Source organism: Dioscorea cayenensis, chromosome 13 (genome assembly GCF_009730915.1).
Source record: "Dioscorea cayenensis subsp. rotundata cultivar TDr96_F1 chromosome 13, TDr96_F1_v2_PseudoChromosome.rev07_lg8_w22 25.fasta, whole genome shotgun sequence".
Taxonomy (NCBI): Eukaryota; Viridiplantae; Streptophyta; class Magnoliopsida; order Dioscoreales; family Dioscoreaceae; genus Dioscorea; species Dioscorea cayenensis.
The window spans coordinates 6,634,955-6,707,043 of NC_052483.1; the positions used below are offsets into that span (position 1 = coordinate 6,634,955).

A 72,089-nucleotide genomic window follows, 5' to 3' on the forward strand; every position below is an offset into this window, starting at 1 on the left:
CTTTGCATATTCCATATTTGTCATTGGAATTTAGTGTTACTTTATTCTAGGAGATTAAAATCCTTGCAGCGAATCAAGGGTTGAGTGGCGTATGTCTCTCCTTGGGTTATCGCGGATGTTGTAGCGTGTCGGTCTGCAGGACGAGGTTTGACACCTCCTTTCAACCGAGATCATCTTGGTGGCGCTGAGCCACCGTCGAGCGCCTGGTTGGGCCGTTAAAGTTATTTCTAAAAGTGCATATCTATACTTTCGTATCTTCTGCTTCCCTAATACCTCTCCGACCCGGTTCCCCTTTTTTTACTTTTTTTGGATCAAAACCTCTCTTATCCTCATTATCAACAACTCCAATACTTGTTCTTGTTCATCTTTTTCTTTTTTTCTTTTTCTTTTCTTTTGAATTAGAGTTTCAAATTCAAGAAATAAGTTCAGGATCCCTACCCCTAATTCAAACAGAGGAGAAGAAAACAAACTAGGATTGGGGTGTCGATTGTAAGAATAGATGAGGTTTTGATCTAAAAATTAAAAGACCGAAAACAAAAAGTGGAAACTAATCGGAGAGGTATTTGAGAGACAAGGAGATGCGGAAGTGGATATATAAGCGCTCAGAGGGTAACATGACATAAACAATGGATCATCTAGCTTCGAGTTAGGGCTAGGTTTTTTTGGGAAAGAGAAAGGGCAAGAGTGACGGCAAAAAAGCTTAGAGGGTGTTGGGATGGTTTTAAATCGGTGTGAAGAGCGTTGATGATCAAATGACACGTTTAGCTTAACGTGAATATGTTTTCAAAGATGTCCACTGATAAGTTCTTGTGTATAAGTAATACGAAGTATGCTTTTCTTACATTGAGCATTATTTTTATCAGATTTTATAGCTCATTCGTGTGTATGTGTGTTCTTTTGTGCATTTAGGGTTGTGGAGACAAAATTGGAAGAAAGGAAGCAAAAGTAGATCGCGAATGTGATTGTTGATAAAGTTCTTGGATCGAACAAAGGTGAAGACACAAGTTGTGCTCAAAGACATGTGGGTATGTGCCAACCTCCATTGTGCTCAAATGAATACACAAAGTGGAGGGGCACAAAGGCAATCACACTCATATGTTCTGACTTGTGCAACGTTGTCAAGAGTTTCGTCAATGTGGTTTCATTGAAGACGCGATGTGATCTACCGCATGGATTGTGCCCATTAATGCGGCCTCGATGGAAAAGAGTGAATTCGGGAGCATTCCAATAAAGTACTATAGCAGTTATCGTTCGCAGCGCGTAGGAAAAAAAGTTCTAGAAATCCACACGGCCGTGTGGATATCCGATTCCAGCCCTATAAATACTGCTTTGAGAGTTTTATTTGGGGGATCTTCTTTCTATCTTTTGCCCATCTTTTGGGGACGAGCGCGACTAAGATTTGGAGAGGCTTTTGCTGGGTTTTAGGAGCGGTTCTACGGAATTCGACATCGAGTTCCTTTGGAGGAGAACTATTGGGGAGCTTTCATCGGGATTGATTCGACGAGGTGTGCTCTAGGTTTGACAAGGGAATCTTTAGAGAAGACGAAGCGGCTCCGCAAGACCATCGATACAGACTACAAGGGGGTTTTCTCTATGGATTGCTTGCACTTACTTTTAATTTCATTATTGATTTTGTATTGCTCCATAGAGAGCTAAACCCTTAGTGGGTGCTTGGACTTGTACACCATAGAATGATTTTGTTTCATTGACTTCTTTTATGTTTCCTTTAATTGATGTTTTAATTGAGTTTTAATCTTGTGTGCTTGTTGAATTGGTTTTCCCTAAGAGTGGCACTATGGTTGAGAATCTATCTAGGTAATCCTTTGAAGGGGTGACAATTTCATTAGGGTTAGACTTGGCAAGATTGAAAAGGGTTGAGAGGGTGAGTCGAGAGGTAGCGGAATGTCTCCTTTCCCTTCCGACGTGATTTATCTTACCTCCACGTGCCAAGAGTTATTTGCAGTGAAGTGCTAATAGACAAACTCCACTGGGACTTAGTTGCACGAGCAACATAGTAAAGTGTTGAAGTAATCTTTAATGCTGGGGCTTAATCCTGACTAGGGGTCTTTCACCTGTTCCAAAGGGTTAGATCTATACTAGAGAATAGGGTTTATCACTTGGAATCCCTAGAGTTCCAAGCAGTCCTACGCAGTGTGAGGTGTCGAGAGTATCCCTTTCCACCGGGGCATAGTGTAAAGAACTAGTCACGGTTGACCTTAGGTTTGGGATCGTGTGTTTTTAAATTTCCATGACTCATTAAACCTCAATTAGGAGGCATAAAATTAGTCTTGCACTTGAAATAATAGTCCTAAGGTGAGCATTATCTAAGTTCCCCATTTTACCATCGATTACCTCTCCTTACTCCTCTTGCTTTCTATGATCTTTTGGTCTTCTTTGTATTGATTTCTTTAATTCAACATCACAAATTGGTTTTCACTCGAGCTAAATAACAATAGTTGTGTTTTCAAGCAACTATCCCATGTGGATTCGACTACCCACTCACCGGGGTATTTTATTACTTCGACAATGGTACACACACGCAAAGAGTGTGTCATCCACGTGGCAAAATATTTGGGCAATCATGTTCCCATTAGCTGCCTCGATTAGAGTCTTATGATTAGATTTAAATAGGTAGTATATATGTATTAATCACTCTAAGTTTTTTTAATTAACTAAAATTTGATTTTATTGTTATTAATTTTGACAAATATAGATATAACAAAAAAAAAATCTATATAAATCAAATTAATTTATATATACCTCAAAAAATGATATTTGTTGCACGTATAACCATTATCATTTAGAATTTAGGGTTTAGGCTTTTAAAATTTTAATTTAGTATTTTGTAGTATTTAAGTTTAATATTTTAGGATTTTAGATAGTGGTTCGTAATGTTATATATAATTTTTAGTATTTCACACACCCCATGGATTTATTTTATTTGTTTTATGATTATATTTGGGTTTAAAGAAAAGAAAATTTAAAGATAAGTTTTTTTTTTAGTTTAAAGATAAAGTTTTTTTTCCTAAACAAAAAAATATATGGCTCGTGATATCCCAAGAGAAGATTGCATAATATATTTATTATTAAATTTATTTTGATGTTTATTTTTAATATTTATATGTTCTCCATATTTGGATTTATTGGTTTTTATTTATTTATTTTTTTCATTTACGTTTTTTAGTTTTAAAACTATGAATATGACAGGGCAGATTTTAGATATATGTTTCAGTTTGATATTATTAAAAAAACAATATTCAAAGGATAAATTGGTACTTTTATTCTTTGAATCATATTTCTATTTATTTGGATCATAAAATCCATAATATGGTGATTTTGTGTTTGCTCTTAAACCAACAAAGGTTGTAACAAATTATAATTAATTTTGGAAAACTTATACGAAAAATTTACATTCATTATTTGTTATAAGAAAATAAAACTATTTTATTTCATAAGAAAATTACTTGTATGTACCATGTAAACTCCGATTATTGCAAATATCTCTATATAAAACACATATTTACTTACATACAATATAACATAAATTTACTTAAGTCATGTCAAGGGACACGAAGAAGCCAGTATTCAAATCATGTGAAGGGTGTTGATAATTAAATGTCGCACACATTAATAAGGCGGGGCGGCGCATAACAGTGAAGTTTTCTGTTAGTTTGAATTCTATGATGAATTAATTTTGTGTTGATATTAACCCAATTTGGATTCAAACTGAATAAAGTGGTCCCTGACTTTGTCTAATGGAGTTCTAAGTTAATCCTAATTGGCACTTTGGATAATTATCTACTTAAGTTGAATTAATCCTTTGATGGTAAGTATTATATATAGTACAACACAAAAGGTCCTGATTTAACATTCTCGAGAATACCCAGCCCCATCGACGGGAGAGAACGGGATAGATTGGAAGAGCCTTTGGTTTCTTCAAGTGGAGACATAGTCCCTTCGTTTGTCATGTTTGTCATGTTTGATTTGCCAAGTAGAGATTTAATTAATGTGACATATTAGATGCCATATTCTAGTTTTATAATATGACATATTTACATGCTTAAATATTGTATGCTGTACTCTGATTAAATTTCCAACAATTTCTTCAAGATGTCCATGTGACAATGTATTTGGGCAATTTGTGTTTCTATTAGATGCTAGCTTCAAAATCAAAGTCTTATGATTAGATTTTTAAATATGGTACAAATGCATCAGTTACTTTGTAATTGAAATGAGCCTCCACATTGAATGAAAAAAAAAATAAGACACAAAATAAGAGAGAGATAGAGACATTGGTGAGTTGAAAGAGAGGGGGCAACAACAGTCGGAACATTTGAGTGGGGTAAGTTGTGTTGGCATTAAATATTTTTGGCATGGGTGTGCAAATTAGTTTGGATGGTTGTAATTAAAAGTTAACTATTGAAATGGTGATCGAACGACTGTGATCCGATCATTGTTTATCAAACATGTCATTATATATGCATCATATACTTAGCATTATTCATAACACTGTTCAGAATAGTTGTCAAACACTATGTATTGCATTTTCATACTAAGTACAACTCTTGGATTCAAATCCAACAATCGATATAGTGACATATGTAGAATTCTTATATACGGACATCCCAAGTAGACTTTTTTCCTTATATATATATATATATATATATATCAAAAATGTAATTTGTTACATGTTTATAATTGTGTTTGAAGGGCAAAGATGTAATTTGTTGGTTTGGATAATAATTATGCCCAACAAGATTATCCTACTGTTGGATAATCGCTATTTCAAGCACAAATTATAGACATGCAGCAAATTACATTATATATATATATATATAAGTGCAATAACAACTAAAAATCAAAAACTTAATTAGTTTGAAGAAGCTTGAAATAATGATCTTGCTTTCTTCTAATACATCTATACATCTTTTGAAAATGTAATTATAAGAGTTTGATCTTGAGGCATATAATAAATATATGAATCCCCTAAACATGTTACCATGTGGACACTCTGAAGAAGCTTCACCGTTATGTTATGCTATTTGTCTTTGTTAAGATGTGCCACATTTCATCATCTAGGTCATTCGCACTCATTCAAAATCAACCAAACACCCTTTTCGCTCTTTCAATCACTTTTTTTCTCCTTCTAAAAAACCTAACCCTAATCCGAAACCTAATTACAAGCACTCTAAGGGTAACATGGTATAAACGATGGATCATCTAGCTTTGAGTTAGGGCTAGGTGTGAAGAGCGTTGATGATTTTAAATGATCAAATGACTTAGCTTAATGTGAATATGTTTTCAAAGATGTCCACGTGGCAAGATATTTGGCCGATTCATGTTCCCATTAGATGCTCTAAGCTTTTTTTTTTAACTAATTAAATTTTGATTTTTGTTGTAATTAATTTTGATAAATATAGATATTACAAAGAATAAATTAACAAAGTCAACCATTGGATAGCCCAATGGTATGACACCAAAGTATAAGGGGGAGGTCATGGGTTCAAATCCTCTCCCGACAGATCTGCTTCACCGTGATCTGCTTTATATACTGTTCACCTAGATTGTTTGTACTATTCTTTGTACTCGTTTCGAGTATCTATTTGGTACTGTTTGTATTCATATAAAAAAAGGGTGCTTGTTGTCTATTATTCAAAAAAAAAAATAATTAACAAAAAATTCATTTATATAAATCAAATTAATTTTAATATATATATATATATACCTTAGAAAATGATATTTGTTGCACATATAAGGATTAGGGTCTAGTATTTAAGGTTTGGGTTTTTAAAATTTTTAGTATAGATTTTTACGTTCTAGGGTTTTAGATTGGGTTCACAATGTTTTATAGTTTTTTAAAAAAAACTAGTACGTAAATATAACATCGTTTACAGTGACATAGAGTTTATGAGGTGTGGAAATTTTGGGCATGACAATCTCAAAATAGCGGTGGATAAAATTTAACGTCGTTTCTTTGCGTTACACACCCTACATATATATTTTCATTTGTTTTATTGCTATATTTTTTATTCAAATAAAGAAAAATTAAAAGACAAATGGTTTTTTTTAAAAAAAACTAAAATGAAAAATCTATTGTTTGTGATATCCCGGGATAACATCACATAGTTATATTTATTATTGAATTTTTTTTTGATGTTTATTTTTTAATGTTTATATGTTATCCTTATTTGGATTCATAGGTTTTTATTTCCTTTTTCATTTACGTTTTTTAGTTTTAAAATTATGAACATGAGTGGCCAGATTTTACATATATTTTTCCGTTTGGTATTATTAAAAAAACAACATTTAAAGGATAAAGGGGTTCTTTTAATTTTTGAATGATATTATATATATATATATACATATTTTTATCATCAAATCCATAATACAGTGATTATAATTAAGTTTGGAAGATTATATGTGAAATTTATATTCATTATAGTTCAAATTTTCTTTCATTATTTGTTATAAGAAAATAAAACTATTTTATTTCACAAGAAAATTATTTATGTACAATATGAAATTCAATTATAACTAATATACCCATATAAAACACACACACACATATATATATATATTGAATAATAGACGACAAGCGTCCTTTTTATATGAATATAAACAGTACCAAACAGTACTAGAACCCGGATGTACAGTATATGTACAATATGAGAATAGTATAAGAATCCCGGGTGAACAGTATATGAACAATACGGTGAGAAACACATATATATTTACTTGCATACAATATAAAATACTTTATTTATTTATATTTTTAAAATTAAATTATTAAATAAAGTTAAGAAAATTATAAAAGTGCATTTTTATTCAAACCCTTTCTTTTCTTTTCTTTTTTCCTTTCTTTTTTCGATTAAAATTTTAATTAAAAGTAACAATTGCTTATTTTTTATGGGTGAAAAAGGCAAAAAAGCATATTTAATAGAAGATTGCCCATAAACCCAATAAAAGTGGATAATTCTAATATAATTTTTATAAGGGAAAATTATTTTTAAGTCCCTGAAACTTTTTAAACTTCTTCTGAGGTCCTTCTGACAAAATTAAAGTCCCCATCCGTCCTTCATTTATAGTTTTTGTACTCGTTCGTCCCTTCCGTCACCCCAATCTGTGATATTTTTGTTTAATCCCAAAACTACCCTTGAAAAAGTTTGGAGGTAATAATGGTGCCAAGTCAAATCACAGCATGGCTATTGTACTACAAACTTGCTTTGGAAGTTGCATTCTTCTTCTACTTGTATATTGATGAAGAAGCTGGTGTTCTGGTCCATATTGTTTCCATTCTTGAGCCTCTTCATGTAAAGAACCAATTCTATCTTCGTTCGTCGTCTCCGTCTCCCCAGTCCGGAGAAGCTATCTAGTACAACGTTACACCAGCTGCAAAGATCCCATCTTGAGCATACCGTATGTTAACGATATCGTCTACCTAAAGATTTTGTTCATATTATTATCTTATTTTTATCAATCACCATGTTCGGGAAGGTGGCGCGTTTTATGACTAAAGGTTTTTGTTTTGTTCTTTGCAGTGGCTTAATGGACATGTTTTACATTGTTGTGAAATATAAGGGAGAGGATTGTGTGTTAGATTTAACCATCTTGAGTGGGTGGGAATTATTATTGGAAGAAATATGTACGTATTGGCACCTTCAAGCTTCATCGGTCAAAGTTAAGTATATAATTCCGGATGAGCGGGAAGACGGTGGCTTCCATTAGTTCGAAGATGACTTCAAACAATGTGCAACATTCACCGGTTATTCAAAAATAAAGCGTGGTTGATATGTTGGTAGAGAGCGTGGATAGTAACACGGAAGACAACTACGGGTCATTGAGACCATCGTAAATATCATATATCTTTTTATTCTTTTCATTTTTTTGTAAATCTACGCTTACGCGATAGATGTTGTCCTTTTATTCGATTTTTAATGGTGTACACATGTTATACTGATGATTGTTATGCTTTGGGTTTTTGCGCATTAAAACATTTTCGTATTTATTCACTTTAGATTGTAGTTAGTTTTTCGGGTTTTTATAGTTTAGATTTTTGCTTTTATGTTAAGATTTTTGGTAGTAAGAATTCAATTTTCTGATGTTTACGTTTATTTATTGAACTAACAACTTACTTTTTTTCCATCATACTAGAGAAACATTGTCAATGCTACCGCGAGTTTTACATGGAGGACCTTTAACAATAAGTAATCCGACAAGAGATTCGAGTTGAGTTTACTATGATTAGTCATCGCTTTTGAAAATGCGAAAGACTTTAAGGATGCATTGTGTGACTTAGCCAGTCAAACGCAATTTCAACTTTCGGTTCATAAAAGAGCGATAAAGATAGAGTGACTGTGATATGTCTCGATGAAGATTGTCAATGGCGTGTTCATGCCTCAAGAGGCGGAAACCTTCCCTACATTCGAGGTTAAAACAGACTAACATGAACACACACATGCGGTGGGGGCATCAACACACCATTTCACCCGAGAGCATCAAAGAAATGGGTTAGTAGGAAGGTAGTAATGAAATTACGTGATCGGCCTCTATATCGAGCAATGGATATACAACGAGATATATTACGTGACCACGGTGTTCGTCTGCCTAGTATAAACAAGCTCGGATGGGTAAAGAGTTAGCAAAGGGAATTCTTCATGGCGTTGATATAGCAAGCTATGATATGTTGGTATGGTATCGACCAAAGTTTTCGAAACTAACCCGGGTAGCGTCGTTATTATTGACATCGATGGAGAAACGATTCAAGCGTGGGTTTTTTCATTTTTCGTGCTTCTCTTGATGGTTTCAAGCGGGGTTGTAGGCCTATGCTTTTTCTAGATGGAACTCACTTGTTGGGCAAAATATGGCGGTATCCTTCTTGGTGTAATGACCAAAGATGGAAATAAAAGGATTTTTTTATTTGGCGTTTGCTATCGTGGATAATGAAAGCCCGATGATAACTCGGACATGGTTTTACATCAACTTTGGGTGATGCAATATCACGGTGATGACGACTACACCAACATAATCACATTCATCTCGGATCGGTCGAAAGGACTTGTAAATGCTATTGCGAAGGTTTTTTTCCTTCATCCCCGCGATGCTTATTGCTTGCGACATCTACATGCAAATTTTTCTTAAATCAAATGGGCAGACTAGGAAAGTCATTAAAAGATGAGTGCTGGAGTTTGATTATGAAGATTGCATATGCATGTACGTCTTTCGAATATGATGAAGTCAGTACGCTCCCCTATTGGCCACATCGGGACAAGCACACTATTGGATGTTCCAGAAATCGGACATGTCACATTGGTGTAATTACTTGTTTAGAGGCCGGTGGGGTCAAAATGTACTCCAACGTCACTGAATCTTTTAATGCATGGATAAGAGAAGCACGACACCTTCCTTTGTGTAAGATGGTAGATGCAATAAGGTGGTACCCATAATAGAATGCAAAGTTGTTACATGCTTTCCCATATTCATGTTTTTTTTCAACCATTTGCTTTTTAATATTGTTCTTTACTTGTTACGATTTCGCTTAATCTATTTACTATTAGAGGTTTGAATTTACGTATTTTTATATTTCCCTTTCGTTTATCACGTTACTATTTAGTATTAGTAGTTGGTGTTTACAAATTATGCAATGTGTTCTATAGTTTGTACTTGCATTATTACCCCTAAATCCTGTTATATTTTACATTTACTATCGTAATGGTATGCTCCACGGTGCAATTGATACAACCCATGTTCATGTTGTTAGGTTTAAGATGATGAACATGATGTACAACCAACGTAATTGTTGCTTGAAATGGGAATCTCATCTTTGCCCAGTGATACACAAGAAGATTGAAGTGATAGTCGAAGAAAGTAGGTGCTTACTGATAGGTTGTTCAGATGGAGAACAGTTCGAGGTTGTTGACCACCAGAGTAATTCTGTTAATTTGTGTGCTCGAACATGCTCTTGTCGCCGCTGGCAGGTTTACGGAATACCATGTAAGCATGCTTGCGCAGCGATTATGCAAACTGATACAAATGTCCATCGCTTCATTGAACCATACTACACTGTCAAATCCTACAAGTTGACATACAAAGAATCGATATTCCCTGTACCAGATCATGACAAACCGTTGGATGACTCTCGCCAACTCCGTATTCGACCACCTATCTCAAAGAAAAGGCCTGGTCGTCCGAGGCGCAAGCGGATTGAGTCACAAGCATGGCATGTGCGTGAAATACATTGTAGCCATTGCCACTCAATCGGACATAACAGGGCAACATGTAATGAAGTAATCGCAGACTAAACACTAGGTGGTGTGCATGTTTTTGTTAAACAATGAAATAGGGTAACATGTTTTGAAAATCGTCTATCCAACCATATATGTTAATTTGTAATACTGGCCGTGGATGGCGAATTTTGAAGTGTAAATGGTATTTTCGGTTAGCAGTTAATGAAAATGAACTGATATCTGTGTAAGTAAACAACAAACCACACATATAAACGTAGTCATACATTAATGAGCGGCATATTTAATTTATAAACAACAAACACAATAGTTGGATACGAGTAAGCTTTATTGGTCAGCAAGCATTGAAAGTGATGTATAAAGCGAGTAAGTCATTTGGAGCTAGCATATATGATCAGTAATAGACAAAAATGACTTTTGCTGTTAATTTGTATAGCATAAGTTAGTAAGACAAGATCAAGAATGATCTGTTCTTACTAAAGTAAATATTCAAACACGATGAATGATCGTTCTTAGAGAAGTAAGACAAGATACGATAGTAAGGACATTCATTTCATGTTAGGCATTTGACTTTTCAGCACAATCACTAGACGGTTGTGCGCCTGCATTAATCTCTGGGATGGGTGGCGTGGTTATTGGCTGCTGATTATTTTCCTGGTGGCTTTGTGGTGGCGCATCATCCATTTTTTCCCCATCCTCTGTACTTGCATCTGACGCTTCCGTAGGCAATGCTAACTAGGGTGTGTTTCGTGTAATGCCATCTGACAAGATGCGTACAGCGTACTCTAGTCGCAGATGGGCAACATCCGATTGGGGTACACTGAGTTCCTCACCATGCAGAAGCTGTTCCATGAAGCGCATCAGGTACACTGGACAATCGACACTGTCCTCCCTCTGTTGTGGGCAGTCACGAACATGGGTAAGGGTATACGATGCCACCTCATTGATATTGAATTTTATTTGCAAATGATCTTCAAACAAGGAACGCTGCAAAACACAAAAACAGAGTTACAAAAAAGTACCAGAAACTCGAAATGGGTATCAATATTACCATGGCATTTGCTGCATGATCATAAACTGGACTACGGATAGATGAATAATGAAAATATGCCTTCTCGTCTTTGTCGAGTACAATAAGATGGTAATGTTTGTTCAAAGCAACCGGCATGAGAACAAGTTTCACTCTGCCATAATCTTCTAAAGCTGGGGACATCATTTTATCAAGACCATCAACTCGAATGCTCCCCTGGCGTGACAGAGCAAGCGCCATGGGTCTACAAATTATGGCGGGGTCTATCGAACTCGTGGGGGATTTCTTCAAAGAATCGAGTAACATAAGGACGAACACATCGATGACGTAATCCCGGCACCATAAGTTTACCATCGATTAAAAGCATGAAGATGACATCGGGTCATGTGACCCCATACATTACTCCATACAGTAGTCCTAGTATCATATCAAGGAAGCATACGAACAACCTATAATAAATATAAACACTTAACAATAAAAATAAACAATTACAATGATATCTAAATTGCTATTTGTAATACTAGCATGCAAAAATTGAAACTTGCAGAGAAAATTTGAAAAATGATCAATACACCATGATAGTGAAGGTTTAATTTTGAATTCAATAAGCATAATGTCAAATTGAACCCAAAGACAGGTGTGAAATTTTGTTGAGGTACTTACTCGTCTATTCTGCTGTTGAGAAACACACTCAATGCCATTTGTTGTAATTTTTTCAGACGACCAAAACCTGCGGGTCGTTTTTTTTCTGGAATGAAATCTTTTGGAGGTTCTTTTTACGCTCTCATGGCATATATGTAACCCGAGTGTCTTCTAAATCGGTGGGTAGACTCGTCAAGGGCCGGGCTACCCGCCAAGCTCGAGCCCGCCCGAAATTTGGGCGGGTTTGGACATATATAAGGCCCGATGTCCGGGCCTTGGACAAAAAGAAGCCCGTTTAAAAATGGGCGGGTTTGGGTTTTGTTGTTATGACCCTGACTCGGCTCGGCCCGTACCGTATTATAAAAATATATTTATTAATTAAGTTGGTATATACTTATACAATATATATATATATATATATATATATATATATTTGATTGCCATTAATTATAATGATTTGAATTTTAGTGGTTTTAATTAAATAAAGATTTATATTTGGTATTTTAACTTTTAAGTATTTTGTAGAATAATATTTGGTCATATCCACATATTAATAATATTGTTAATTTTTTTTTTATAATTTATATATTATTTAATAAAAACTATTTGGGCGGGCTTGGGCGGGCCTTGGGTAGAGATCATTAAATTTGGGCGGGCTTGGACAAGGATTAAGGCCCGAATTTTCGGGCCGGGCCGGGCTTGGGCAATGTTGAATTTTAGTAATTTTGATTCAAGCCCGGCCCGAACCCGGCCCGGCCCGGCCCATGGACAGGTCTACTGGTGGGGATATCTTGTATTTCCTCTACTGGGGATAGTTCCTTCTCCCCCTCTTTTACAAATAATTTTTCATCGTTTTTCGATTGGGTTAAGGACTCTATGGCATTATCAATGTCATCGATTGTTTGCTCATTAAGCACACTCATTTGTGATGGAGTTGCACTGTCCTTTTCTTTCCTTTTCGAGTCTCGACATTTTTTTGTTGAGGGAGCAAGTGTTGGGCAAGAGGATTTCATTGCCCTTGTAGCTCGCGTGATCTGGGTTTCTCATCTCGGGACGCTTCGGGATACGCCCTCGCGATGGGGGTTTTGGTACTCGTGGCTTGGGACGCCACTTTCTTGAACTTTTGGTCGGGGGTTCGGGACGGATCATCATGGGGTGGTTGCTCCTCATTCCTGTTGATGACATCTTCCTTCCTTTCAAGAACTCTTACCTTTGCACGAGTGCTATCAACTCTTCCATCAAAGTTTCATAGTTCTCGTCTTTTTGCTGGCCTTCCTCACCTGGACTTGAGGATAGCGATTCTCGGGCCGGACTCCAACCGTGTGCTATCTCGATCGCCTACTATGCGACCTTTCGTCCCGGGAGGGCTCCCCTTTCATTTTCCCATCTAATTTCCTTCGCCTTGTCCTCATATACTTAGGGTGCTTTCATAGCATCGGATGTCTCGAAAACCATCAATGAGTTATTCAGTTGAACCTTTCCATATCCGGAAGTTTAATTTCGATTCTCTGTCGGCCATGAGTGGAACAAACTAGCAGAAGATAACAAACATCAACGAAAACATGTACATTAGAAATTAATACATAAAAAATCTTTGCATAAAATAAACATCTTATATAACATACTGAACATTTATATAAATAAGTAAACAAGTTTGCCAAATTGTGAACAGATTGGTGTGAAACAACATTACAATTGTAAATATTTATTTCATACCGATACTTATGAGTACTATATTGTAATATTAAAACCGAAATTAGAATATTCACGAGTACATGCTAAACTATGCATACCTTCTTGCCCTCTAGTGAATCAATCAAGGCACTAACAACAGCTTGTTTCTTGTAACTACCAACACCATAACAGAGAATGCGTGGTGTCCTTCCAAAGTGAATCTTCTTCCCATTACCTGTGACTTCATAAAACCAAATGATTAATGCCATAGTACAACCCCTTACGTATCCTATCCTTGATTGCTTCCCGGCACATCTCTCTTTCACACGAGCAGCTGCGAGAGGTATATCATCCATCATCCATTTATGTGTAGCTTGTGCCCATGCGTCATCGTCCCTATTGTTGATAGATTGTCCACATAGTGGGGTAACCATGCCGGTGACGAACATGAAGTTGTGGGGAAAAAGGACAAATCCTAGAATGTACACTAATAAAAAGCTTCACAAAGCTTTCTTCTTTCTTGCTTTCTCTTTTACCACCATGTTCATTAATGACCTCACCGAGCAGTCCCTGCTTTCGGTCTACTCCTTTTCTTGAAGTATTCCTCTTCAAATACGTAGCGTTCCTTTTTCCTTTTTGAAGTCAATGGCGGTGCCATCACATTGTAATCCTAATATTAATGAAACATCTTCGACCTTGAATTGCGTAAAACTATCCCCCAAATGGAATGTGTTGCTCCCTTTTCATCAAACATCTGCATTAATGCATCCAAAACAACGCGCTCTTGGACTATGGGCTCAATGTCCAAGAGGTGGGTCGAATGGTGTCCTTCGAGTATATCCCAATGCCTTCGTGTCATCATCTTCTTCAACCGGTTGATGGTATCAACAACTCGGTGCTAAATAACAACGTCCGCTCACAAGATTTCTGAATTGTCACCCATAATCTTCCTAATCACACAAACAAAAACAAACTTGTCGGGCGACATATACTTATCGAATAACAAAAGTCATAACCCACTATATCTTTCCCAAAACAATATAAATTGCCCATAATATCTACAACAACTCACGAGTCAGAGCAATTGTCATCCAGTAATTGAACAGTAACAAATGTAAATGTAAACAATAACCAGCGATAGTAATCCTATTCATAATAAAAAAATGCATGAATCCTAAATGTTAATGATCCATTCACATCTTCTTTGGTTCTAAATGTTAATCATCCATTCATAATACAACTAAAGAGATACAATCTTATCTGTAATGTGATTGTTAGCATTGAACATCAAATACATTTGTAACATCTGGCCCTAAAATAAATTCCACATGTTGATATCAATGTTATTAGAGAGATTCTGCACACATAAGACATTTGTTTTCATGCATTCGTATGCGGATTTATTCATTACAACCGAAATTAGGGCACAAAACCTATTGTACAAACTAACTACACACTCAAATTTCATGTCTTCGTCAAGAGATTTCAAGGAATTTCGTGGCTTATGAACAATGATAATCCAATTTAACAAACAATAAACTATAAATGCAAGATAAGACTAACAAAAGGGTGTCGCCTCCAATACCGATCGGCTCGAACCTTTTTCCCTTCGAGTGTCCAAAGCAGAAGGCAAGGATGCTCTCAAGCTTTCTCCTTTTTCTCCCGGTAGCACCGACACGAACACCCGTGCGTACGCGATATGGTCGTTCAGTGGAGGAAGACGAAAAGCCTTTCTTTTCTCGGGAGAAGAAGAAATGAGTATGGAGATGTGATGGTTACTTTAACTATTTTACATTTTCAAAATTTTATAACCAACTGAGGGCAATCCCGTCATTTTACTCTGTTTATAACACCGTTAGTGGACTGTTGGATTTGAAAGTATTTCTATAGAAAAGGAAGGACTTATAAGGGATATGGAAAAGTCAAAGGACTTTTTACTCCATTGACAAAATGGGAGGGATGCTCCATGCAATTCCTCTTTTTATAAAACTAATTTTTTTATGCTTTGTAAATTCATTTTATAAATTTATCTCCTGTATTTAAAAAAAAAATCAGATTTAATCTGATTTAATTCAGATTAATTTGTTAAAATTTTAATTATTCATAATTTATTTAAATTGACTTTTATCAAATTCATCACAAGAAATATACCAAAAAAAATAAAGATAAATATATATATCTAATTTTTTTTTTAAAAATGATAATAACAAATAACTTAAAAAAATTAATAATTTTTTAAATAATTAATAGGTATATATCTCGTATTAAAAAAATATAAAAAATAAAAATAAATAGCAAAGAAAAACTAATACCAGAAGTGTTACGACACCGCGAAAAATCTCCAATAAAAGACACGGAGTACCACTTGATGATCGAGAATCTGCCACGTGTCACGTTCTGGTGAGTTGTGGATGAAATCAACGGTTGGATTCGTCCCCCCGCCGCCCGCCGCTTTCTTATATAAACCCTTCGTTCAAAAGGGCTTCCTTTTTTCTCTTGCTCCCTTTGATTAGGGTTTTGTGATCCCGCTCCCGCCGCCGCGAGATCCACTTCATGGCCCCCGTTGCTGCTGCCGGTGACCGTATGAATCTCTTCCTCTCCTTCTTTGGCTAGGGTTTCGTGTTGGTTCTGTTGGTTTTCAATCGGGTTTTCGTGTTTTTTTATTTGTTTTTTTGAAGATTTTTCGAGGATTTCAAGGCTGAGGGTTTTGATAGGTTTTATGGAGGGTTTCTCGTGGTATTTGAACTGATTTGTTTGTGTTTCTTTGTTTTTGTGAGGATTTGCGATTGAGTTTTGTGACAAAGATGTCTTTTTTGTTGGGGTTTTAGTCGTTGTTTTTCTGTTGTATTTGTTCTTCGTTGATGTGGAGTTTGTGATATTCATTGCAAAGTTTTTTTTTTTCGTATTTGTGGGGTTTTCTTTTGTGTTTTCATGTGATTTTTGATCAGATCTTTATTAAGAAATGTGTTTTGGGGGATTATTTCATCTATGTTGTGTTTCTGATTTTTAGGTTTAATTTTTCATGATTAGGTTTTGCTTGTTTTTATCAAAGGTCCTTTTTAGAGATGTTGCTTGTGGCTCAGATCCTTTTGACAGTTCATTGTTGTCATTTTGTTTTACTTTTGGCAATATTATTTATTTTGTCGAGGAGTTTGTGATTGATGGTTTGCTTCCTTGAATGATATCTGACACAGAAGCAACTGATTTGTTGCAAAAGTTATCATTGGATTCTCCAACGAAGAGCAAGGCCCAAGATGCATCGGAGGTTGGCAAGAAGGTATGTCTTTTGTAGTTATTAATAATAATTTTCTAATGATATCTGCCACAGAGCTGTAAATCACTGTGCGATGTAATGTATCTGTGTTTGGTGGTTCTCTGTGACAGTCATCTGCAGTCCAGCAGGGGACTACTGCTAATAATGGGGAAATGTTGACCACTGTTCCAGGCGATAGGTCATCAACTCCCTTTTCTCGAGATGCTATGGATCCAACTGTTTGCTACCTGCCAAATGGATTTTCTTCCCAAGCATACTACTATAGAGGAGGTGCTCCTTTCGAATTACTGGATGTTTGCCTACTTTTTTTTTTTTGATTGGCCATGTTTCTTCTTGTGAGCCATTGAACTTTGTTGATTGGTGTTTTGGTTTCTAGCCTAAATTGGGTGGTTGAGAAGACTTCAATCTTGCCATCGTTTTCTTCTTATTTCATTTGCTTACTCAGCCAATTTCATGTGTGTTGATTTGATGTCTTCTTCAACTGACTTGGGATTCGTCATTTTTTTAGCTTTATAAATAGTTATCTAATTGATAATTCAATGTTTTAGGTTATGATGCTTCTGTCAACGACTGGGACGGATATTTGAATTACGATGTTATGGACATGTCATCAGCAGTAAGTTGTTATCTTACTAATTCTTGTTTGTAGAATTCTTATTTTTCCTTATTTGTTTTCTTTTTTCTTTTTTGTTTTTGGATATAGCCATATAGGTAGCCTACTCTGTTAAATCCAAGGTTCAAACAAACTGTTTCTATGCTTGGTTAGCTATGAATGTTGAAGATTGATTTTTTAATTAATCATCGGGGTGTTGTTTTTAACTAAAACTGTAATATTTTTTGGATTTATTTTTGTATGAATCCTTTAAGTTAAAAGGAAGGTTGCTATGTGTTTATTTACCATCCAAATGCTTTTAGTTGTACTGGTGTTTCGTCTGCATTTCTGTATGGTCAAGTGTGTTTAATGGTTGTTAGAATAATGCAGCTCCTCTTCTTACAGGGAGTTTATGGGGATATGTATCAACATGGGTATGGGTATGCTAACTATGGCCCATATCCATCTCCTGGTTCTCAAATTCCAGCTGCTGAGCCTGATTGGGGAATGTATGCATCACCGAATTATCAATACCCTCAATTTTATCAGGCTCCTACTCCATCTGGTGGTGCACCATATACACCTCAACAAGGGGATGTATCTTCATCTGTTACTTCCAATCAACCATTGCCCTCTGCTGATGCTTCCAAAGCCAACTCAAATGGAGTTTCTAATGGGAGTGTAAATGCGAATATGTCAGTGTCACTCAGACCCAACAATCAAAACTCAGCAGTGTCCACTTCTATCGGACCTGGAGTTGGTCAAGGTACTGCTGCTGGCCAGGCTGTGGAAGGGATAGCGAGACAATCCGAAGCAAAGGGTAAAATAAGAGGTGCTTTATTGCTCTAGTCTACCTTATATGGAAACATTAACAATTTATGTGCTGGTTGTGGGGTTGTTTGTTCTCATGGTGTGGATATTTTTCAGGAGGACATCCTTCTGGTTCGAGATTGGGATATGGTGGAAGACGATCTCCACAATGGTTTGATGGCCCTACATTCTCCAATGGGCAACATAGACCTGCTTCAGCCGGCCCATTATCTTCTACCCATCTACGTTACAGTAGTAATCCATCAGTAAGAAACCATACTTGGCCTGTGCCTCATCCCGGGGTATGGAGTTTTTCATCATATTAACTGCATGTGTTGTGTTTTCTTTTCATTGGTCAAGATATAAACACCACCAGCTTAGGTTGTGGTTTGTGGCTGGCTCCTTCTTGATGCCTAGCCCTCTGCGATTCCAGTCTGGTGTTTATTGCATGGAATACTTGGTCATTTGGTCATCTGCCATGGAGCAAGTGCTTTTTGGCGGGATGTAATAGACATAGTAGACATAAAGTAATTTAACTTCCTCTTAGATAATGTTGAAAGATAAATAATGATTCCATTACTTATTGCAATAATTTACGCTTTTGAGATATTTTTGGGGCAAAGGCTCCTTATTTTAGGCTCTGCTATATTTTTATGCTGTATTATTAATTTCTTCCATTTTATATTCAGGGTCTTTATGCGTCTAGACCATTTCAAGCAATGGGATCGGCATCTCCTGGTTACATGAATAGCATGTATTCAAACAACCATATGTATGGGCAGTATGGGAACACACTTAAAACTGCCATGGGTTTTGGGACCAATTTGTATGATTCCAGAGCTTATGGTGCCATGAGTCAGGTCTTTAACAGCAGATACAAGTCTAGGGTTCGAGGGAGCGGTTACTTTGGTTATGGCAATGAAAATTTTGATGGGCTAACTGAACTGAATAGGGGGCCAAGAAGTGGCCTTCCAAAAAACATCAAAAGTAATGGTTCTAATCTCACCATTGCTGTGAAGGGTCAGAACCTTCCATTGAATGGCAGTGAAGATTCTAGTCTTAGAGCTGTTGGTGGGGATGAATACAATCGCCCAGATTTTCCTGAAACTTACTCCACTGCAAAGTTCTTCATTATCAAGTCATATAGTGAGGATGATATTCACAAGAGTATTAAGTACAGTGTATGGGCAAGCACGCCTAATGGGAACAAAAAACTTGATTCTGCATATCAGGAAGCGCAAAGCCTGGCAGATGGATGCCCAGTCTTCTTGTTTTTTTCTGTAAGCGCATGCTTTAGCAATCAATAGTATTGTGTTTCTTCTGTGATTTTCTCACTTGCGCTTTCGATTGGAAGCTTATACTGTGTTTTTCTACTTTAAGGTTAATACAAGTGGTCAGTTTGTTGGTGTTGCTGAAATGGTGGGTCCTGTTGATTTTGACAAGACTGTGAGCTACTGGCAGCAAGACAAGTGGAAGGGTTGCTTCTCTGTGAAGTGGCACATTGTAAAGGATGTACCTAATAGCATTCTCAAGCACATCACGCTTGAGAACAACGAGAACAAGCCTGTGACAAACAGCCGAGACACACAGGAGGTGGGCATGCATAAGATGATCTCTCAAGTCGACTGATTGCTCTGTTTAACAATTGTTTCTATTAACTCTTCTTTTGTGTTTTTTCTTTGTTGTCTTGTAGGTAAAACTTGAGCAGGGTATTCAATTGCTCAAACTTTTCAAGGAGCATGTAAGCAAGACATCCATCTTGGATGATTTTGGCTTTTATGAGACCCGCGAGAAGCTAATGCAGGAAAGGAGATCAAAACAACTTCAGAAGCAGGCATGTCATATCTCTATTCATCTAACTTTAGAGTTTTCAAACTTTCAATATAGTTGTTTGGCAAACTTGTAAATGCTTGTTCATTACTTTTTTTTGCCCATGTATTTCATCCCTTTTTTTTTTTAATGCGTGCACAGTTTATACTTGCTATTTATGTTTGAACTATCAAAAAAACATGTGCTGATCAGGTCTTGGATGGAAAAGTTGCTGTTGCATCATCAGTTGATGAGAAAGAAAAAGAGAAAGATGAGCTGAATGGGAAGGTGAGGTTTCCGCAACCACTGGAACCAGTTACAATTTTGAGCAAAGAGACTGGACAAGGTGGTGGTATCGGAGGGACGAAAACATCTGAAGAAAACAGTGAAAATCTGAAGGTCAGCAAGGTATCAAATGATAAAGGACAATCAAACGCTGCCGATGGTTGAGCTTGGATTGTTTCTTTGCTGTTGGTTAGTAGTGTGTTCTTGGAGCCATTTGATGATCTTTAGTGAAGTGCTGGTGGTTCTGATACATGTCCTCAATGAGAGTTTTTAAATGGGGAAGCAGAAGCAGCATACAAGAGTCTAAAAATTGGTATATTGCTTCCTAGGGTTGCAGGTTATACATGTATTCCCTTATGTGATATCTTGGCAATAAAATAGAAAGCCTCTTTGGGTTGGGTGTTTTTTTCTTCTTTTCCTTTTTAAATTTTTTAGTTTTTGACTGGCCTGATGAATCATGTGCTTCAGTGTTTTTTTTTTAGTTTGAAATTTCTTTCCTTTTTTTTTTGTTTAAATTCGTTTGGTTGTGTAGGGACTCTAAATCATTTTGATTGCATCTGTTTTTTTTTCTTTGGGTTTGCTCCACCCGGAGGGGAGTTGGGAACTTGGGAGGTTTTTATTTTATTTTCCAAATTAATGATATATATATATATATATTAAAATTAATAGAATAGTGTATACGTAAATTATTTATATATTCGTTGGTGGGTACTCTACGCTTGGTCTGCTTACGTTGGTTAATATATTTTGATGAATTATTATTGTATTATTATTTATATTTTTCTCATAAGAATTAGCTAAAATTTTATAAGTAATAAATTTGTAAACAGAAAAGCTCTTTCGGTTGGATGAATGCTTGGGTAATTGGACCAAGTGTTATATATGTATAGATATGTATAGATATGAAGAGGTTTTTTTTTTAAAAAAAAATGGTTATAAATACTTGTTAAAATTTCTTTAAAAAAAAAGTGAATAAATTATTTTTAATAATCAAATCATGGTAAATAAGTTGGTTAGCTATTCTTTCAGTTTACTCAAGAATCCTAAGATAAAATGGTTGTATTGTATGAGGTTGTGGCACAATCTGAGTAATTAAAGAAATTATATTTATTTATATATTTTTATAGATCCTTGTTATTTGTTTGTATGATCTTATGAAACAATTTTCTCAAATATATATATGTAGTATAATATGGGATTTTTGCATATATATATACACACACACACACACACCATAAAAGACTTCATAATTGCGTACATACTAATGTACTATGCAAAAATAATATTTGCACTTACAAACAAATTATTAATATTTGAGCGTATGAGCCAAGTTGAGATTTGTTGAATATACAAATTCAATCATAGTTAATTAATTAATATTTACTACATCGTAGAAAATACTCAAACATTGATAACGTCTCTTACGAACACAATTTTCCATAAATTTTTAAAGGGTATAGATGATAATTGTCAAACGTATATATATATATATTGTTGGATATACATCCAAATATAAATGTGAGGAATTTTGGGTGTAGATAAAACAAAAGAAAGAGTAGAGTACAGAATAAATAAGATATCATAATTTATCATTTATAGTGTTCATCCTTAAACGGATACGTCATGTTTCCTTCCATTACTGTAGTACTCACTATGAATTATGAAAAATTGTTCAAGAGTACAAAAATACATCCCACACACACTTTTTGTGTGTCGCATATCTAAAAATACTCGATTTTACAAAATTTTTGTTAAAAAATTATCACATTCATCATCTCCTGATTTTTCTCTTACTTGTTCATAAGAACACATGAATTTAGACACACATTATCACCCAAATATCTTTTCCCTTTTAAAGCCAAAGAGTTTGGATGCAAATAACACATGGGTGTCTCTAATTGCACACAAGGTGATTTCAAAGTCAAGAATAATGGCTATCAATCATTAACATGGCTTCAAGATCAAAATTAATGGCTACCAACCATCAACTTGAGTGAGTTATTTATTTTGTTTGAACACATGAATAACTAGATTTATCTCCATTTTTTAACATATTTTTTAATATATATATATATATATATATATATGACATATTTCTTATAATATATTCACCACAAGAATTTATTTATTTTATTTTTAAATTTAAATTTAATATGGACAAGTCAATTGTTAGTGTCGAGGACGGACATATGCAACGAGTGTAAATACAAACTTTACAATATTGTGCCCTCATTGTATGTGAGCTAAGATTGAAACATATCTTCTCAGCAAGACACAAACACCGTCGCTGTTACCTTCAATATGCAGCTTCTTTTCATTTGGAAGCAAAGCTTTCTTAAGCCATGATCACTTTCTTTTGCATCAATCAATCCTATCTTGTGCATGACATTCAATATATCAAAGAAAAAAAAATCTGAGTTTGATTCATGCTCTTATTTTTACAACATATATAACAAACAATTTCTCATGCTCTTTACAATCAATGAATCAAAAATACATTTCTATTGACAATTTCATATGCACATAGATATCAAATGTGAATCTCTTCATTAACAACATTTGCAATATTTGTGTGCAAATAAACAACATGAATGGCTACAATTCAATCATCCATTCATTCATACTGAATAATTTTCAGATAAATCAAACCATACTAATTCCTGCTGATTTTCTCAACCATTTCTCGTCAATTAACAGTCTAATCCTTTCCGCATCTTCCCATTTTCCAATCTCTGAGTACATGTTAGAAAGCAGCACATAATAACTTGGGTTATCAGGATCCAATTTCATAAGCTGCTCTGCAGCAATTTCTGCAACTTTAGTATCAGTATCACCCTTTGCAGTAACTCTACACCAGCTAAGAAGAGTGCCCCATACATTCACATCTGGTTTAATTCGCATTCTACTTGTTATGAATTCAAGACCTCCGGCCACATCCCCTTGCCGGCCGAACATATCGACAATACAAGCATAGTGTGCCTGAGTAGGCTTGATACTGTAATCATGTTCCATGGCATTGAACAAGTTCAATCCTTGATCAACCATACCACAATGACTGCATGCAGATAACAGTGAGATAAACACTACCTCATTTGGTTTAATTCCATGCTCTAACATGTCTAGGAAAACTCCGATTGCTTCTTCTCCACGGCCATTGATTCCGTATCCTTTTATCATTGAACTCCAAGATACAAGATCTTTGTTTTTGAGTCTATTGAACAAGGCCTTTCCCTCAGAAAGTTTGCCAATCTTGCAGTAAAAATCAATCAAAGCTGATGCTGTGTATAAGTTTGATGAGTATACTGTTCTTGTTAGTCGAGCGTGTATGCTTCTCCCGATATTGAAAGCTTCCAGTGAAGAGCAGGCGTGTAGTAAACTAACCAATGTGATTTCATTAGCTTCTATGTTAGATAACTTCATTCGGTTGAACATCTCTAATGCGAGAACTGGATTTTCAGAATGAGCATACACTGAGATCATTGCACTCCAAGCGATAATGTCTTTTTGTTCGAGCTGCTCAAACAGCGTCTCCACGGTCTCTTCTTCCTCTTTAAATTCTGCATACATTCTGAGAAGTGCAGTACCGACAGAAGTAGAAGTTGAAAGGCCATTCTTTATAACAAGACCATGCATCCCAAAACCAAACATGATGAAATCATTTGTTTGAGAGCATGCACACACACTTATAATGTTCCGAACAATAATCTCATCAGGTTCAGTTTGAGAAGCTCTCATTTTAGAGAACAATGCTACTGCCTTTCTAACCTTATCAAGTTCTATGCAACCGATGATAATGCTCTTCCATGAGATGATATCCTTTTGTTTAATGAAATCGAAAACAATCATCGATGTTTCCAGCCTACTGCATTTCACATACATATCTACAAGAGCATTTTGAAGGCTTGTTTCTGAATCAAAACCTCTTCGAATGCTAAAGCAATGCACTTGCTTGCCACAATAAAGAGAAGCTGTGTTAGCACAAGCAAGCAAAACACTCAACAAAGTAACACTATTCGGACAAACACCGAAGTCTTGCATCTCGGCAAACATATGAATGGCATCAAAGAACAGCCCATTTTTACAGTAAGCTGAAACCATAGCACTCCACAAGATCAAATCTTTCACATGCACCTGACAAAACAAGTGTTTAGCACTCCTCAAATCATTCAAAGCTGAATAAAACCCAATAAACGCAGTTGCCACACAAGTTTCAGATTCAAAACCAGATTTAATCACAACACAATGAACTCCAAGCTTCATAGTTTCCAAACCAGCACCGGTTATCACTCTGATGAGACATGAGATTTCAGAGGTTTCCAGCCTTAAACCACCACAAACCATTGATTTAAACAATCCTAAAGTTTCCTTCTCTCTGTCCTCTTCCTCCAATATCACTACATTGAGGAACAAGATTTCTTTGAGGCATTCTATCAAGCATTAGATGGGCATGAGATTTGAATACAATGTTATCTCCATCCATGGCCGAGACTTGGGAAACCAAAGCACGAGAACTCGATTCTTTGATTGAATTGTGGAGAAAACATCGAAATTTGGTTATAATGATCGAATTTTGGTGGGAAAAATGGCATCTTTGGGTGAATGGAATCATTGAGCATTCTTCCCTCAGGTGTTTGTTGAAATGCCATAAGCTTTATATATATATATATATATATATATTAAAAATTTATATATATAAAAAAAAAATCTCCAATTTCGTTTAAATTTAATTTGGAAAAATAATTTATTGGATTTTTAAATAAAAAAAAAATTGGTTTGATTTTTTTATGCCGAAAACACCCTTGTATTTTCATTCCAGGAATAACCCTCCCTGTTTTCGTATTTCAGAACCAGGAGAGAGAGAGAGAGAGAGAGAGAGAGAGAGGAAGAGGATGGCGATCGCGAGAACGGGGGCATACGTTGATGATTACTTGGAATGTAAGAGATTTTTTTTTTTTTTTGTTGTTAATTTCTTGTGAATTGCTTTCGCTTGTGCTTTCTTTGATCCTGAGTGTTTTTTTTTCCTGTTGTTATGGTTGTCTTGAATCTAAGATTCGAGCACGCTTGCTCCGGAACTGCAGAGACTTCTCTCCACCATGAGAGAGCTTGATGAAAGGGCTCAAGGTGTGATTTTTCAAACCCTAGCACCGTTTCCCATTTGTTAATTTTTGCTAAAATTTTCCTTTTTTTTTTTCAGCTGAATTTTGAAAAATTTAATCTTTCTACTAATAAATAAGTCAAATTTGAGAATTTTGTAGTTCACTTGTATTAGGATCAGTTTTTATTGATGATCTGGTGCTTTATTTTGGTTGTTCGCATTTGAATTAGGGGAGTGTATAAAAATGTGATAAATAGGTTGAAAAGTTGAATTGCAGAAAATTTTTTCTTGTTTGCGTGATGCTAATCCTTCAATGACGAATTTATTTTTCTCTTGCCATGACTTTGTCATGATAAGCGGATGCATTGATTGTATTAGCTTGAATCAGCACTGGCACACTTGATTTTGTCTCATTAACCATCCTTTGGCTGATGCATTGATTGTATCGGCTTGAATCAGTGCTTACACTCTCGGTTTTGTCTCATTTACCATCCTTTGGTGAATCAAAGTTATTCTTCTAATAAAAATTGATTGAAATGGGCCTCCTTAAATGGAAACTTTGGTTTTCATGCACGTCACCGTTATTGGTATATTTATTTGTACATGTAATAAAAACCTGTTGAGTTATGTATGTATATAAGATTTTAAATCAAGTGGATGCTGTATTGTGATGCTGTATTTCTTGAGAGATTTGGCTTCCTCAAATAAACACTTACATCTTCCACTTGGATATTATGTTTCTAGGTATAATCAATCAAACAAGAGAACAGACTAATGACTGCTTGGGAATTCATTCTCATAGCTCCAAGAAAGTGATCCATGAAGATGATGAAACAACATTTGAAAAGTTGAAGAAAGAGATTGAGGCTAGTCAAGAGAATGCATTGAGCCTTTGTACTGAGAAGGTTTTGCTTGCACGGCAGGCTTATGATCTTGTAAGCTCCATTATTAGTGTAGCACTGACTTATCAGTATTAGCTTTAGATTGAAGGAAATAGATAAATTACTACTCCAACTTGGACATGTTTGATGAAGAGGATGATGATGATGAGTGATGATGATAATAATGATAAACTGATTTCTGTCCTTGTTGATTGTTTCCTCTAGTGATGTTTTATAAGCAATTGCTGGTTTTGTTTGTGCTTTGATTTCACATTCTGGTAGTATGGACATTTATTCTTTTGGAAATGGGTTCTATGTTCAATGTTATGCTACATATTGGTAATGATTGGTTTGTTCAGTGTAGTCTCTTGTATCAAAAGAAACAAAAAAACCTGTACTGTTTTTCTAAAGTCATTAACTACTGTTACATTAACCTCTTATGCCGTCATTGCTTTAATTTGGTTTTAGCATTGATGGTTTTCCTGTAATACTAATTTCCATAGTGCTTCTCTCTTTGTTCTTCATTAATCTGAGGTTATTAACCAAGTTGGACTTGGCAGATTGAGAGTCATGTAAAACGGCTGGATGAGGACCTGAACCAGTTTGCTGAAGATTTGAAGCAAGGTTTGAATAAGTCATCAGGCTAATTGATATAAAGTTTGAACCTCTGCTTGATTGACATCTTATTGTAACTTTTGATCACTTTATGTTTGTTAGAAAATTTTCTTTCTTTTTGGTTTCATGCTACATTAATCTTTGCTTTTAAATTGTAATTTGCATGTACATGTTTTGCCATTGCTGTCCGAAGTCTTGACTTTTGTGTCTACTGCATTACTCTGCTTGCTATTTGCTTCTTTTATCTTTGTATAGTCTGTATATGTATGCTTTGGTGAAAAGTACTTGACCTAAGCGCTTATGGCCACAGTTTGTTTGTGTAGAAGGAAAGATACCACCAGATGAGCCTGCTACACTTCCACCTCTACCTATTAAAGATGAAAAGCGGAGGTCCGGTCATTATACACCACAAGTAAAAAGGTTAAGAGAGAGGGAATGGGAAAGGGAGAGGGATGTTGATATTGAGCTGATGCCTCCCCCAGGTAGTCATAAGAAATCACTTCCTGTATCTGTAGATGCAGATCAACCCATTGATCCTAATGAACCCACATACTGTGTCTGCCATCAGGTGTTTTATCAACTTCCACAAATTTTCAGCTTGCACTAAAATAATTTCTGCAGATATATAGACTTCATCAGCAAACGTGAAGCAGCTTGACATTAATGAAAGAGTTTTGATTCTGTTTTATTGTCAGGTGTCTTTCGGAGACATGATTGCATGCGACAATGAGAATGTGAGTATCACCATATTTTTTCTTAATGCCTATCATCTGTTTTAACAGCATCTATATCTGTCAAGTTTTTATTGCACATTTTGCATTCTCTGAATTCTCAAACCAGATGAATATCTTTTACTATATCCTTGACCCTTGAAACTTCCAATCGTTGTGAATATGAACAAGAGCAGTTGGTCACTATGTTGTAACAAGTTGGTATCACTCTTGTGTCAAATTTTCCTTTGTCTGGATATCACCAAACACTTGTAGCTGATTTTAGTTCAGAATAGATAGATGAGACCTGCCACCTTTTGAAACTCTAGGGCATTGGTGATTGTATTCACAACTTGAGCTTGGTAAGTTGACAACTTCCCGAGAATTCTTTTTGAGGTCAAAGAAATACGCATGGACAGCTAAGATGAAGGTAAAGGGCATTAAGTTAATGCCGCGAGATGTTTCATAATAAAGTGCTTAGTTTACCTTTCAGTCTACCACTCATGCCAAATATTGACTTTAGTAAGAAAATGCTTCATTTTTTTTTTCCTATTGCACAATTGTAGGATTTCTGTGATGAGATAGACTGTCAACAGATATTATTTGTTTCCATCATGCACCTCTTGTGAGACATTCTGATTTAGTTTTCCAATTCGAGGAAACCGTGTTCTCTTACTTCACAGCAATGTCTGATTATCTCAAGATTTCTGTTTTGGCAGTGTGAAGGAGGAGAATGGTTTCACTACTCTTGCGTTGGGCTGACCTCGGAAACAAGATTTAAAGGGAAATGGTTTTGCCCTACATGCAGGCTACAACAATGAATTGCATTCTGTTCAATGCCAAACTTTTTCGGTTTTTTTTTTTTTCGGTCGGGCTTATTTCTTCCATTGAAGCTAGGGTTTGTGAAGTGGTGTGGTTTGAGCATCATGTGTTGTTGGTACTTGATGTCTTCACTACCTGATATTGCTTGTGGATGGTTTTGTTTACCAACATGTAGAAAGAAACTGGTGTCAGATGAACTTGACCTTTTATTGTATTCCAATTGAGTGCTTAATATGAAAACAACTCACATTGTTGCTGCTGAAATTTTTTTTCATGTTTCTAATTTGGTTGAGCTCTCAAAAAAATCCAAAAAAATGGGAAAACCCTAATTTGTTCAATAGTTTAGGAGGAATTTAGTTGAATTAAATGTTCTTGTTATTTATAAATGATATTTTTCTTGAAACAGGGTTTTTAATTCCAAAAAATTTGGGGGCTTTTTTTTAAAATTTTTTTTGGGTATGAATTCAGATTTTGGAAGTTAATTAAATTAATTGAATCTCTAAAACTTGCTAAACTTTGTGGACAATACAAAAATTTATTGAAGAGCAAAATACTTGCAAAAAGTTCTCAATTCTGGGAAGAATTTGTCAAACTAATTATAATACTAATTTCTTTGAACAAACAATTTGATAAATAACAATAATTATTCAAAATTGACTCTGTGGCCTACCCCTCCCTGTTTTTACTTGGTCAATATATGAATATAAGCTTTCATTAACAAGCCTAACTTTTATAATTTCTCACATCCTTTAATTTTCTCTTGCCAAAGAAAAAAGTCAGGAGAAAAATAGACACAATTTTTGGCACTTTTTTACAATAAAAAAAAAAATTAAGTCCCCCTAATTAATGCCTCATTTAACTGCCAAAACTATCTTAATTTTCATTTTAATGGATACATAAAATAGGCAAGCAAAGTTTAAAGTTAAGTTCAGAGGGAAAACCAAATAAATAGCCTAAAATAAAACACCAAATTAAGTCATGGAAAAGAAAAACAAAAGCACCAAAATTCAAGGCTGACTTGCAAAACATTCTGAATAATAACACAAGCTCACATCATCATATCATCATCTGCTTAAACATCTAATTGCTCGAATCACTCCTAAACTTCAAAGGCATGCTGGTGTGTAAACAAAACAAAAGCAGTTATGGAAAACCGAGGAGAACCGGTTTCTTCACTCTGTGGCTGCTCATGGTAATGTTGGTAATCGGCGCTGGTGCAAATACGCATAAATCTAGTCTTCATCCATGCCGGCCGGTTGATCTCTCTTGGGCCCGCCGGCAGGTTTCGCCATTATAATCTGTACAAACAGTGGTTGAGCCAGCCTGAACTCAAGAAAAAGGAAAGCAAGAAAAATAAAAACCATGTGGAGTGAATGATAACCTGGTCGACCCGAAGAACAGTACATGCAGCATCAGCAGCGTATTTAAGAGCGAAGTACCTGTTCATGAGGCAATATGTATCTTAGCATCACTGAAGAAGTACTACATTGATTTGCTTAGGAATACAAGTATTACATATGTTTCATGCAAACGTGGAAATGGCAAACATGAATTTTAAAGTTTTAAACAAGTCAGAAATGCTTGTGTTTAGCATTGTCATTGGAGCGCAAAACCGAATGAAATGTAAACATTTAATGGTTTGGCATCTTGAATAAAAAATCATGCACATCACATACAAAAGCTAAAAGAAATCTGGGCACTATAACTTAGTTTCCATGAGGGAAAATCACTTACAAGAAAAATATAAAGAGCTAAATGGGGCCTTGATATGGTCCCTTTCTTTTTTCCGTAGGACCTCCAAAGAAAAGAGTTCCTTAGTTATTTACTTTATCAATGCCATTACATTGGGCATACACGCGGAAGACCAATAAGGTCTTTCCATGCATTACATCTTTTGAATTGTGAACTATGCAAACCTAACCTTTCTCTCCAGATTTTAGGACAACTATACAGATTGATAACCTTAAATGTGCATAACTATCATAGAATCAGACACAAGAAGTAGCTGCAGAAGTTTGTAATCTATTCAAAATCCAGCAATCAGTAAGTGTACTCATCATAAGCATTAATGGCAGTTAAAATTTTGAACCAATTTAAAAAGGGAACAGAATTCTACTTGTTGCAGGGTAAGAAACATTGGAAGAAAAACGTAAAAACTCACTTTGTAACATAGAGGTCCCAGATGTTCATAGTTGACATATCTTTGCAGATTCCTTCCTCCAAGTCAATGCCCACTTTAGTGTTTCCAGCAGCATGCTCAGCATACAATGAAGAAATAATCTCAATAGCATTAAGCCCAGCATTTTCAGCCAAGGTTTTAGGAACCATCTCAAAACTTTCAGCAAATTTTGCAATGGCGTACTGATCCAAACTGCACACCAAGAATATCAAATTCTACATAATCAGTAAGAAGTCTTCAGTTTATGAATCAACCAAAACATAACTGCCGTGTTAGGCTTTGTCTAAACTAGCTATGGCTCCAATAAGAAAGAAAAATAGCTAAATTTTCACTGTCATTGATATTTTTAATTCCCAAAGGGATAAAACAAGACTGCAATTAGATAATAATCATTGAATAGGAAGCATCTAGATTAGTGGAGCTAAAGGGTGGAGGCAAGTTTAAGTTTCTGAAATCCTGAGTGACTCTGAATTGGACATCTCCCACATCTTCGAGGGCATATCTGAAATCAAGTATCTCTGAATCCAGATTTCAACCCAAATATTTTGTTCAGTTTCTGGGGCATGGCTTAGAATAGTATCTTAAACTAGGATTTCAACTTATATGCCCAAATTAAGTGCCAGTCAAAAACCAAGCATTCTCCCAATAACTTCAATCAAACAACCCCTGCTTTAAGAAGAACCTAGAGTGACTAGACGAACAATTACATAGCATTGAATTAAAATGATCGTAAGAAGAAGTACCCGGTTTCTTTGAAGGAGAACTCCTTCAATCTTCTCGCTAATTCAATCTCGGTGGCAGCAGCACCAGGAACTATGCGACTATCCCTGCACATTGCCTTATTACGAAGACAAGAAAAGAGCTCATTAGACAGAAAATTAGCATCAGTCACCCAAAATCAATAAGCAACACACCTTGTATGTATTGACACCATCATCAACAGCCCTTTCAAGGTCATCCAGTATACTGTCAGTACTTCCACGTAAAACCACTGTAGAAACTGAGTTCCCACCTTCTTCATTTTTAACTATAGTTACCTAAAAACAAAAAACATCCAGCTAAAGTTAAAACCAGACTTTAGGCACAGAAAACTGTGGAAAAAGAAGTCTCAACAAAATTATTATGCATACCCTGACACCACCAACTTCCTGTACTGAAACAGAATCAGCATAGCCAAGTTCATCTGGATTTGGTTGGCTTAGTTTCAGCTGAGCAAATGACCTCAGAAGGTTAGAGTTGTTTTAAGTAAATTTTCTAACAACAAGAAGCAGCAAAAACCTTACAAGAGCTACAGCACCCGTTGTACGGCAGAACCTTCGCAATTCAAATTTAGAACTTATCTTTAGAACCATGAGCCTGTAAAACAAAAAATCAAGAGAGGCACCAATAAATTTCTGAATTATCAAATAACATACACAATAAGATCTTCATCAATTATACAAGCAAGAAATCATATTTACTTTCATCAGGTTTTGCCATTGACACATGAAATGCTGAAACAAACCATATCTTGTTATATACAACTTGCAAATCATATTATCAGCACACACTTATGGCAATTAAATTTCATGCAATGAAATGCATAATACATGAAATGCAAAGATACATTGATCAATCAGAAGCAAGAAATATTTAATAAAACAAAGCTTTTCAAGAACTGAAATCGCACAGGATAAAATACACACTGACAAAGAAACACAATGCCTTTGATACACGGGAAAAAAAGGAAACTATGGAAACAAAGGTCTATAGGCAAGAATATTTTACTTGTAGCGTTCACAAAAATGCAAAGCCATCTCTCCAACTGCTCCTCCACTGACAATAACTTTGGCTCCCTGAGTCTGCAACAGCTTTAATGAGCTCCTCCACTTTAGCTTCCTCTGTCTTCGCGTAATTCTCTAGCTGCAACAAACCACAACATAGCTCCTCCATTCAAAATTTCAAAATTTCAAAGATCACTATAAAAGCATTTATCCAACATAGCTCCTCTAGCAGACCATGTTAATAAGTAACAAAACAAGTAAAGCAGAGATATAAGGGACAAGAGGCCACAAAACTTTCTACCAAAAAGCTTACCTGTTCAGCATTATGTATTAGAACAGTTCCTTTTGTTTCAGTTGCAGATGTATCAACACCCCCAGCAAAGACAGCAATCTGCACAGAGGAGCCACAGCATAAAGAGGGATTTTCAGGACAAGAAATCAAGAATGAAAGTTCATTCTTCATCACAAAGTAATAGAATTTAAATCAAGATATATCTAAACAGAAAAACAAAACAAGCTTTTGTAGTAGATTCTCATCATACATATGAGCTAATACACAACTATATGAATAATTAAATACTCAACATGCAAACTTCCCTATCCAGATTAGCATTACTGCAGATAGCTCAAGAAAAAGAAATTTGGCCCCCCATTTTTCCAGAAATCAGTCCACTCAAATTTGGTTATTTTTATTTGTTGGTGCTGAAAACTTAACAACCCAAAGTCTTGATCCCATAATTCAAAAGGTAAGGACAAACCAAGATATTTTAGAGATCACATTATGCTAGTTAAAGGCTAAATTTCACTATAAAATAAATGTCAAAAATTAAACCCTAGTCACTGTCCCCAATGCCACCTAACAGACTTTTAACATGACAAAAATTTAATACCTTTGCCTTCTCCATCTTTTTGATACTCCCGACAGCATCATTTTTCAAGACCATACCACGAATTATAGAACAATTGTGCAAACCTCCTCCAAGGAGCTTTGCTACACGAACATTATCCACATTAAAGTTTGTAGGATTCTTTGGGCAGACTTGAATGCATGCCTGATTTATCAAAAGAGCTTCAGTACTACAATCACTAAGAAAGCAAACTGAGAGAGAAGGCAGAATGGTTAAGGAAATCACTCACATCAGCAATAAGAGGGCACAGGATATCCTCCTGCCCAAACTGCTTGCTAGCAACAGCCGATTTCATTCTGGAGACAACTTCATTTTTATTGCGAACATCCATAGTATCTGATCCTTGCTCTACCAACTCATCCAATATCTCAATCGTCTAATGATAACGCAGATGAAAGGAGGTAATGTTACTACACAGTTCCTAGATAAGCAAAAGAAAAAAACTTAATTAAGGAAATAGAAGACAAGAAAACAACCTTGGTTATGCCCTTTGAATAACCCCTGATGATTTCACTTGGATGTAAGCCCATTCTTATAAGCTCCTCTGCATTCTGGAGGAGTTCCCCAGCAAAGGATATTGTAAGATTAGCTCCATCTCCAATTTCCTCCTGCTGAGCCTTGCCAGCTAGGACACAAATCTTAGCAGCGGGATGTTGCACCTCAAGCTCATTCACAATAGTTGCAGCATCATTCGTAACAAAAAGCTTGTCCAAATGATTGATCACCATTTTATTCATACCTAAATATACACCTCAGTACAGGTTCAGATGAGACATATAATCAAAAACAAAACTTTAATAAATGTATAAACACAAATTGCTAAAGCTAAGCCCCTAATCAAAAAATTATACATACAAGAAAAAACATGCACAACCAGAAACCAATAGAAATCTAAATCCAACAAAATCAATTAAAATCTAAAATGAACAGCAGCATTATCAACTACAACACCACAAGGAGATCAATCAATAGAGAAGCGAATGAAACAAGAACAAAGATCAGAACTTTAAGCACGAAATGGGTAAAATACAAATAAAAAGGCAATAAAAACGTGCCATTGGGGCCGAGGGAAGTGCGGGTGATCTGAGAGAGCTGCTTGCAAGCATCGATGTTCTTGAGGACGGCCTCATCGAGGCCGGAGAGATGCTTGTGCCCTTCCTTGAGCATGGATTGGATCCCATAGGGCTGCATCTGAAAACCCATCTCGATCTAAATGAAAACCCTAGATTTGGAGAGAAATGGAAACCCTAGATTTCGAAAACTCGCGCCCTCCTTCGCCGTGTTGCTTCTCGACTGATCACTCGCTTGTTCGAAAGCTCTACACTTTTTTCTTTATTCATTACACTTTGCATATATGCCCTTGTAAACTCCAGAAATTACATATAAATTCTAACATGATTTTTATATCTACTTTAAAAAAATAAATTGAATTTTCTTTTAGAAAATGAAATAGCCACAGAGTCAAGGGCGTACAAAGGGCCCGGAAGTGAACATCCAACTCTGCACCCTCATCAGAGAACACAGGGCTCCAATGGCAAGCCTAAACCTACGTCATGTTGGGAATACATAGAGTTGATGTACTAGATTATCACACAAGATCAATTCGGAGACACGTTTTCACTGTCTTTAAAAAGATTTGCGAGCCCTATCACAAAGATCTTCTATGAGGGTTTTATGTTGTGTCTCCCATGATATAACTGAAGATCACGATTTAGAAAAAACGTGATTTTCCATAACCTCACTATTTTAGAAGAAAAAAACGTGATTTTCTATAACCTCCCTACTTTAGAAGAAAAAGATAGAAAAATCAAGTTGTTTTAATGCAAATGACTTTTATATCATCAAATGACTTAAATTAACCAATATTATAGTCTCCAAAAGACTCTTTTAAAGAGTTACAACTTTTCCCTTAATAAAACCATTAACCCTCAAATAATACATATGAAGTGTCAAATCTTTTAAGTCTAATACTATCATTGGAAAGTCACAGTATTCTTTCAAACATATTAATTAATTTAAACATTCAATAGATGCTTTTGAAAGAAAAGGTTACATCTTTCAGACTACATTTATTTAATATTAACCATCTATATAACACGCTAGAGAGCTGTTATTGTCGGGAAAATTTAAACTCGAGGTAATGAAAGTCTCCTATCTCAATCTTAAGAAAGTGGGGTTTTACCACTGAGTTATGAGCTCTTTAGCAATGTTTAATTTTCTATATATAAATAAAAAATAATTTTTCTATATCCTCTTATAAAAATTGGATTCTTCCTTGAATGTGTTTGATTACACATTCATTTAATAGATAATATTTTAAAATATAAACTGATTAAATAAAATAATGGATTATTTCATTATATTATTAATTAATTATAATTTGTTTGATTTTTTAAAATATATTTGTTAGGACTAGAAATATAATAATTGTATTAATGTTTATTTAAAATAAAAAAAGGGAAAATTACTATTTACCCCCTACACTGTTTAAAATTTCCCAAACAACCCCTGCAAGTTATGAATACCACGGACAACCCTTCCTTTATCATTTTACTTCCTTTTTACCCCTTGTAGGTCACTTGGATTGGGTCCATGTTGTGAAATTCCATCATTGCCCTTAAAAATGGTGGGAAAAAAAAACGTCCAATCACATCATGTCTAACATTTTTTACATTTCTTTTTTTATTTTTCTCAAAACAAACTTTGGAAGACTTTTTATCCTTGTCCCGTCCCTGCTTCCGCTTTAAAATGATCGCATTTTTGTTTAAACATAAATGTTTCCGTTTAAAATTATCAAGTTTCGTTTAAATATATCCGGTTTCGCTTTAAACGAAATGATTTTAGTAGGTATTCGGATTCTACGAGCGTATCCGTCCCCACCTCAAAGGCCACTCCGACGATTTAGTAGGCCTTCCTTACTCGTCGGATCATTTTGAAGTTTTGTCATTGCATGCCGGACAACGCTTTTTGAAGGCGCTAATCATTTAAAAACTCATTTCACTACCACGAGCAGCGGACACAATCGTAGATCTTTAGCAAAAAACTATCGCCAACTAAGCATAAATGATAACTTATATTCGTTACATATGTTTGCCACAAACTATCGCATATTATTGTACATTTTGCTCGTTATTTATGAAAAATCGTTTTCATAAACAAAACCCAAATTTAAAATGAAACAATGATATTTAAACATAAACATAGTTGTATAAGTTAATTATTGATTAATTATCCCAGTTTTTGCTTAAAACTTATGTTTTTTCTCAACTATTATTATCATGTCTTTGTTTCGTTTAAAATTATACAGTTTTTTGTTTAAACTTAAATGTTTCCGCTTTTAAATTTATCAAGTCTCCGTTTAAAAATGTTATGTCTCGTTTAAATATATCCGGTTTCAGCTTTTAAACGAAATGATTTTTAGTAGGTATTCGGATTCTACGAGCGTATCCATCCCACCTCAAGGCCACCCTGACGATTTAGTAGGCCTTCTTTACTCGTTAGATCATTTTGAAGTTTTGTCATTGCATGTCGGACAACGCTTTTGAAGGCGCTAATCATTTTAAAAAAACTCATTTCACTACCACGAGTGCGGACACAATCGTGAGATCTTGCAAAAAAACTATCGCCAACTAAGCATAAATGATAACTTATATTCAGTTACATATGTTTGCCACAAACTATCGCATATTATTAGTACATTTTGCTCGTTATTTATGAAAATCGTTTTCATAAAACAAACCCAAATTTAAAATGAAACAATGATATTTAAATATAAACATAGTTGTATAAGTTAATTATTGATTAATTATCCCAGTTTTTGCTTAAAACTTATGTTTTTTCTCAACTATTATTATCATGTCTTTGTTTCCGTTTAAAATTATACAGTTTTTTGTTTAAGCTTAAATGTTTTCCGCTTTAAATTTATCAAGTCTCTGTTTAAATGTTATGTCTCTGTTTAAATATATCCAGCTTTCAGCTTTAAACATGAAATGATTTTTAGTAGGTATTCGGATTCTACGAGCGTATCCATCCCACCCTCAAGGCCACCCCGACGATTTCAGTAGACCTTCCTTACTCGTTAGATCATTTTCGAAGTTTTTGTCATTCGCATGTCGGACAATGTTATGTAGGCGCTAACCATTTAAAAAACTCATTTCACTACCACGAGTGCGGACACAATCGTAGATCTTGCAAAGAAACTATCGCCAACTAATTATAAATGATAACTTATATTCGTTACATATGTTTGCCACAAACTATCACATATTATTGTAAATTTTGCTCGTTGTTTATGAAAATCGTTTTCATAAACAAACCCAAATTTAAAATGAAACAATGATATTTAAACATAAACATAGTTGTATAAGTTAATTATTGATTAATTATCCCAGTTTTTGCTTAAAACTTATGTTTTTTCTCAACTATTATTGTCATGTCCTTGTTTCCGTTTAAAATTATACTGAGTTTTTTTGTTTAAACTTAAATGTTTCCGCTTTAAATTTATCAAGTCTCTGCTTTAAATGTTATGTCTCTGCTTTAAATATATCCAGCTTTCGATTTAAACGAAATGATTTTTTAGTAGGTATTCGGATTCTACGAGCGTATCCGTCCCACCTCAAGGCCACCCTGACGATTTAGTAGGTCTTCCTTACTCGTTAGATCATTTTGAAGTTTTGTCATTGCATGTCGGACAACGTTTTGAAGGCGCTAATCATTTAAAAAAACTCATTTCACTACCACGAGTGCGGACACTAATCGTAGATCTCTGCAAAAGAAACTATCGCCAACTAATCATAAATGATAACTTATATTCGTTACATATGTTTTGCCACAAACTATCGCATATTATCAGTACATTTTGCTCGTTATTTATGAAAAATCGCTTTTCATAAACAAACCCAAATTTAAAATGAAACAATGATATTTAAACATAAACATAGTTGTATAAGTTAATTATTGATTAATTATCATAGTTTCTGCTTAAAACTTATGTTTTTTCTCAACTATTATTGTCATGTCTTTGTTTCCGTTTAAAATTATACAGTTTTTTGTTTAAGCTTAAATGTTTCCGTTTAAATTTATCAAGTCTCTGTTTAAAATGTTATGTCTCTGTTTAAATATATCCAGTTTCAGTTTAAACAGAAATGATTTTAGTAGGTATTCGGATTCTACGAGCGTATCCGTCCCACCTCAAGGCCACCCTGACGATTTAGTAGGCCTTCCTTACTCGTTAGATCATTTTGAAGTTTTGTCATTGCATGTCGGACAACGTTTTGAAGGCGCTAATCATTAAAAAATTCATTTCACTACCACGAGTGCGGACACAATCGTAGATCTTGCAAAGAACTATCGCCAACTAAGCATAAATGATAACTTATATTCGTTACATATGTTTGCCACAAACTATCGCATATTATTGTACATTTTGCTCGTTATTTATGAAAATCGTTTTCATAAACAAACCCAAATTTAAAATGAAACAATGATATTTAAACATAAACATAGTTGTATAAGTTAATTATTGATTAATTATCCCAGTTTTTGCTTAAAACTTATGTTTTTTCTCAACTATTATTATCATGTCTTTGTTTCCGTTTAAAATTATACAGTTTTTTGTTTAAGCTTAAATGTTTCCGCTTTAAATTTATCAAGTCTCTGTTTAAAAATGTTATGTCTCGTTTAAATATATCCAGTTTCAGGTTTAAAACGAAATGATTTTTAGTAGGTATTCGGATTCTACGAGCGTATCCGTCCCACCTCAAGGCCACCCCGACGATTTAGTAGGTCTTCCTTACTCGTTAGATCATTTTCGAAGTTTTGTCATCTGCATGTCGGACAACGCTTTTGAAGGCGCTAATCATTTAAAAAAACTCATTTCACTACCACGAGTGCGGACACAATCGTAGATCTTGCAAAAACTATCGCCAACTAAGCATAAATGATAACTTATATTCGTTACATATGTTTCGCCATAAACTATCGCGATATTATCAGTACATTTTGCTCGTTATTTATGAAAAATCGTTTTCATAAACAAACCCAAATTTAAAATGAAAAGATGAAATTTAAATAGAAACTGTCGTAGTTAAACAGAAACATTGATATTTAAACATAAACTTTGAAACTTAAATAGAACAATCGATAGTTAAACAGAAATAACAATATTTACATTCAAAATTAAACCTGGCCGTCCTAGACAAATGTGGATCGAGTCGGACATCACAATGAAATTGTAAAACAATCAAAAAATCTCCTTCAACACAATATTATCGCTTTTGATTATGTACACAAACAAAAATGAAAAACAATCAAAACTCTTGCCGAAAAATCTTCCTACAAACTACAAGATCGTCCAATAATCACACCATGAAACCGAAAAAATTCTCTTTCTAATAGAATATTTTAGAAATCAAACTAAAAAGAAACCTACAGAATATCAAAACAAAAGGAAACTGCACAACATCTTCAACGGCATCCACCTCGTGTCAATACCTTGGAGCGCAAACTAATGAAATGTTAAAGAGTTGAGTGGGAGTTCTTCTTCGAGGCAGTGGTCCAATCCTACAGAAGATGTCCAGGTAATGACAACTTTGAAAAAGGAAAAGTTGAAGAGATGAAAAGAGAAAAAGAAACCGAAAGACCAATAATGGTGTTCTTTTGGGGATTAACCAAGAAAAAACGGATTCCTCTTAAAGAGAAAATTATTGCGAAAGAAAAGGCGTTATGATCAAAATCACGCCCTCATTTGTCACAACTTCCCATGCAGAGGATAATTTCGTCCAAAAAAATTTAAAAACTAACTCCATTAAATGCTTGAGGGTTTCAAATTCATCTGTATTTAAAAAGGAAGGGGTTTTTAGGGATTCCCAAATTAATGGGGTGTTTTTGGAAATATTAGAAACTTAGGGGGTTATTTTGGCAATTTCCACAATAAAAAATTATTAATTATTAAGACTTATATTAAAAAAATATAAATAAAAATAATAAACTGTATATACCTGAATAGTTAAATTTTTAGATAAATAAAAAAAATGAAAGTAAAATTGAGAAAAAAAATCCCTACAATTTTTTAAACATTATTGATTTATTATAGATTGAAATTAGAGAAATTTTTACTTAAAAAAAAAATGTTTTTATACGGATGCTTTTAGCCCAAACTTACTCTCATTTCAAATGTACCTAAACTAATTGAGATTCTTATATATATATATATATATATATATATGAATTTCTCTAACTTATTTAGAACAAAGAGATTTGCAATGTCACAGCACTCATAAAGGAAACATACAAACAAAAGTTTTGAACAATACACATGGACTCAAGAAACAAATGACAATAAATCAACCAACAATGTAAAATTATCCTCTGGTGAAAATCACATGACACGGAAAAATCCGAAATCTCCAAAGGTGCATATATTCAAACTTCAAAGTTTTCTATCGTAAAAATGTTGTCGGAATAACACTAATGAATGAAAATGGCTATACAAATTCAGGCTTCTGACCAAATTGGATGCAGTCTCTGTATAACCACTCTTCTCAGTCTCTTTATGTCATAAGATGCAGCAGTGATGGAATGCCGGCAAAGGTACTTGGCACAAACTGTATCGATGCATACGAATACAAAAACCTCGTTTTGTTTGTATCTTAGTTGGCCAGTGTGTTTGTGAATACCAAACACAATTGAAACTGGAGATGTGAGAGATCTACACAAAACCGGTTGCGATACTAGATGTTGAGTAGACTTTCAATGGTTGCTCTGGAACATAAGTCAGGCCTGTCAAGTTGAATAGAAGGAGCAGACAAGTGAGCAAAAAGGGAACAACCGGTCAAAGAGGTCATTTCCGCATTCAAAATTATTGCGAGAAGAAAAAAAAATGTCATTGTGATGCAGACGTTGTAAATGAAGAGTCACGGCAATTCAATTGATTGATGTATTATGCCTGTTCTATAGGGAAAAACATAAGATTATCAGGAATGCATAACAATACCTTTCTCCTTGATTGCTACTTGTAGAGTGTCGAGGGTAATAATTCCATCGGTCAATGGAAGCAACTCAAGCTTGACTGTAGCACTGGAATGTGCAGGAACACGTCTGCATTTGCCAGAGGAAAGAATTTGAAACATATAGAACAGAGGAAGTCTTGAAGTTTATTTTTTAATTGAAAATAGCATAGGTGCATGAGATTACCCCAGAGGGCACTTTACTCTGCAACCACAAATGTGTGCATCCCGAATCACTGCTTGAAATGACATCGGAGGTTGTTGTCGTATGCTGCCCAAGAGAGAATGATCTATGTCCCCCACCGGTGGTATCGTTTTGATTCTCCATCACGGTTGGCATAGAACTCAGTCGTTGTGTGGTGACTGCCCGCTTATCCCCACCACCAGCTCTTGTTGTGACCTCCGGAATACCAGTTGTGTCCAAGGGCATAGTTGGAGTAGAATTCAGTGGCACAACTGAAGGAGGGCATGTGGATGATATTGGAGCATTGACTGTTAAGGTGAGATCTTCAGATGTTAAATTGGAAGCTTGAAGGGTTAGCACCTGCCACAATTAACAAAAATAATTGAAGAGCTGCTTTTATAATTCAAATAATTTATACATTCAAAATTTAACAGAAAAGATGACCAATCAAATAAAAGTTGCATAAAACCTGAACTGGGAGTTGCGGCACTCTTCCAATCGGTCCACAAGTTTGTTCTTTTGTTTCTGATGATACAGAAATCACAAGATCCCTTGCAACACGAGGCCGCCAATTTGTTGGTTGTTTGAAGAATAGTTTTGATTCTAAAGAAAATGAAAGGACAGGTGAAAATTGAATCAAGACCTTTTTTAAAGAAATTTTACGTTGCAGTACAGCATTTACCACTGCAGTTGCTTCGACATGATACCAACACTGCAAATCGATCTTCATTAGAAGATGATCGAATCCCTTCACTAACCCTGGATATCTGATGAGAAGATGTTGCTGCTGCACCAATCTTAGGATGTGGAGGTAGACCACTTGAGCCCCCCTTTGCTTTAAAAAAATCCCTGGCCATTGTTGTTGCTGGTCTCAGTACTAAGGAATGTTCTTCACCCCTCCTGCATGAAAATTAATTAGTTTAAGTTCCATGTGAACACAGATATTTAGTATATGACTTTCTAAAGTTTGGTTGAAGCTAGCAAATGCCAAAAGGGAATCCAAACTTCAAACTCAAGGATGAGATATGATAGCAGATTTAAAGATATGATTTAAGGCCTCCCCATAATTATAAGAGCCATGGAATATGGAATCTCATGAAGTTTTCTCATATCCTATTGACAATGTCAGTATAGATAGGACTCTATCTAATCAAATGACGTGACCATCATATCCAAGAGCGATCTAATATCATGCAATAATATCAACAAGTTGGTTACAAATTAGAGAAGCATTTAGTTATTTAAATTATGTCCAACAACTATGTAGAAAAAAAAATTCAAAAATAATGTTCAGATAGTTATGCAGGTCAACGAGATATTTCCTGGCATGCTTCCTGTCTCAAATGGCAGCATTCCTTTCGAGTTAAAGAGATAGCCACTAAAGTCATTGAGAGTAAAGTATTTACAAAATCAAAATGTAGAAGATAAGAAAATATTTAGAACCTGAGGGCAAGATTTGGTAAGCTGTGAGCATTCCCTGTTTCAATACTTGCAATGGGCAGAGATAGCGGCGGGCCACCTTTTGATGCCTCCTCAAAGGCGATAGTTATTGAATCCAAAAAAATTACAAGGTCTGGCAAATGAGCAGGAGAAATATTCTGCAATATGAAGCATAGAATATTATTTTAATAATATAGATAGCAGTATATAAGCAGTAGACAAACCCAATATGAGAGAGAGAGTGCGAAGCGTAATCGTAGTTTAAAAAAAAAAGCAACATTTATCCATACCTTTATTTGAACGCAAAGAAGATCTTCTGTAGCACATTCAGCAGCAAAAGAACTTATTTCTATGGGTTGAACAATTTCAAGCTTCCTCCTCCACTTCCTGCCAGGTAAAAAGATGCCTTCTAACCCACAATGCACAGAAAATCGTTCAGGCTCCAAAGCGACACCTCGAAAAGATAGAAGGCCCTCATTCCCAATATCATGACTTCTCATTGGCTTCTCTGGTGAAAAGCGATCCAACTCTTCAAGATCAAAAGCAGGTTTAGGACTCGGTGGAATAGCCTGGGTAGGTGGCACAGCAGCTTGAGGAAGAGATGGCATTGAGTAGCTTCTGAAGTGACTGAATGAGAAAAGTTGTGAACCCGATGACGAAGACCTCTGGTGAACAGGTCCTATGCCCGGAGTCGAGCCCAAAGGAGGTGATAGTGGTCTGGGAGGAGGGAGAGAACGATCAATGGGGAGCAACCAACTAAGAAGCTCTCGACATGGATCCTCCAGATTTGAAGCAAGTAAATTATCAGGGCCCCTGATTGCCAGATCACTATCCTGATATTTCTCAAATTGAAGCACCTCAAGAACAGGATCTTTTACATCACTAATCCCAACATTTATTTGTAAAACAACCTGCATCCTTACAGCAGACAGAATGGGAGCAAGACAAATCACTACCAGCTCCGGTGAAAAGTCATGGCAACAAAAACAAGTATAAAATAAAATTCAAAACCATGACAAAATTCACAAAAATCAAGATTGGACAGAAATGCTCACGGCCAACATTTGGGGATTAAAATTTATATAGGCAAAGAATTATGAATTTCCATGTTGATTATTTGTTAGAATAAGAAGAATATCTACTTCAGATTAAATGAAAGTGAAAAGAGAAAGATCTACATAAATCAATAGCAGAGATCTAAAATGTTTAGGCATTTTCCTTGGTCCCAAACTCAACCATCAATGTAGCTAACAGGCTAACTATAATTGGTCATATTTTAGCCTCTACTTCAGGTTGCATGGCATACCATCTGCGACATGGTCTATTGCAGCACCTGGACCACCTCAAGAACATTAGTCCCCATTTCCTTCTATCACGATAATCAATGTAATACAATCAACCCAATCTTGAACTTTTAAACCCTTCTACTATCAACAGCTAATAATGTTCAAATGCATCCACCAAAAATGCAGACCTTAGAGGCCCGAAACCATGCACAACACTTGATATAGCACTTTTTCCTTGACGATCAAATCAGATGACCAATATCTAAAACAATGGTGCCCTTATTTCCTTCACGATCAACAAAGCTCTCTAGTTTTCACCAACATTAGTTTTCCTATGGGTTAAAGAATCAAGCAAAATACTTGCACTAACTAGATTTCGACTTTGCCAATCCCCATCCAAAACTTCTGTATTAAAGTTATCACCTATCTCCTTTCTCTTCTCCTTCACTTAAGCTTCCTTTCAGCACGAAAAGGAAAGAGGTGCTATGGAAGCAAAAGTTTTTAGCATGCCATTACAATGTCTCAATCTTTAGAAAACAAAAATAGAATAGTTTTGATAATAAATTGTAATAGTATAATATTGCAAAGTATGATTCTATCAACCCAATAAAATGTATATACTACAAAAGAAACAGAGAGAGGACATTTAAACAGAACCTAATATTCTAGTTGTTTTTTTCTCTCTTCGTTCTGTACGTTAGCGCTTTTCTTGATTTATTATTTAGCATTTATTTCCTATTTTACACCACAACAATCACTTTTAATCAACTGACAAACCTGATGCTCACTTTATTAACCCATTTTACCCACTCGCTTGACCTTTTTTTATCATTTCCCATGCTAGACGCCGAACAGTTTTTTGCATTAACAGTCAGTGCAAACATAAATCTAGTAGAAAATAACAAATATATATATGGTTTTAGAATGTCTTTCATGTTGGGAAAAATAAGACAAGAAGAAAGGGGGCGGATGGAAAAACACTAAAAAATGATCATTGGGAACAAAAAAAAGATTTTCACTGGCTATGTTAACAACCTTAACAGACTATCATTTCTATTGAAGACCATCTACCAGCATGCTGCACCAATATTATAACATAGTATGAACTCTAATACGGGAGATTTTAAAAAATCTAATCACAATTGAAAAGAAAAAATGCACCTCAGATAATTTCTGCTCAGATTAACCAAAAGAAAATTGAGCTTGTTAGTTCTATGCATACACTACCATCCATCATGGCGTGAAATACCAAGAAAAAATGAAACAAGGTGATCATGCAAAGCAAAAGCAGCAATACAGATGGGATATAGTTGCATAGCAAATGACGATATAAATTCTTAGAGATATACCACTATATCACCATTGGACAACAAGTAGCATTTGACAGTATCTCTAGCAACTCCACCAGATGTAACACCATCAAAACCTCCTTGGTCAATAACTGCATTATGAAGATTGTCTCTTGAAATCTTTCTTGCTCCCTCATCATTTGAATGAGATCTTCCCTCTGAAATTTCTAATTTACTTCTTTTGGACCACAGAGGCTCATCTGACCCAGCAATTCTTGCAAAGAAAGTTGAATTTTTGAATCTTGCCAGCAAGGTCTCAGTTCGTTGTTTATGGTCCTCCATCCGAAGGAAAGACTCGGTAGCAGAAATATCTGACCTAGGGTTGTCCTCATTTGTTGACACAGAGCTGCTATTTTCTTCAACAACTTGTCCAGTGGCTTCCTCATGTACACCATTTGCATCCTCTTTTGCATTTTCAGAATAAGCTTTATTTTCTAAAATCTTCATTTTACGTTTACCACTTTGGGCAGAATGACCATTTTTAGTCATCACTGCAGCAACTCTAAATGGAGTGATAATTTCTGAGTCTTGTTTAGACTCTGATAAGCATACCAGAATATGAAGTTGTTCACCTGAAGTAGAAATCTATCAATACTGACAAAAGCAGCAGATGCCAGAGAAGAACCAAAACAAGCAAGATTGCCAATATACCTACCGGGAAAAATGAAAGATCGATCCAGAGAACGCAACTCATGGATACTAGGTGCATCACACCAATCATTAGGAAGTTTCTCTGCAAGTCAAAATAATGAATTATACAGTCAAAACTTACAATAAATGAGCAAACTTTTGCTTTGACAAAATTACCATATTAAAGTGCATCAATGTAGAAATCAAGTAAATACTAATAAATCTGCAATCAAATAAAACAAGGCAGATACAAGTAACATCGAAGGTGCACTAAGAAAGTCTCCATCGCCATTATCTTCAAACTGGTGCTCATTTCTAACCAAATAAGGTTTGTCAAAAACAGAAGATTTTCTGAGAAGCACTAGAGATTCCATATTACAATGGGAGTTGGGTAGTAAAATGAAGTTTAAACTTTACATCACACTAACATTTGCACTATTATGAAATTTGAGACCAAATGTTAAAAATATAATTGGGTTTCAGTTTCAAGCTAAAAGGTATATAAAAGATCAACAATTGATCATTGCAAAGCCAAATCCTTTTAATCCATAATACTAAACACAAACATCTTTATGTATCTGGCAATGCTTAAGCGGTTAAGCCCAATTTGTGTAACCTTTTGCATACAGCAATCCCCAGCCCACATGTATCATGTAGGATTCAGAATTAGGCCTTGAATAAAATATTTTAATTTCTACATTCATTCTATTTCCCTCTTCCACTATTTTGTGCAAGTTATCATATCAAAGTGGCTGCCCATAAAAGATAAGAATCATAAGATGAGGAAAATGTATAATGTTTCTCAAAACAGTTATGCCCAAAAGCAAGCTGATCTTCAATTGTGATGTAAAATCCTAAATTTCTGTTTTTCTCTTTATGCATGGCCTTTTCTCAGGATAGTTTTGCACAAAACATGCAGAGTTTGACAAAAGATAGCATTTGTTGACATATAGTATGAAAGCTGAAGTATCTTATTTTGTACCATCCTAGTTCCCTGCATATGTCATATGTGAGTTCTGTATGGTTTCCTTTGAAGGTTAGGTTCAGACAGTAGGTTTAGTGTTTGCATTGACATTGCAACCTTTATACGGGTAACTGATAACAGGCATGTTTTACTATTACAACTTGTTTAATTGCAGTTATAATACATGGTAACCTCATAGTAGATAAATAGTGTTCATAATGGAAATAACAGAAACTAATAGTTTGCAATTTGTACATGGCATAAAAATGCACATGTGTGCAAGCATATTTGAGAGCAGATCACAGAAATGCAAAGGTCATGTGTCCTAATGAAAATTCTCATGCATGTGATAATCTCAAAAGGAATCAAATAATACAATTAGTGAATCAGCTGGCTTTTCATTTAGACCATGGCAGCTTTCTTGATTAATATAAAATGTCAAACCATAGTTAAATGCTTAATTAGCTGGCTTTTCATGCATATGAGCACATTAGATAATCAGGAATGTTGTGCTCATAAGAAATAGAAGTCTATGCTGCCAGCTAAACATGGAATTGGTAACTAAATACTTAATTTAACAAGGTTGCAGGGAAGTTGGTATTAACAAGATGGCCCCCGTCATATTAGCTGCAAAATAAATTAATCAAACAAGGATTTCATGTTGTTACCCATAATAGAAACAAGCAAGAACTAGCATTGGTGATATTTGGTTCATAGAAACACACAACTTTCAGGCAGTAAAATGAAGGAAATAAAAAATGGCTAATCATAAAGATGATGAAGTCAATTGAGAGCTTGCCATGCATCTTGTCAATTTTATCATGTCACAATACTTCTAGATGTAATAATAGCTGGTTTTCTATGAAGGAAAAAGAGTAATAAATCATACCACATGGGATCGTTATCCATCCTTCATCTTCAGTGACATCAGAGTGGTTTCCAATGGAAATGTGGTTTTTTAAACCTGAATCTGCAGCTACTGCACTTGCATCCCCAATGCCCTCTGTCTCTTTCTCGATATTATCATTAATTGGGTGATTTGGATATGGGTCTTCTGCAATCAGGCCCTCCAGAGTAGTGACTGGTTTAGACATAGGTTGCAAGGTCTCCTGGGGTTCAACTTCATCAACGCTGGGCAACTCTGGAGCTACAGGTTGAATTTGAGTAGCCCGCAAAATATAATTCATTGTCCCACTCAGAGTACCTACAAACACAAGCAACAAAGTTACAAGCATTGCAACAAAAGATATTAATAGTAACATCAGCATGAATTCTTGTTCCTAAGAAAAAATATTCATACTGCACAAAATGGTTTTTCATACGACATATATATATTATTGATAAAAAAGAAAACTTGTCCAAGATGGAGATGTTGAAAAGAGAACTTCCATAAGACAACCAATAAGCAGCAAAAATTTAGCTGGTTCAAGGACACATTTGAGGAGCTTCTTTCAACCACTTTCTGATGAAACCCAAAGTTGTAAGTTGGTCAGTCTCTAAAAACAGGCCTCCTAACCAGGGCAACTATCCAACAGCATTGAATTCAAACCAGAGATCAATCAAATTATGAAAAAAAATGTAAATTCTAAATCCAAATGATTAGAAATATCAGAGATCAAGGTTCCAAATGTAATCATAGTTCCGAATAAAAACCATTCATGAACATTACAGATTTATTCAAGCTAAATTTTTGCAGAAAACCCATTTCAATAGATAGGAAAAGAAAATTTTGAATGGAAATTCGCATAATTAAGCCTGAATCAACCACATAATTTAAAACAATCAACAAGAAACTAGAAATAAAAAAGGGACTAAGTTTCAAAAAAAAAAAAACTTTCCTAGAGTCATTATAGGGGATCAACATCACAGAAATTCCAATAGATCATCAAAATGGAAACCTTTCCCAGATGAATCACTATGCATTGAGATAAAAGAATCAACTACACCAATAGGAACTCCCAAACAAATCATTCAAAATTCAGCAATCAATGACCCACTTCCGATCTCAACTGCTCAATAAATTCAACAAAACAAACAGTACCAGCGATCAATTCCGGTTTCAATTCCAGAAAAAAAATTTAAAATTTAAAATTAAAACAAAACAAACTCATACTTGAAGCTTGAGATTGAACTTGCGGATCTACTGAAAACCTCGAATCAGCAGTTGCTCCTTTCGATTCCACTGCTCATCAATCTCTCAACAGATCTGAAACCCAATGGCAGTGAGGGAGAGAGATCTCAATCTCTTCTCCTCAGTGATCCTCAGCCTCTATTGTGTGTTTTTTCTCTCCTGAACCACCGTGAGAAATCGACGACGCCGAGGAAGAGAAATGGGAGGGTTATTTTGCATTTACACCCCTGAGTTTTCTTTCATTTTAATTTTTGTCCTACTTATTTGAGATATAATTACAATATAATCCTTTATTTGTTTTTTAAAAAAAATTCAATTTGAGTAGAAAATTTAAATTATTTTTTTTAATGGGCATTTTGGAAATTATGAAGGTTTTTTTAATGTATTTTTTATTTTTTTAAAATTAAAAATTCAATTGTTATGATAAAAATTTTTATCATAATCATATTTAGATATATTGATGGTATTAATTCAGTTGAAATTGTTTTATCATAATTTTTAATTATAATAATCAATTAATTTGATAGGTAAATTATTACTGGTTGAAACATTTTAATAAAAATGTTATTAATTAAAAGCTTTAGATATTTACTTGTTTTCAATATTAAAGTATTATTTAAAATTTTATTTTATTTTATTTTTTAACAAAAATGTGAAGTCAAGCCTTATGCGTAAAATATTATTATCTTAATGGAGAGATGGTTTCAAACTTTAGCTCAACACACAATAAAAACACATATAAATTGAGATATTAACTCTTCATCCGTGTAAACTCTGACATTATTAAGATTATTAAATTTTATAAATAAAATAATTGTAATATAAACTAATTTTACAATCAAATTTTATATTTGATCATAACATAATTGAGGTGGTCACAAGAAAACACATTGAATCATTCATAATGGACATAATCTAAAAAACTCACTTATTATATAGGCCAACCTTCAATTTTTAATCTAACTAATAAAACTTCAACTATAATCTGACTAATAAAACTTGAACATAATAATAAAATTATTAATAATAAAAAAATATCTAAGATGTTGAAGGAAATTGAAAATAGTGTTATGTCATTTATGTAAATCCGGGACCTAATTTTAAACTTAAAGATAAAAAGGTTATAAAGTTTCACTAAAGATGTTCAATACCAAACAACTAGCTACATGAATGACAAATGCATAAAAATTTACTAAGTCTATTGCAATCACTGAAAAATTATTTAGTGCAGATGATGAAAATCAAAATCATAACTATCAATATGAAGTGGATACAATCTCAACTTTCATTTATATTGATGAAGCAACTAATTAATATTAAATAGGTTTTTCTGTTTCTTTTTCTTTTTCTCTTCTTAAAGATTATACCTTAATTGTTATTGTTTTCTTTTTACATTATATTTTTATTTCTTGACCTATGTAAGAACACTGATTTTTATCAAACAAAAAATGAGATCGATTAATTATTATTATGATCTTGAAATTAGTATACATGCTTAAAAAAATATAAAATTTAAAATAAATAGCAAAAAATTTATTAATTTTTGCATGAAAAATATCTTAGATTAATTGTTTTTTTTTTAATCTTTGATCCACTTGCTTTAAACTAATTCAGACGATATATTAAAAGTTTTATAAGTTGGTAACGATTTTTTTTTAAAATAAAAAAAATACATATATAAGTATTAATCCTTTGCCACTTGCTCCAACACCCTTGATTTTAAATTATATTTTATTGTACTCAAAATTATTGATTCACGCTTCATATTTCATTATTAAGAATAAGATAAATATAAATTTATATTTAATAATAACTCATGCAGTAATAATAGATATGATTTTCATACATAACTATTAAACGTAGGTAAAATGAACATATGGACATGGTAAGTTTCAAAATGATTGGGAGGTTCGTAGAAATTTTCAAGTGACATAAAGAATTCTACTTTTTTCCCTCTCTGCCAATGCAATCCCTGAAAATATTAGATCATTTCAATATTTATAATGATAAAATTGTCTATGTGTATCACTTGTCCAAATATTTTAAGAAAAACTAGGCATTTTTCCCAGCTTTGCATCGGATTTTTTAAAATTTTGTGAGTAATTTTGAGGCAATATCATATATAAAATAATATAATTAAATAACTTTTACCATAAAAACTATGTTATATCTTGGATTTCAAAGGTCTTATAGACATTTATTGCATAAATAATTAAATATAATTAATGTTTTTTAATTATTAATATTATAAGTAATATAAATAGAAATTTAAATATCATTAAAAAAATTAAAATTGTTTTTTGAAATGCTCTCTCATAGTAGATTATACATCTACTTTAATAATAATATGTATAGATATTATTAGTTAAAAACTTTAGATATTAAAGCAAATTAGTATAACTTAAAATTTTTATATAAAAATATAAAATTATAAAAAAAGATAGGCAGCCTTCGTATTGCTAGTTTATCAAGCTTTATATTTTAATACACTGAATCATTCATAATATTCATAACCTCAAAAAGCTCACTTGTTATAAAGGTCAATCTTCTTTTAAAAATTTTAGATATTTATTTATTTGTAATAAAATAAAAAAGGATGAAAACATGTAAGATATTGAAGAAAATTAGAAGTAATACTCGTCAATTATTAAAATAATTTTAAACTTGAAGATAAAATTTTAAATTTTAATTATGCAATTGTTTGATATCTTTTTATGCTTCATTATTTAAAAATAATATAAAGATAAGTTTATATTTAATAATAGCAAATAAGGTAATAAATACGATGATCATAGCTAAACTATTGATCATATTCATGACAATTTATTTAAAAAAACTATTGCAGCAAAAAAACAAAGGAAAAAGAATTATATCTGAATTATTTATATATTATCATTAATCGCAAATTAAATTCATTTATAACTTTTTTTAAATATTAATTGATGTACATATTTTAAAATAGTGGTACATTTGCAGGGCATCTTTAATAGTTAGACTATACTAGAGTTTGATGTCCATGTCACCTTATTAATCCATTAAATTTTTACACATTAAACTATCTCCCATAATAATTATACTATAAAATGAGACCACAATCAACATATTAAGTTCATAACTATTAAACTATCTCTCATGCTATAATTATTTATTAAAATCGTAACTGTTATTAATAAAATAATAAAATAATAAAAAAATTATTTTAATAAATTATAATACAAAATAAATATTTAAATAATTAAGCAAAATAATTTAACTGTTATGATAAAAATAAAAATAAAAAAATAAATGTTTTAAAAAATTATTTAAAAATGTGGGTCCCATCATTTTTTTAATTTAAAAAATAAAAAAATGATGGGACCATCCATTGAGTGTTTGGTGGCCACCAAATGCTCAATGGGTATTAAACCCTGCTTATGAAGAGTTCAATACTCCATTGCTTATTGAACCACATTAAAGCTGGAGAAACTTTCACTGTAGAAGCTGTATTTTTGTGTACTGAGAGCAACTCCAACCGGCGTTTGATTTGGCGTAAAATTGTCAAATTTGGCGCAGAATTTGGTCCAATCCGGCGCCAAATTCTGCGCCAAATTTAGAATCTCGATGGTGCGTAGACATGTAGAGCACCACTGTAGCAACGATATTTCTTTATTTTATTATTTTTTTATTTTTTCTGTTTTCATTTTGAATTTTTCTTTTTTCAGTTTTTATTTTTTGTTTTTATTTTCAGTTTTATTTTTGTTTTTTTCATTTATGGTTTTTTTCGGTTTTAATTTTTTTGTTAATTATTTTTTTATTTTTCTTAGATTATTATTTATCTTTTTATCCTTTTTGATTTTTTGTTTTAATTTTCAGTTTATTTTTTAAATTTTTTTCAGTTTATTATTTATTTATTTATTTTTATTATTTTTTTAGTTTTTAATTTTTCGTTTATTTTTTATCTTTTTATTTATTTTTTTATTTTTATAAAAATTTATATTTATAATTTATATTTTAATTTAATTAAATAATTTATAATTTAAGTTTGTATTTTTTTCAATTAATAAAAAAATAAAAAAATTAACGAAAAATAATACACGTAAAATATAACTTCATTAAAATTAAGTAATTAATGTTAAGTTTTTATTAAGTAATTAATGTAATGTAATGTTTGTATTTATATTTGTAGTTTATCAATCAAATTTTATATTTAATAAATATTTATAAAAAATTATAAAAATAAAATTTATATTTTAAAATAATATAATATTTAAATTCAATGGTTAAAAGTGAAAAATTAAAGATGATTAAATTTATTACTAGTATGAATATAAAAGTGTGAAGTAAGAAGAATATTCTTAGAATATTTTATTTTAGAGTTAAAAATAGAGATGATGGTTGGAGAATTTTTTTTACTGTAGCAGCTGTATTTTTGTGCATTGAAGCGCCAAATATAGAGTTTTGGGTTGGAGATGGCCTGAAGCGTCAAATATAGAGTTATGGGTTGGAGATGGCCTAAACCCCCACTAATTAAAGATGCTAATGGAAAGATTATTTACAATAAAATGGATAAGATAAATGGGTTTTAGTTAAATATTAATAAGACTGTTATTAAATCATAATAAACTTATAAAATCTGTGATATAGAATTAAATAAAATATGAATTTAATTGTAATTTTGTTACAATTAATTTTATAATTTTATTATTTTTTTAAATAATTTATTAGTATGAATTTTGAGTTGATAGTACACTTAAAATAGCTTGAATTTGAAGTCTTGAAGTCTTAAATAATATGAAGCATTACTTTGCATTTTAATAATGTTTAAGTTATTTAATCATGTCTTATTATTTTTCTTACCATTATTTATTAAAATGTTTTGTTCTCTAATTTTTTGTTTTAATATAGGTTTGATTGAAAATATTGGGCAAACATTCATTTCAAGATACTTTATTGTTGAGAGCATAGTGATGTGTTGATTAATTGTTTTTTTATTTGCAAGGAACTCTTTGTTTAAAATTTGGTGTTATGTTGCATTACCATTTTGCAAGTAGTGTAAAGTTAATGTTGTATTTGTCGTTAGGAGTATGAACTATAATATTTTTTAAAAAACGAAACAATATTATTGTTTTGGTTGTTCTAGTGGAATATTGTTTTATTTTTGTGGCTATATTGATGCTATTGTAATATTGTTAGAATTAATTAATGTTATTCTAATATATAGTTTTTTTTTGTTAGGTATATTAATGTGGAATATTAGGTGTTTTAGATGAAAAAAATTTTTTATTTAATTGATGAAAATGAAGGGGAAAAGATTTAATTAGTTGAGATCGAGTTTGAGTTCAAGCACAAGAATATTTATAGTCAAATTGAATAAATTTCGAGCTTTATCCGGCTAGCTTATGTAGCTCAATTTATATTTCAAGTCAATCTCAAGTTGTAAAGATAAAACTTAATTGAATTCAAACCAAATATCAAGCAACAAATTTTCAGTCGAGCTCAAACACCTTACTGTTTGGCTTGAGCTCATCTCTTCATAGATACCATAGTAAGTTTCAAAGTGATCAAGAGATACCTAAAATTTCCACGTAACTCACAAAATCCTACTTTTTCCCTATTTGCCAATTCAACTCCCACAAACATCTTATTTGATAAAATGGGCAATGTGTATCACTTGTTCAAACATTTGAAAAACAATATTATTAGTTAAAAGCTTTAGACATTAAAAGGAAATTGACATAACATAATTTTTTTATATAAAAATATAAAATTATAAAAAAATGATAGATAGATTAAGCTTCATATTTTATTTTTAAATTAGATCATTACATAATTGATGTAGTCACAAGAAAAATACATTAAATCATTCATAATATACATTACCCCAAAAAGCTTAATTATAATAAAGGCCAATTTTCTTCTTTAATCAAACTAATAAAACTTCATATATATATATATATATATATATGAGAGTTCTAGGTTCTTGTCACTTATTTAAATATGATAATAAAACCAATAATGATGATAATCTAAAAGATATTGAAGGAAATTGAAAGTAATGTTTGGTGATTGTTGACATAATTTTATATTTAAAGATAAAATTTATTAAAAAATAATTGCTATGTATAATGATATATATATTTTTTAACGTGCTATTTACAGTAGTGAATTAAGATAATAAAAGATTTAAAAGATAAAGGAAGGAAAAATGAATCACTAAATTATATCAGTGACTCCAATTTAAATTTGGAGCATGTATGGGTTGTGATTTGTAATGTGGTAGGAGTTTCTAATGGGTGCTATACTCACTTGAATTTTCTTTCATTTTGATTTTCTTACTATAATCACAGTGCAATCCTTTATTTGTTCTTAGAAAAATAATCCTAATTTGAGTAGAAAACTTAAATTAATTTTTTATTGTTATTTTGGAATTTATGAAGTTTGTAAGATGTATATATATATATATTTTAAATTAAAAATTCAATTCTAATGTCTAAAAAAATTGGTAGAAATTACCAAAAACACCCCTAAGCAATATGCACAAACACAACCCCTAAATTTGTGTATCCCTAAAAACCCCTTCTTTTTAAAGACAATGTTTTTCAAACTTTCAAAGCATGTAACGGTAGTTAACAGAGTTAGTTTTGAATTTTATGGATGAAATTGCCCTTTGCATAGGAAGTCATGGCAGTGCGACGTGGTTTGACCATAATGCCCACTGCAATAATTTTTCTGGATTGAGAGGAAGTGGGAGATTTTTCTTAGAGTAATCCCAAAAGACAACTATTACTGGTGCCGTTTACGTTTTTTTTTCTCTTCGCCTCTTCAGCTTTTCTCTTTCCAAAGTTGTCTACACTTGGACATTCTTTGTAGAACCAGAATTTTCTTTTCCACCAGTATCTTGAGGAGAAGTCCCGCTCAAGTATTCGACATTTCATCAGTTTGTAGTCTAAGGTATTGAGCTGAGGTGGACGCTGTTGAAGAAGTTGTGATTATGATTTTATTTATAAACTATTCTGTTATAAAGAGAGATTTTTCAGTTTTGTTTTGTGGTTATGTTTTTATTGGATGATATTGAAGTCTACAGGGAGACTTCTCTGCTAGGGTTTTGTTTTGTTTTACATTTTCATTTGTGTACATGATCAAAAGAGATTTTTTGATTGTTATGCTGTGTAATGTTTATAATGTATGTTTCCCCTTTAATTTGATATGGTTACAGTTTTAAAAATGAGGTTTTTGTTTAAGAAATGAGGTTTAGTTTAAAAAATTATGTATCCGTTTAAGAATTGTGGTTTTTGTTTAAGAAATGAGGTATCTGTTTAGAAAGTGATGTTTTCGTTTAAGAATTGAGGTTTCTATTTAAAAAATTATCTTTTGGCTTAAGATGTCCTACATACTACTTAATGTAATGTTATTGTCACAGGCTTGTGATTATGGCGGTAAACCTAGTTAATGGACGATGCTACTTGATATCGGTAGTGGAGACCATGGCTGAATTGAAAGTTCACATGAGTAGATGACACTAGGAGATCATCCGAAGCACACCGTTTGCAGCATTTAGTGGACTGAAACCTGTATTCCAAGAGAGGGCCCATCTTGATTCTCTGTTGTAAAGGTACAATGATCGTACTAATAAATTCAGGATCAGGGCAAGCCTACTGAGTTTCAAGCCTGAAGATGTGGGTTTCGTTCTTGGTCTGTGTTGCGATGGAGACGCTGTCGTATTTCAAAAGAAAAAAACACGCTCAGTTTTTGAAGAGAGGTATTTATCGAAAACCTACTAGAGACACAGAGACTTCATCAAGAGAACTCTTGAGCAACTTGTTCAGCAGAAGGGAGAAGAAGAAAATTTTGTCAAACTTCTGATGGTGTACCTCATAGGTACAATTCTCTTAACAAATACCTCATGCTCGGTTCCAAATCAGATCGCTAATTATGTCGATGATCTACCTAGTATGAGGCGATGCGCATGGGCACAAGCGACACACAAGTGGCTTATGGAAGACGTTCCACAAGCTGTCGCTCGAGTGCAAGCAAGATGCGCTTGGAAGAAGACCAACACAAGGTACCTTAAGGGTTGCTCGGTCACACTAAACATCTGATTTTACGAGCTGACTGGTACTGGAAAGAAGGTACATTTTGGCAAGACCCCAAGGATGTTGTGTTACAGTGAAAATAGTTACCGGAAGCAAGCGTCGATAGGAACCATGTTGTCATTTCTCGAAAGAAAAGAGGTAATAAATCATGAGCAATGTGTTAAAATTGTCTAGAATGCCATTTTAGTTTAACAATATTAGTTTCTATTTAATTGTAGTTGTTAGCGTTTAACAATAGTAGTTTCCGTTTAAAAATATTCTTTAGTGTTTAAAGTTTTGGTTTTCTGTTTAAATATATGCGATATCGTTTAAATATATGAGTTAACTATTTAAAAACATTTGTTATTGTTAAAATTGAATGATTTCATTGAGATTGTGTTATTTACATATGTTAGTTTTCTGAGCTGGTCGCGGCGAATGCGGATGAAGATATCTTTGTTCAGGCCACCTGTCAAGGAGGATGTTATTGCTCCCGAACCTGCGTACGCATTCCCCTACTTCCATGTGCGCTCGACGTCATTCCCCTACTTCCATCCCAACCTACGTACGAATTCTTCGGCACCGGAGAAGCCCCCTACCCACCCAATGCCAACACCCCCTCGATGGCAACAACCCCCAACAGCAACAGGAGATGATGTTACTACATGCTTGCTGCAGGTGTACCAGATATCGATAACCGAGTTCCCTTGGCTTGTTGCTCGGGTTGAGGTATTGGAAGGATGGTCATAATCGAATGCGCCGTCCCTACAAACAAATGAAGTACTCAGCACGGACGCTACTATGAATAGCCTGGATGCAGCCGAGGTAGCCCCAACGATTACCGATGATGTTAGTGGGATGGCCTCGGATTTTGACAATGAGGACGTAATTGGGATGTCCATTCGAAGAGGGCCACGTTTGAAGAGGCTTGTGAAAAGAAGAAAAACAATGTCTCTCCCTCCACTGGCTGACGATAAAACAATAGCAGCACTATCGGCGGTTGATCAACCTTCAAAGGATGTGTCTCCGGTTGATGATGTTGTCATGCTCGATCAGATCATTGAGACTATTGCCAAAGGAATCTCTGTCTCGGTGGAACTGGCGGATGACAGTGCCGCATCGAAGGTAAACACAATCTCTCAACAACAAGAAGCAGCAAAGGATGTGTTTCTGGTTGATGTTGTCATCATGCCCACGCTTGACAAGATCGTTGACTCTATTGCCAACGAAATCCCCATCTCGGTAGAACTGGTGGATGACACCGCCGCATCGAAGGAAGATGCTACTGGTGATGAACACCAACAACCATCAATAATAGTGCCGCATGATGCACCTAAAGATGTTGTTGATGAGGGGTAACGAAACATTAACAAAAAAACAACGATTGCTGTTAACATTGACAGTATGGTCCTTGCCAACCAATAATACAAACAAGTACGGAAGGACTTTATTCCCAAGAAGAAAAGATTCCTCGGATACACGTGCCTCGACAAACTCAAGCAGGAGTTAATAAGGATCTTCTTGAATTGCTGGATGGACTCATAAGTATGAAGTTTTTATGTTATAATTTAAATATATATGTTACCATTTAAGATATGTAGTTTTCGTTTAAATATTAGTGTTATCATTTAAACTTATGATTTACTGTTTAACTTTGTTAGTTTCCATTTAAATATTTACATTATCGTTTAAATATATATAGTTTCTACTTAATTATTTGTGTTTTAGTTTAATTATATTTGTTATCATTTAACCGCAGGACTATCGTCTGGAAGAATGACTTTGTTAGCACTACACGAGACAGCCTATACACGCTGCTGGACGAGAAAGAAATGGTGACAGACGATGTGATGGATGAGTTCATATGTATAATTCAAAAGTTACTGAAGAGAGTACCATATCCGTATAAAAAGCGCGCCTCCATCACGCGACCACTGGCATTGTTTATGTCCAAGCAGGAGTACGCGTGTGACATGACTCTCGCTATGATCAGAGATACCGCGCGTAACCTGCATGATGTTGACATAGTCATCCTCCCAATAATCATGAATGACCACTTCCATGTGGTGGTTCTTGATAACGACAAACAAGAATACAAGCATTATTCTTCATGCGAAAGTGAGGAGTACAACAGAGACGCCAAAGAAATGGTAAGCTTTTGATAAATAGAGTTTAATAAATAATACTTTCGTAATATAGATTCTAACCTCAAATTGTATATCTCGACAGTGGAGACTATTCAACTATTGTGTCGATATGGAGTTTGGCGAGTCGGTGACTCTATCGTACCCACTAATTCACGACAATGACACCTCACGACAAAAACGAGGAAATGCCGACTGCGCCGTCTATGTCATACGGTTTATCAAACAGTTTCTTGATGATGAAAAGCTACGGCTACCGGAAACGGACATCCCTTATTTGAGATTAAAGTATGTTGCCCACATACTTATGGAAGGGAGCGCAACCGGCATCACTGAGAAAGACGATTCTTCGATTTTGGAAAAATAGAGTTAATATTGTTTTGAAATGTAAAACAGTTTGTCATTATAATTTAAATTCTATTCATTCTTTTCCGCTAACACGGCAAGGTTTCTCATGTAAATTTACTTGTGTTCGTTTAATATTTGTATGCTTGTCTTTCTTTGTTTAACTTTCAATTGTTCTATTTAAATTTCAGTGTTTTTGTTTAATAAGAGTTCTGCTTAACTTTCAGTGTCTCTGTTTAAATATCAAAGTCTCTATTTAAAGATCAAAGATTGACATGTAAATAAGATTGTTGCCATTTAAATTTATATTTATTTACAATGCCTAGTCGGTGATAGTTTCATTGCAAGATTTACCATTGTGACCAGACTCGTGGCAGCGGCTGCAACATAACTTGCGGACATTGGATGATTGTGAATCGATCTTCTTCCGTCTAAGACACCTAGGTTGCCTTCTCATGACAGGCGGACTCAAACGCAGTTCTTGATTATCGTCTGTAGGTTTGCCATAGTCAGGTATGGGGAAAATAACTTCCTCATATGCCAATTTGTAATTGTCAAAGGTGAAATAGCCACTAATAAATCGATGAATGTTGTTGTCTGTCTGTATTATTGGAGTGCAAGCATATTTTCACGGGATACCATAAACTTGCCATCTGCGACATGAGAAAGTTTTACGTGATAGATCTACGGAGTTGCTGCACTGGTCAATCACTTCATAATGATCATCAGCACTATGACCAACATGAAGATTTTGGCTTTCCACAACAAGTACCTCTACCTTCGAATGTATGTCGGGGCATAAGTAGGTTTCCCATTTGTTCGTTTGCTCACGGTGGGTGCATAACATGCACATCAGCTTGTACCTGTATGACGTAGAACATGTATACTTAAACATTGTTAAGCTAAGACACTGAAATTTAAATGAAAACAAACATTTTTAAATAATAACAAAATGTATTAAGAAATTACCTTTATAGTTAAGCATAAAAACATATTATTTAATCAGAAACAAACAAGCTTAAAGGATAAGAACCATTTTCAAGCGTTAAATAAGATCAACATTCAAATACCGTATGGGGTCGACCATTTTTGTCACCGGTAAATGCCGAGCTTCTTTGATCCACACATTGAACGACTCTATGACATTTGAATACATCTCGCCCCAATGTTCATCTCTGAATAGATAATTTGACCAATGTAACATATCTGATTTATGAATCGACCAGTGATATGCTTCGGGTGATGTGGCCTGTAGTTCATTCACGGTATCATCGAATTCTTTAACCGTGGATGCCCACACAATACAAAAGTATATAGACCATCACTCCTCCTTTAATGCCTTCCCAAGTCTAACATTGGCTTTCATAAAATTGGCCTCAAAGTGTCGAAGGCAGTATGCATGTGGGGAAGAAGGGAAGACCTTTGCAATGGCGCTCACAAGGCACTTAGACTTGTTCGACACAAATGTAATTATCTCTTCATAATATCCTTCATCGTTTAAAGATCATCTAACTTTGAAATGAATCACGTCCAATTGGCATCAGTCTCGTTGTCGATAATGCCGAAGGCGAAGTGGAAAAAACCATTGTTTCCATCTTTGCCTGTGACACCCAATAGAGTACCCCTGTACTTTCCAAGGAGGTAAGTACCATCGAGAAATTGCAGCGGCTTGCAAGCCCTCTTTACATAGTTATTTTTGTAGAGTTTGATGAACTGATGAAGCATGCTTTTGTGACCATTGAGATGTTTATTTGAACTATATTTTTCTATTTTCCTTATAAAGTTGTCTCTCCCACTAACAATTTAAATGTAATTTACTCCTTAAGGAACTGATGGATGCAAGGATGCAGAAATGGACCTGATGGCTTTAGTTGTATTTATTTACTGTATGATGCTTGTATATTGTTATGCATATGAACCTCTATATTGTTTCATTTGTTATTTTATAAATTTAGCAAATTGTGCATGATCAATCAGTATGCTTTATGTTATTGGAGTTAAATACTTGTTTATTTAACTTTCAAGCAAGTTAGAGCAGCTTGAGTGTTCTCATAAATTCCATGCATCTTGCCTTCTTGACTGGTTTAAAAGAAATATAACTTGTCCAATTTGTCAACGAAAGATATCGGTGGAATATGTCATACAATTGATATTTTGTATGAAGAGCTTATGATGTTAAAGTCATGAATAAAAGTAAGCATCAATTTGTTTTCCATTTGTTGAGTCTGAAAAATTTTCTTTTAGCTGAATTTAGATAGCATCTTTAGATGCTACTATGCATAAAAAAACACAAAATAACATAAATAAATCAATTATGTGAACTTATAGTAAGTAAATAATTAAATGACTGCGATAATTAAAGCAAAATGATCATGGGAAGGACACTCTTGTAGATGAACTGTAGACATGGATATATTAAACAACACTGTTTGAAAGCAACTACTCTTATCATTGCAAGACATTGGCAAAAGTATTTCTGTAAATTAATAAATTAACCAATTTAAAATGATTTCAATCATTTAACAAATATATAACAACTTTATCTGCATGCATCACAGTAAATAGTGTGTATATATATTCAATCTAAAGCTGACAAATTAAGACTCTAGTGCTTAATTTTCTTGCTTTAAAAGTAATACAATAATTTTAGAATTAATTTGGACATGTAATTTGCTCAAAAAATAATCCCAATTTCAGACTTTGATTATACTGTATTTACACATTCTCATGCAAATTAAGCAAACAAGAAACATATGCACCATATGTATATATCCACTAGGACTACTACAACAGTTTTGTTCTAATTAATCAATTAAATAAACTTGTTAAATGATCACATACAACTTGTTTGTTTTTCATAAAATGATAGATCTGGTATTATTAATTTCTAATTGACCAACAAACTAACAAGAGTGAATAGAATAATATATCCAATGAAACAGTAGATTTAGAACTTGCAGAGAAACTTTATTCATGAGCCAAAGAACTTGCAGACATGGATGTATGTCTCACATATAATTTCATGTTTCCATGGAGATTGATTCCTTGCCAAATATATGTCCTCCATTGATGAGTTTGGAGGTTGGGAGAGTTTGAAGTACACACAACAAAATCTACAAAAGTTGCATGGACTTTACTTATTAGCAACTTTTGACTGCTAAAAACTCTCTGAAATCAATCAGTTAAACACATTTAGTGGCAATGATGAAAACTTTGTCAAATGTGGGTGGTTTTACTTTATCAAATTATCTTGATCATGAATCCTGAAATGTGTACACTAGCTATTAATTTACATTGAATATGAGCATTTTTTTTTATCTATTGTCATCCACTCATGAATTCCAATTTATTAACATTGATTTTCGAAATTGTTATTGTGTTGAGATTTTTGTTTAATATAGATTTTTTAATATAGTAAGTTTTTGATTAAAGGACCAAGAAGCAATGAGTCGAGGGTTAAAGATGATAATGCAACCACATCTTCAAGTTCGAAACGAGCTAGAGTTGAGTTTGATCCAAATAATCTAGTTGCGGATCCGGGGCTTCGAATGCCGATTAAGAAATATGATGCCAACATTAAAGACGAGGTGAGACGATCTTATGTAGCAAAAGGTCCACGTCAACCGAGGACTCACAACTTTCCTAAGAAAAAAATATGGGAATCAATAAATTGGATCATGAAGGAAATGTTACTAGCATTCATAATTTTGCAGCCGATAAATTGGAATTGTTCAAGAATCCACGACAAAGTGTCACACAAATGATTTCACAACATAGTTCAGAAATGGAAGTTGCTTATCATGTTAGATTGACGACAGTTCTAGATATTGTGCGATTCTTGTTAAGACAAGGTTTAGCTTTTTGGAGGCATGATGAATCTTCAAGTTACAAGAATAAAGGTAAATTTTTGGAGTTACTCTATTGGTATGGTGCATGTGTTGATAAGATTGCCAAGACATTGAAAGCAAATGCTCCCGGGAATAACCAAATGACTGTTCCAAAAATTCAAAAAGACTTGGTGCATTCTTGTGCTGAAAAAGTGAGATCACTCATTATTGAAGACATTGGTGATCGGATTTTCTCACTTATGGTTGATGAAGCTAGGGACATTTCAGTGAAGGAACAAATGGCTATTGTTTTGAGATATGTTGATTCTCATAGACAAGTGATTGAGAGATTTCTTTGTGTAGAGCATGTGACAGACACTTCATCCCACACTTTGAAAGGGACCTTTGATAATTTGTTTGCAAAATATGGATTGTCCCTATCAAGGTTAAGAGGTCAAGGTTATGATGGAGCTTCTAATATGCGAGGAGAATTTAATGGCGTAAAATCACTTATATTGAAAGATAATCCATATGCAAGGTATGTTTATTGCTTTGCACATCAACTTCAATTAGTTGTTGTTGGTATTGCAAAAAAAAATTTCTATTATCAATGACTTCTTTAGTTATGTGATCAAGATTGTCAATTTGGTTGGAGCATCATGTAAAAGGAAAGATGCACTTCGACAAAGCCAACATGAAAATATAGTTACACATATAGAGAGGTGTAATTTCTACTGGCAGAGGTTGCAATCAAGAGACAAGCCTTGCAAGACCTGGGGACACACATTGGGGATCTCATTATTATACAATACTTCGTCTTCAAATGATGTGGCCAGTGGTAATGGATGTTGTTGGAAATGTTCATGATGATGGAACTAATCCTGACCAATAAGATGTAGCTTTGGGTTTGATTGATCATATGGAAAGATTTGAATTTGTGTTCATATTATTTTTGATGAAAAAGGAGTTAGGTATAACAAATGGATTGTCACAAGCCTTGTAAGAAAAAAAATCAAAATATAGTGAATGCTTTAGACATGGCTGAAGATGTCAAGTTTAAGTTGCAATCATTGAGAGATGATGGATGGGATGAATTGTTGGCAATATTTCAAAGTTTGGTGTTAAAAATGATATTTAGATGCCAAATAATATGGAAGAAAGATTGTTGGTCCACGGTCGTCCAAGACGTGAGAAGCGAAGCACTACATATTTGCACTATTATCGTGGTGAGGTTTTTTATTCGGTTAGTATTTTTCATATCACTTTCACTTTTTTTTTTGTTATTAAACTTTACATTTTTATTGATTAATGTTTTTGTTATGTCGGATCCTTGATATGATCATGCAAGATATGAATAGTCATTTTTAGAATCTACTATTGAATTGCTTTCTTGCATAAGTTGCCTTGATCCAAAACAATCATTTTCAAGATTTGATCGTCATGTCAAATTAGTTCAGTATCATAGAGTTGTATCCGTAAGATTTCTCGAGAATTGGATCGAATGGCATTAGTAGATCAATTAGAGATGTATATATATAGACATGGGAAAAAATGTTGATTTTTCTTCACTAGGAAGCATTGGAGAACTTGCTATAAAGTTGGTTGATACAGAAAAACATCTCAGATATCCTCTAGTTTATCGGTTGATTGAGTTGGCGTTGGTTTTTCCCTGCTTCAAGCGCTTGATTGAAAAGAGTTTTTCAGAATGAATATCATCAAGATTGATTTCTGTGCAACAAAATGGAGGATGATTTTTGGTCGATAGCTTGGTTTGCTATATTGAGGAAAGACATATTTAATGAAATTGATAATGAAAAATATTTTCTGAGTATTTTCAAAATATCATCGTGGATTCAATTGGCCCTCTTGATCATAGCGTGTAACAAATGAGTGGTTCTAGTGTTGGCATGTGGTTTGTATTTGTATTTTTCATTGTTATTTCACTTGTTATATATTGTATTTGAACTTTGTTCGTATATCTATTATTGATATTGAATATTGACTTAGTTTGTATTGTTCTTTGATTTAATATGTCTGGTTCAGTATTGCCATCAAACATTGACTTTTAATTTAAACCCGGCCGGACCAAAGCGTGCGGGTCCGCCCACTGCTCATGTACCATGCTAAAAAGTGTAATAAATGAATAAATAAACAACTGTTATAAATAAATATTATAATGGATGCCTACTATAGCAGAGCAATGTAGCATATGACATTATTGTAGTAACCATCTAGAAAACTACATGTGCAGGGCATGTGGCTGCATGGCGTGATGGCGAGTACTATTACTGATTTCTTACCTGGCGGGGTATTTTGGACCGTCGGATCAAATCAATCCTGACCGTTCATTCAACTCATGTAAGCCTATAAATACCCCCCTTGTGTATTGTAAAATAGATAAGAGAGAAGGAAAAGAGAAAGAGAAATAAAGAAGAGGAAAGAATAAGAAGAGGTGAATTTTAAAGGGTTTTTGGTAAATATTCTAGCTCTTTATTCTGATTATTCTCTTTACATTTATAAAATATTTTCAACACATTATCAGCACTAACTTGCTCATATGGCTTTAATTTCGTTGGCTCATCTAATATATATCTTATATATGGAATCTGTTTTTAACACTGAAAGAAAGGAGGCCCGGCAGGTAAGCATAATACTGCTAGCAAACCATATATTTTATTCAATTCACAATTTCAGTCAACCATACATAGGATTTTCTTAGAAGCATGCATTAAAACAATACATTACAAAAGCCACTAAGGCTAATAATAAAAGTACATCTAAAATAAATATGAAAAACAATAATATTAATACTATAACAAGTTTTTCCATAAAATCTAAATCATCTAGCATAATCTTCCCCAAGTTTGCCACAGTGAGCCTCCAATCCAGGCAATCGTTAATAAAATCAGGTAAAAGCTTCACCGGTTAAAAAGGGGTTCCTCCGGCCCTTTTATTTTCTCCGTCGGCCCTTCTCTCTTCTCTCCCTTATCCTTCCTTCCTATATTTTCTTTACCCTCTATAACTCATACTCCTTACTTTCAAATAAAATTCCATTCCTGATGCTGCAATAATTGCAGCATATAAATAGTATCGTATATGAAAAATACCATATGTATATACAATATCATATATATGAATAGTAGATAGGGTTTATATTTTATTTTGTACACTTTATTCTAACTACCTACTATATTATTATTATGACAAATATTGCTAGAAAGGAATTTGAGTCCCTCCATATTTAGTGGGAGAGTACATATCATGAGACATTGATATCAAAGCTTTACTTGAATGCAACAACTTGGGCAAAGCGATTGAAAGAATGCAAACCATGTGACTAAAAGTGAAAGCCTTAATATTTTAAAAGGCGTCAGCTTTGATGATCCACGGGATTATGGTTGTCACTGAAGAAAGACTTTATCACTTAAAATGGTATATCTGCAAAGGCAGTAATGGCTAGTCAAATCTCGATGTTCGGGGACTTTAAAAGTATACAGAGAATACAATTACGAGACTATTTAAGATATTCCTAGTATTATGATTTCTGTACAGAGAGACTATAATAGATAATATGAATACAGTACCTAGATGTATGATTTTCCTAGTATACTAAATTTCTTATACTCTTTTATTATGTAGTATATTTTATTATATAACATGTCTTATTATGAGATATTATATTAAAGTTATATTTTCTTTTGTTTTGCTTTGTTAGAAGCCTTGGTGATGATGAATGCGCATTATTGATTCGGAACAATGCATACTATATTTTGACAAAGAAAAATATATTTTATATAGATTATCGATGAGAAGGCATGTATAGCCACCGATAGCGAGTCATCGGACACGATTGAAGGTTACTAGAAGTAGCGTTGATGTTGCTCAAATGGGACATCTTTGCGAGGATGAAAAATGCTCTCTATTCCCCTAAGTCTAGGAGGAACCTTCTCGGGTTTTAAAGATATACGTCTCGATAGATGTCGTTTAGAGGCGGTTGATAAGGGAAGGGGAAAAGAATATCTTCATATTACACAAGTTATTTCATGTCAATAATGTGTACTTGAAAGCTTTCCCTGTATATCTTTAGGATTATATTTCACACGTATTAAAGTGATGGAATCATATATGGTATTAACCCGGAAGGTTAATAACCCAGAGATATTTAAAATATGATATGAAAGACTTGGACATACGGGTGCTATTATGTTGCGTCGAATTATTACTAGTTCTCATGGACACCCACTAAAGGATTATAAAATCTTAACAAATTATGAATATGCATGTTCAACATACTTAATGGGAAAGCTAATAATCAGACTTTTGATAACTAAGGTGACTGGTGAATCTTCTAAATTTTTAGAAAGAATATAATGAGACATATGTGGACCAATATATCCATCATGCAGACCATTTAGGTATTTTATGGTATTAATAGATGCATCGACTAGATGGTCCCATGTTTAACTTCTGTCTATAAGGAATGTAGCCTTTGCAAGACTATTGGCACAAATTATCAGGCTTAAAGCACAATTTTTGAATTATCCCATAAAGACAATCCGTCTTGATAATGTTGGTGAGTTTTTATCAAAATCATTTTATGATTATTGTATAGCAGTTGGAATACATGTTGAGCGTCCGTGGCTCGTGTATATACACAGGAATGGGTTGGCGAGTCGTTAATTAAAAGACCTCCTAGATTGTGCTGAGTCCAAATGTTATTAAGGATGAAAGCGCCTACTAAGGTGTGTGGGGTAATGCTATTTTTGCATGTTGCGACTTTTAACGCGATCACGACCAGCTGCGTATGATTCGTATTCACCACATCAAATTGTTATGGGTAAGAACGATATTTCGCGTATGAGAATATTTGGTTGTGCGTATGTATTACTGGATAACACCTGCCCAAATTGTACAAAAATGGGTCCGCAATCACGAGACTTGATATATATATGTTGGTTATGATTCTCCTCGATTATCGATATTTAGAGTCGATGAGGAGGCGCATTTACTACAAGATTTGCGATTGCCATTTTTATGAATCGAGTGTTCCCTCTTCATTAGGGATAAATGATTCACTCAAAACAAGCAAAAAGTGATTGGAATGCGTCACGATTACATACTCATGATTCTACGCACTGATGAATGTGAACTTGAAGTTCGAAAGGATCGTTAAATTGTAAAATATTGCAAATGAAATACATGATGCGTTTCTTGATACCAAAATGAGTAATCAAATCATATATATACAGTTTGCTGATGCTCACGGAAGATTGAGATTCATAAGACCCCATTAAAATAAAAACAAGAAGAAAAATAAACCACTACTAGCGTGGAAGACCAATTAGAGCCAAGATTCGGTTCGCTTGAAAAGGAGCGAGAAAAATAAAGAGGGGGATTACCCACATGAGAAGGGAGAGGAAAAACCCTCATAACAAATTAATAAAGAATCAATGGGGAATGATATTTCTGAAAATATTGAAAATTCAATTTGCTATGTAGATGATGGTCAAAGAATGAATCGGCATGAGACCAAAATAAATGATATATTCATCTACAATGTGGCTACAGATATAGAAATAAATACTGATAATGATCTAGAGCCATGATCTATTGAAGAATGTTGACAAAGAAATGAATGGCCAAAATGGAAAGAAGCTATCCAGGCTGAGCTAAATTCCCTATCAAAACAAGAGGTGTTTGGGATGATAGTGCCAACACTAGAAGGGATAAAACCAGTCAGTTATAAATGGGTTTTCATGAGAAAAAAATGAAAATAATCAAATTACGAGATATAAAGCAAGACTGGTTGCTCAAGGTTTCTCTCAAATGCCTGGTATTGATTATGAAGAAAGATATTCTCCTGTAATAGATGGAATTACTTTTTCATTTTAAATTGCCATGGGACCAAGTAATAAATTAGATATGCAGTTGATGGATGTTGCCCTTGACATATCATATGGATTACCAGAAAATGACATATATATGAAAATTCATGAAGGATACGGAAAAGCGAGACATTATAAATCTTCATCATTTTATACTCTATTAAATTACAGGAATCTCTTTATGGATTTAAAACAATCAGACGGATGTGGTATAAGCTGATCTTAGTTAATATCTTATAAAAGCCAGGTACCAAAATGATGATATATGCATGTGTGTTTTATTAAAAAGTTATACCTAACGGTTTTGTTGTGATAGAGGTATATATGGATGATTTAAATCTTGTAGACACTCCTTCTGAAATTGCAATTGCTCCATCATATCTGAGGAAGGAATTTAAAATGAAAGGTTTGGGAAAAACCAAATTTTGTCTTGGCAGTACATCGTCGAGCACTTATCCTCGAGAATATTTGTGCATCAATCAACCTATCGAGAAAAAGTCTTTGAAGAGATTCGATATGGAGAAGAACATCTCACTGAGTGCGTGCTAATGGTCTGTTCGGACTCTTGATGTTCAGAAAGATCCATTTCGTCCACCTGAAGAAGGAGAAATCATTCTTGGTCCAGAAACTCCATATCTAAGCTGCATTGGTGCATTAATGTATCTTACCGAATAATACAAGACCCAGGATATCGACTTTTGCTAGTAAATCTCCTAGCAAGATCTACGGTGCTACGCGACATGAAGACAGCTGGAAAAAGGAGTAAAAGATGTGCTACGTTATTTATGAGGAACTACGGATGCGAGGCTTATTTTATCCACAAGAATCTTTCGATCGATCTCGCGAGGCTTTCTTGATCACTGGGTATACATGCAATCCTCGCTAAGGCGATCTTAGTTCGGATACATATTTTCTTACTGATAGTACGTCTATCTCATGGCGTTCCACAGAGCAAACTCTTCGACTACTTCATACGAATCATGCTTTGAAATTCTAGCTCTCCATGAAGCAAGTCGTGAATACTCGATAGTTACGATCTATGATTGGGCATATACAATCATCATGCAATTACCATCGTGTAATGCAAATGCTACGATAATTTATGAGAACAGCGATTGCTTGTATTTCTCGACGTACTGAGGAGGATATATTAAAAGGGTGACGAGAATGAAACATATATCACCAGAAATTTTTACTACGCTCGTGATCTCGAGGAAAAGAAAAGGTGTTATAGAAGTTCAAAAGATTCGATCCGATGAGAATGCAGTGATCTATTCACAAAATCACTTTCCTAAGTGCAGTAACTCAAGAGCTTATACACAAAAGTCGGGATGAGAAAGACTTTAAGGATGTAAGTACTGCTTGATATAAGTTAAAAAGTTATTTATTTGAGGGGCTAGTCTTTTTCTTTTGCCAAGGGTTTTTATCCCAATGGGTTTCAAAAGCAAGGTTTTTAATGAGGGTAACCCTCGAATCTACGAAGATAGTGTACTCTTTCGCCCTTGGAGTTTTACATCCTTTGGGTTTTCATAGCAAGGTTTTAACGAGGCATATCTTTTGGTCGTAGACATCCAAAGGGGAGTGTTATAAATAAATATTATAATGGATGCCTACTATAGCAGAGCACTATAGTAGCGGCATTACTGCAGCAGACATCTAGAAAACACTGTAGCAACCATCATGTGGTATGCTGTAACGGTAGCCATTCGCTATTCTACTATTTCACCTACTGGGTATTTTTTGGACCCGATCGGATCAAATCAATCACCGTGATCATTTCCAACTTTTGTAAGCCTATAAATACCCCATCTTATGTATTGTAAAATAGATAGAAGAGAAGGAAAAGAGAAAGAAAAATAAAAAAACGGAAAGAAGAAGAAGAGGTGAATTTTAAAGGATTTTTGGTAAATATTCTGGTTTTTTATTCTTATTATTCTCTTTGCATTTATAAAACATTTTTAACAACAACAAGATTTTTTTATTTATTTTTGCATAAAAAATATTGAAATTAATTGATTTTTTTCCATTGATTTCTAAAATTTTCTTATTTAGTTTTTTTCCTTGTGCTAGCTCCAGGTTATCCCACTAGCGAAGCCATTTTCTTTTATGATAAGATAGCTTGCCAAACCAAACAAATAAAGAAAAAAAAACTTTTAAGTGGGTTAAACTTTCTTTTATAAGAGACAATTACCAAATCCTCCTCAGCTTGCACCAATACCCATTAGTCTTTTAGATATATATGTGTGGATATATATATATATATATATATATATATGTATATATAAGGTAGATACATAACTACTGCCATAGGTTTTTGAAAATTAGAAACTTTCTTTCTTAAAAAAGAAAGTATTAGTTTATTAAATGTATATTATGAATATAAAATATTTAATAACATTAATTTCATCAACGTCATTAAATTGATTTCACATTAAATACTTAATAAAACTTTCTAATGAAAACCTAAACCCATACTCTTTTGAAAGTGAAAATCTTTCCTAAAATTTTCTTACATTA

General features: G+C 33.9%; 5 protein-coding genes across 9 annotated transcripts; 2 read left to right on the forward strand and 3 right to left on the reverse strand.

The window, feature by feature from the left end:
- Nucleotides 1–16,073: 16,073 nt before the first annotated feature.
- LOC120274716 (YTH domain-containing protein ECT4-like) lies at nucleotides 16,074–20,770 on the forward strand. 3 transcript variants are annotated; one of them, XM_039281246.1, is made up of 10 exons: nucleotides 16,074–16,168; nucleotides 16,782–16,864; nucleotides 16,972–17,131; nucleotides 17,410–17,477; nucleotides 17,859–18,285; nucleotides 18,381–18,565; nucleotides 18,953–19,543; nucleotides 19,644–19,856; nucleotides 19,957–20,097; nucleotides 20,286–20,770. In XM_039281246.1, exons 1-10 carry the CDS (start codon nucleotides 16,141–16,143, stop codon nucleotides 20,520–20,522), a joined length of 2,133 nt encoding a protein of 710 aa, XP_039137180.1. In that variant the 5' UTR covers nucleotides 16,074–16,140; the 3' UTR covers nucleotides 20,523–20,770. The 3 variants fall into 3 exon arrangements, with proteins under 3 accessions (XP_039137180.1, XP_039137182.1, XP_039137181.1); XM_039281248.1 differs by having other exon boundaries at nucleotides 18,381–18,529; XM_039281247.1 differs by having other exon boundaries at nucleotides 17,859–18,273.
- Nucleotides 20,771–23,000: 2,230 nt separating this feature from the next.
- On the reverse strand, nucleotides 23,001–24,698 carry LOC120274653 (pentatricopeptide repeat-containing protein DOT4, chloroplastic-like). The gene has a single exon (XM_039281186.1). The coding sequence runs from the start codon at nucleotides 24,696–24,698 to the stop codon at nucleotides 23,001–23,003; it is 1,698 nt and encodes a 565-aa protein (XP_039137120.1).
- Nucleotides 24,699–25,205: 507 nt separating this feature from the next.
- LOC120274452 (PHD finger protein ING2) lies at nucleotides 25,206–28,727 on the forward strand. 2 transcript variants are annotated; one of them, XM_039280984.1, is made up of 7 exons: nucleotides 25,206–25,292; nucleotides 25,407–25,478; nucleotides 26,197–26,387; nucleotides 26,894–26,957; nucleotides 27,272–27,516; nucleotides 27,644–27,682; nucleotides 28,378–28,727. In XM_039280984.1, exons 1-7 carry the CDS (start codon nucleotides 25,247–25,249, stop codon nucleotides 28,477–28,479), a joined length of 759 nt encoding a protein of 252 aa, XP_039136918.1. In that variant the 5' UTR covers nucleotides 25,206–25,246; the 3' UTR covers nucleotides 28,480–28,727. The 2 variants fall into 2 exon arrangements, with proteins under 2 accessions (XP_039136918.1, XP_039136919.1); XM_039280985.1 differs by lacking the exon at nucleotides 26,894–26,957 and having other exon boundaries at nucleotides 27,259–27,516.
- A 688-nt stretch (nucleotides 28,728–29,415) lies between these two features.
- LOC120274809 (T-complex protein 1 subunit theta-like) lies at nucleotides 29,416–34,639 on the reverse strand. The gene is given in 14 exon segments (XM_039281344.1): nucleotides 29,416–29,778; nucleotides 29,862–29,919; nucleotides 30,642–30,851; nucleotides 31,403–31,497; nucleotides 31,574–31,696; nucleotides 31,790–31,867; nucleotides 31,943–32,015; nucleotides 32,427–32,494; nucleotides 32,496–32,561; nucleotides 32,736–32,813; nucleotides 33,313–33,474; nucleotides 33,560–33,706; nucleotides 33,807–34,069; nucleotides 34,386–34,639. Coding segments are annotated over 14 exon segments (1,635 nt in total). The 5' UTR covers nucleotides 34,534–34,639; the 3' UTR covers nucleotides 29,416–29,712.
- Nucleotides 34,640–40,724: 6,085 nt separating this feature from the next.
- On the reverse strand, nucleotides 40,725–49,535 carry LOC120274728. 2 transcript variants are annotated; one of them, XR_005540975.1, is made up of 11 exons: nucleotides 49,303–49,533; nucleotides 48,079–48,393; nucleotides 46,251–46,328; nucleotides 45,596–46,167; nucleotides 43,251–43,871; nucleotides 42,964–43,118; nucleotides 42,203–42,420; nucleotides 41,990–42,123; nucleotides 41,524–41,880; nucleotides 41,324–41,427; nucleotides 40,725–41,109 (listed from the first exon to the last, which is right to left on the reverse strand). XR_005540975.1 is itself a non-coding variant. In XM_039281264.1 (11 exons), exons 2-11 carry the CDS (start codon nucleotides 48,374–48,376, stop codon nucleotides 41,039–41,041), a joined length of 2,622 nt encoding a protein of 873 aa, XP_039137198.1. In that variant the 5' UTR covers nucleotides 48,377–48,393; nucleotides 49,303–49,535; the 3' UTR covers nucleotides 40,725–41,038. The 2 variants fall into 2 exon arrangements, 1 of the variants encoding a protein (XP_039137198.1); XM_039281264.1 differs by having other exon boundaries at nucleotides 41,324–41,425; nucleotides 41,508–41,880; nucleotides 49,303–49,535.
- Between the last annotated feature and the right edge of the window lie 22,554 nt (nucleotides 49,536–72,089).

Excerpts from the sequence above, each read along its gene's own strand:
- LOC120274716 (XM_039281246.1), top strand. The coding sequence starts at position 16,141 with ATGGCCCCCGTTGCTGCTGCCGGTGACC. Across the intron at positions 16,169-16,781 it reads CGTTGCTGCTGCCGGTGACC|AAGCAACTGATTTGTTGCAA; the intron begins GTATGAATCTCT and ends TATCTGACACAG. Across the intron at positions 19,544-19,643 it reads CAGTCTTCTTGTTTTTTTCT|GTTAATACAAGTGGTCAGTT; the intron begins GTAAGCGCATGC and ends TTCTACTTTAAG.
- LOC120274653 (XM_039281186.1), bottom strand. The coding sequence starts at position 24,698 with ATGGTTTGTGGTGGTTTAAGGCTGGAAACCTCTGAAATCTCATGTCTC.
- LOC120274452 (XM_039280984.1), top strand. The coding sequence starts at position 25,247 with ATGGCGATCGCGAGAACGGGGGCATACGTTGATGATTACTTGGAAT. Across the intron at positions 25,479-26,196 it reads GCTTGATGAAAGGGCTCAAG|GTATAATCAATCAAACAAGA; the intron begins GTGTGATTTTTC and ends TTATGTTTCTAG. Across the intron at positions 27,683-28,377 it reads TTGCATGCGACAATGAGAAT|TGTGAAGGAGGAGAATGGTT; the intron begins GTGAGTATCACC and ends CTGTTTTGGCAG.
- LOC120274728 (XM_039281264.1), bottom strand. The coding sequence starts at position 48,376 with ATGAATTATATTTTGCGGGCTACTCAAATTCAACCTGTAGCTCCAGAG. Across the intron at positions 46,329-48,078 it reads ATGGATAACGATCCCATGTG|AGAAACTTCCTAATGATTGG; the intron begins GTATGATTTATT and ends TTTGACTTGCAG. Across the intron at positions 43,119-43,250 it reads TTCTTTGCGTTCAAATAAAG|AATATTTCTCCTGCTCATTT; the intron begins GTATGGATAAAT and ends TTCATATTGCAG.